General features: G+C 35.4%; 2 protein-coding genes across 5 annotated transcripts in view; both read right to left on the bottom strand.

The window, feature by feature from the left end:
• Positions 1 to 2,683: 2,683 nt before the first annotated feature.
• LOC144444560 (calmodulin-regulated spectrin-associated protein 1-like) lies at positions 2,684 to 43,521 on the bottom strand. Of its 4 annotated transcripts, XM_078134023.1 has the most exons (18): positions 43,097 to 43,521; positions 34,308 to 34,406; positions 25,023 to 25,238; positions 24,300 to 24,385; positions 23,699 to 23,864; positions 22,343 to 22,366; positions 20,817 to 20,937; positions 19,819 to 20,070; positions 19,043 to 19,211; positions 17,276 to 17,437; positions 15,037 to 15,749; positions 12,941 to 14,604; positions 12,167 to 12,294; positions 11,049 to 11,296; positions 9,901 to 10,083; positions 8,207 to 8,325; positions 7,480 to 7,643; positions 2,684 to 7,139 (listed from the first exon to the last, which is right to left on the bottom strand). In XM_078134023.1, the coding sequence occupies exons 1-18, from the start codon at positions 43,184 to 43,186 to the stop codon at positions 7,013 to 7,015; spliced, it is 4,731 nt and encodes a 1,576-aa protein (XP_077990149.1). In that variant the 5' UTR covers positions 43,187 to 43,521; the 3' UTR covers positions 2,684 to 7,012. The 4 variants fall into 4 exon arrangements, with proteins under 4 accessions (XP_077990149.1, XP_077990146.1, XP_077990148.1 ...); XM_078134020.1 differs by having other exon boundaries at positions 12,941 to 15,749; XM_078134022.1 differs by lacking the exon at positions 9,901 to 10,083 and having other exon boundaries at positions 12,941 to 15,749.
• A 6,348-nt stretch (positions 43,522 to 49,869) lies between these two features.
• LOC144444252 (prolactin-releasing peptide receptor-like) overlaps positions 49,870 to 57,500 on the bottom strand; it is a 7,839-nt gene continuing 208 nt past the window's right edge. Inside the window, exons 1-4 of the mRNA XM_078133664.1 lie at positions 57,340 to 57,500; positions 51,419 to 51,835; positions 50,094 to 50,309; positions 49,870 to 49,893 (exon numbers count right to left, since the gene is read on the bottom strand). The exon at positions 57,340 to 57,500 is cut by the window's right edge and continues 208 nt beyond it. Coding sequence (XP_077989790.1) covers positions 49,870 to 49,893; positions 50,094 to 50,309; positions 51,419 to 51,835; positions 57,340 to 57,500 — 818 coding nt within the window. The remainder of the gene's footprint in view (positions 49,894 to 50,093; positions 50,310 to 51,418; positions 51,836 to 57,339) is intronic.

The following is a 57,500-nucleotide window of genomic DNA, read 5'->3' as shown; positions in this document are numbered from 1 at the left end:
TGAACTTGGCGTTGTTTCCGATACGCTTCCCCGTCTTCATCGTGTCATGGGTCTGCCGTAAACTTACCCAGAGGATCGTTGGAACAATCGTCACACTTAAGGGAAGACTCCTTAAGATGTCTAGTTTCATCTTTGAAGTTGGATTTTCGATGATCGCACAAATAATGCGGTTACAGTATATAATGTTGATGATTTGCTTCAGCCCAATGATATTGGCTTATAGGAGCACATGTGCAACCGGAAAATTTCTTCTCAATATCATACCACTGGAGTTTGGTATTAAGGAGCAAGTTGATGGATCTAGCCTTGGCCGAATTCGAAAAGAAAAGCGATTTGAATGTGATGGCAGTATTTATAAAATGTTGCTACGACGAATGGATGCTATTGAAAAAGACATTCAAACAGACAGGCGAGATATCCAAACGATGCTATCGGAAGTTGATGAAATGTTGGACAAAGTGGATTTTGAACTTGGACTAAATGTGCCTCATCATTCAGATAGACAACGGTCACCAAGACGACAGTGTTCGTGTGGTCATTTGCCCGGTCTGCGACGGATGAAAAGATTGTCCACACGTTCTCCAGGCATCGAATTTGACACTAATAATACTTCTCAGGTTATTCCTACCAAGCATGTTGCAGACATTGAAAATACTGGCGATCGTGTCGTAGGGAGACGACAGGTGGGTCACCAAGTCACTGGAGACATTAACAATGGAGAACTGAGACGACCAGGGGGTCAAGTCACTGCTAACCTTGACATCAAAGCCTCATTTTCTATTCCAAGAATGTTAGCACCACTGCCGTTTTTTAAATGTTTGTCTTCACGTCGATAGGACATTTGATGATCAGATACTATTGACTTATAGAAACTTAAGCTGAACGGACAATTAAAAAAAACCTAACAAAAACAGGTAAAAAATGAATTGAAAAGTTGAGAAGTTGTTCTCAGTCTTCAAACGTATACATACAGAAGGATGACAAATTCTAAGTATGATAAAATGGACTGTATCAGAGCATATGTTGGTCTGTAAAATATAGACATTGAAGCCAGGCTACAACACGGCACATACATCTTACAGTCTAAGCAATGCCATACGTGTGATCTGAAAGTCATTTTTGATTGTCAACAAAATAAATAATGTTTTCAAATAACATTCACTTTGTCTATGTGCATGATTCAACATGATATGAGTGTGAAACATTTGGAAAGTTCATTCTGATTGGTTGCTGAAACAGATTATCTTCTAAATCTATGCATCTTTAACATCATGGTTAAGCTCGATTTACGTGACTCTGGTAAACCATAGACCCGCCACTGTGGAAGGAGGGTCTATAGGTCACGGTATACCATATTGTCTACAAATCAACTTGCAAGTACCTGTATGAATTTTTTTCTTAGTCATACGATTATTTTTTGTTTGTTTTACAATCAGCCTACACTCACTGGTATCCCCCCACACGCACACACACACGCACACACACACATACATACATACGTACATCTACATACATACATACATACATACATACATACATAACTCGTATGCGCACTCGTGCTAAAATTACTATTAGCCCCCAACGGACCAAATCCTGCATGTCCGTCTCCACCTTGACCTTGTCAATTTGACCTTGAAAATGACTGTCAAGGTCAAAATTCAGTGTCAAAATAGAATGCTTAGAAACATAACTGTAGACATTTTAATGATCTATTTAAGTACAAAACCTCCAAAGATATGGAGTAATTTCCTATTTGACCTTTAAGATGGAGGTCAAGGAATAAAAACAAATGCTTATGTCTGATAACATAGGTGTAGACACTTTAATAGTCTATATTCAACTTCTTGAGCTAAGGTTTCTGTTATCTGAAGAAATCAAAAATATATTTTATGTATGTATGTATGTATGTGTGTGTGTATGTATGTATGTATGTATGTATGTGGATGTATGTGGATGTATGTATGTATGTATGTATGTGTATGTATGTATGTATGTATGTATGTATGTATGTATGTATGTATGTATGTATGTATGTATGTATGTGTGTGTGTGTCTTATAAGATCCCTCCAAAAATGTACACTGGAGAAAGACTTTCTCCAATGTCTGTGCTCCTATATATTAGTAACCAAAATTAGATTATTTGTGGTTACAAGCCGTGTGACAGATTGACAGGACCTTACTTATCATTCACCAATTAATGGCATAATACCACATTACTACATAGTGTACCTTTCAAGATGGCCGACAGCACCCAAGCATTTGAATTGGCTCATATCATGTGAGTTTTACCACTACACTGCAGTTTGGGTTTGAACGCGTCCAGCATCGGCTGGATTTGATAAAACATTAACCAACCAGATCTGTGTGTAAGAAGTGCATAATACTGGACGTTTGAACCAAACAAAAACTGAACAATGCACAGCTTTCTCCAGGTATTCTGGTTTCTTCCTGGTGTAACACTACGGCACTTGCGCACTGCATGAATGGCAACATTACTTCCTTTCTGAATGTAATTTGGATTAATAAAGTATGCATTACTATAATCATTATTTTGCAAATTCGCTAATGAAAGTACTAAATTAATTATTGGACCTTGGCCACATGAGGGCGCTAAGGCAGCTCAGTACAGTACATGTAAAACAAATGACAACAGCTGAACACATGAAATACTTGATTTGACGCATTTATTTTATCTGAAGCATACGTGACAACATATTCGGAGTATAATTACAAAATGAATGTTTAAAAAAATCACAAGAATATAAACAGTGAACCAATCATCAAAAAACTCTCTCATATCCACTATGTTACTATAGCAACAGCAACAACAATAACAACAACATGTACATTCAAGCTTGTCTTCATCATATACATAAAAGTATGACACTTTTTATAAAATAAAAACACAGGTCTGACTTATATACAAAAACACTTGCAAAAAGACAATTCACGTCAGTTGGCACAAACACACCAACTCAAGATGTGAAAAATAATTTAATTTCAGTGACTAGAAACAGCTGTGGTGGTGTAGGGGGTGTTGAGAGCGCGTGTCTGTGAGAGTGGGTGGGGTGCAAGTGAACGGATTGGCAGTGTCTTTACAACTATATCTTCCTACTATATACTCAATGCATATCAAAGTGCCTGATATACTAATGGTTGCCTATCTCCCATTAATTAATTATTTGCTTGGATCATTTTATAATTCATTATATTGCCCATTTCTTTAGCAATATATTCTGATGAGTCTGCTCAAATCAAATGGTCAATGAATACATCAGTGAGTGAGTCAGTCAGTCAGTCAGTTATTCAGTTATTTTGTTATCTCTGAGTGAGTCAGCTAATATTAAACTCCATCACTCAGTCAGTCACATAGTGCAGTAATAAATCAACCAACAAGTGGGTGAATAAATTATCTTATCTTTACACAGAACAGTAAAATTCTTATGACTTTTTCTTAGATTGCAGACTTATCCTTAACCTACTGCATTTTCTTTCATATATATATTTTATGATCCATCTAATTTTCTGAGATAAATCATATCTTAAACAAATTTGCTTGTCATTCATCCATGGCACTACAAAACTAGGGAGACTTTAGACTTTCAAATTATGCGGCATGATGTTTATTATGTCTCACACAAGACTTTTTGTTACAATTACACAAAGAACAGACATTGACACATACACACACATAAATGTTACATTTTATGTCACTGTGAACACAAACTCAACATCACTGTCGGATGAGACACAAAAGCTTCAAACACAAAACTGTCTATTTGTGTTCACAGTGAGATAAATTCTATTTTGTTTGTATAATTTGTAACAAAAAACTGTGCGTGCGACATAAACATTTCATCTAATTGAATCTCTAAAGTCTCTCTCGTTTGGTAGTAATTCAGATCTCTGATGAGATCATCTGATGGACACTTGGACAGCACGATATCTTCACCTACTATATAAATAGTACAGAACAAAAACCAAGAGCACGGTCACAACGGAGGCAGCTAGTACTAATTCAAAACAGTTACAAAATAAATAACAGTAAGGTGGCTTACTTATATCAAAGCTTAATACAAATCAGACTGTGAGATACGTTGCATCGTTCTGCCCTCACTGGCGTTGATCGCTGTGTGAGGGCGCCCCGTCAAGACATACCACACAGACTAAATACAAATAAAAGCAGGTACATGACTTATACTATGTATAATAGCACATCATAACATACTATGTGTGTGTAGTTATCAAAGTGAGAATATGACTAAGAATATAGTCATGACTTAATCTAATAGCACCCAAGAAATTACTTGACTACACACGGATGTTTATTTTTTTAATATTATGACAGCTTTCCTTCAGAGTAAACTCTACCTTGTACTGTCAGATTTGAGCATTGTGTTACAACAGAATGAATGAAATGGACATAACCAAAGTGTCACTCCACAGTATGACTGAAATGAACATATCATGAAAGTGAGTGGAATGTACACAAAAGTGTCACTCCATAGTGAAATGAACATATGAAATTTTGTAGTGAAATATACACCAAAGTGTCACTCCACAGTATGACTGAAATGAACATATCATGAAAGTGAGTGAAAAGTACACGAAAGTGTCACTCCACAGTGAAATGAACATATGAAATTTTGTAGTGCAATATACACCAAAGTGTCACTTCACAGTATGACTGAAATGAACATATCATGAAAGTGAGTGAAATGTACACGAAAGTGTCACTCCATAGTGAAATGAACATATGAAATTTTTTTTAGTGAAATATACACCAAAGTGTCACTCCACAGTATGACTGAAATGAACATATCATGAAAGTGAGTGAAATGTACACAAAAGTGTCACCCCACAGTGAAATGAACATATGAAATTTTGTAGTGAAATATACACCAAAGTGTCACTCCACAGTATGACTGAAATGAACATATCATGAAATTGATGAGAAAGTCACTATTACAATAAATCTCTCATAAATAAACTGCGATGAATTTACAGTTACATAATATGCACACAATACAGATTTGTGCTGATTTCACAATTTAAAATAATTCAAATTATGGCTGTTACAAGTAATCTACTTTAATAAACTTTGATGAACACATTAGTCACATCATATACGCACACATTGCAGTGTTTTGTTGATTTTGAGCTTCCCAATGTACCAAATTGTGGCCATTACAGGAAACCTATTATAACACACTTTCAACACACGGTGTATATTTCCATAATACACTTTGCACTTAACAGCAAATAACACTACTAAAACTGAGTTCTTCCAAAGTTTTTTGTCTCTAAGATAATTTCGGAGCATGAAACTACAAAACAGCCATTATAACTTTAATTAAGACTCGGTTTTATCCTTAGTATGACAATATTTTGATTTTCACAATTCTGTTATTTGTCTTCGTAAGTTTTGTTACAATGGTGAATTATACATCTTCAAGTTCTACAGCAGCAGTGTTATCACTGAATCTATTAATTGAACGAATGAATATTCTCGTTTTCTCTCACTTTTGGCATAGGCAGCCAAAAAAGGACTTTCAATATTTTGGTCTCCATTGCTTAATGGAAATGATCTGTTTTGATATCTGGATAGGACAAGATTTTTTTTTTATCGTAAATTCTTATTTCTGTGGGTGCAGAGTCATATAATCCAATTCAAAATATGTCTAGGGAATTCTACTCTGAGCATAATATACCTCAAATTCATACAATCACGATCACTTAAGCTTAACAGTGCAGTACATATATATTCAACATTTTTTTTCTGGGAAAAAATCACAGACTTGTTTAAATTGCCACTTAGGAATTGCCACATAGTGGTATTAATATACAATGGCTGTACACACATTGGAAATGATGATATTTAGAAAGTACGTTATACAAATCGGGGCATTGGTTTATTTACTGTATGGCAGTTACACATACACAGTACTATGTAAAATGGTAGCTGTTAACAGTATAGGGTGGGATATCACTACTTTTTACTGCTTACAGCATTCCAGTGACTTTTTTTGTTTGTGGTAGCTGTAGGACCTGCTGATGAGATTTGGTTACTGCCACCATTGTCTACAGCTTGCAGTGTCACTAACTTATACCATGGAGCGGTTTTCACTAATGGGGGAGTCTTCTCTGCTTACAGTGCTGAAAGGGACTCCACTGTGAAATCATTGGGGTCTCCATTTCTCGTTGTGTAGCAGGTCCTGCTTACAGTACTGAGAGGGTATCCATTCCTACAGGAGGTGATCACTGCTTACACTTGAAGGTCTCAATTTCTACAGTATGGGGGTGGGGCCCTTCAGTCCTTACAACATTTTGAGGGTCTCCACTTCTAAAGTATGGGAAGGCCTTCTCTCTTCAAACCATAGGTAGGGTCTCAATTTCTTGCAATAAGGAAAGTGGAGGTTCATCACTGTGCTTATCGCATAGGGAGGATCTCAATTCCTACAGTATGAGGGAGGACCTCATCTGATTTTTTGTTTAACAGCATAGTATCTCTATTTCTTGTAGTAGTGAGATGGACTTCCAATTCTTACAACATAGGAAGCATCTTCAGGATTCGGAATAGTGTCTCTATTTCTTATAGTAGTGGGATGGCCTTCACATCTTACAACAGTGGACGAGTCTTCAGGATTCGGAATAACTCTGCAGTGTTTCCATCATTGGCAAATTGCACACAAATACAGAACACAGCACAGAGCTGAGCACTACTTGGCAATTTACAAATTAAGACTGACTTGCTGAACAAAACTTTATACATTACAGTCTCACAAAGAGTTGCTTGCCTTCCTTTGAAAATTGACCAATGCTACACATCAGATAACTCTACATTCAGCACATACGTTGACATCTGTCATGACATTTATACGACGTAGTTCAGAGAGACGACCTTGGATGAAACTGACAAGGTTTTGCTGGTAAGTTCATTTGTACGTGTATGAATCGCAATGACAAAAGTCCCCATGAAATGTACACAAATCTGGTTAACACTAAACAGCTTCAATGTTTTTTAGGTAGCCCAGCTTTCTTGCTCTGCCACAGGTGATTATGTATTGTAAAGGCATCCACTGACACAGACATTGTCTTGGATGGAATCACTGAGAAGTGTTTGCCACCAGAGTTGTACCTACAAGTAAATAACAACAATGATTGTTAGTTCTGAAAACTAATGATGCAATGTTAACTTATGGAGCCGAGCTGAGATGGGATGGGAGTGAGGGGTATGTATGTATGTATGTATGTATGTATGTATGTATGTATGTATGTATGTATGTATGTATGGATGGATGGATGGATGGATGGATGGATGGATGGATGGATGTACGTACTACATACACAACTATGTATGTAAACCATGAAAATCAACAATAAGAGATAATGATTGCTTAGTTATATTCTTGTGATGTTGTCATCTTGCACTGACGTTCAAGTATTTCTGTATATACATGCTATAATATAAAACTTACTTGAATAATTTTTCGATCATACTGTGAGCCACCTGACGAGGTCCTGTTCCATAGAATTTCACAATTTCCTCAGTTTCTGGTGTGTAGGCATAGAATGCACGGAACTGACACCCAGCATCCCGGAAAAGAATAAGGAAGTGTTTGGCTTCTGCTTTGGCTAACTCCTGAAAATTCAAAAAATGAAATATTATTATAATTGATAATTGAAAAGTCCAAACAAAATTTGAAAACTAAATCTGGAATTTTCAGTACCATCTAATCAGCATTATCCAGGGTGTCAAAATAATACAGAATTGTTTCCTCATTGATTGAAGAAAAATGTAAAATTGATCTTAACGTTTACAATGATACAAAATTTGAGACATTGGATGCTTTTGTCTTACGAGACAGAGACTGAGAATTCGTGAAAGAAAAAGTTTTGGTCATATTAATATTCCGGTAAGGCCTGCCTCTTCTCTTAGTCATAAAAAAATGCGTGTTCAATTTCACTTGTAAGAATGGAGCGTACAATGGCGTGTTGTAACACTGAATCTTAACATACAGTTAAAGAGTTTTATAACTGCTCCAAACAAACCATGTGTACTCATATATATTTATTTAGTATTTTCCTTGAGTCACCAGAAAAGCAACAGCGCCCTCTATGGCCATGTTGCCATTCTCCTGTGACTTTCTACGTAGGGACAATTGATTGTGACACACACATATAGTTCCTCTACTGAATACATACCTCCAGTATTTTATCTTTCATGTCTCTGTTAACATATCCAGGTAATACACAGTATGTGATAGCATTGGTGATCAAGTGACGATTAGTTTTAGTGGTGGGTTTTACAAACAGCTTAGGTCCTGTAAAGACAATGGTAATACTATTAGAGATGGCCAATTTCTTTGTTCCTGATTTCCTTACAGCACTTTCACTCTTGATGGATAGAATATGATGCTCACAGATTTATATGTATATAGGCATTCAATTAGGTAAAAATAAAAATAATTCTTTGTTTCTGATAACATGACATCAGAAATTAGGGTAGGTGGGTCGAAATTTTATTTTAGTTATTTTATCTTTTTCTTCTTCTTCTTTTTTTTGAGGGGGGGGGGGGTGGTGGTGGTTAGAAATTGCTTCAACTCAAAGACAATATACTCATCGGTCACAATACTTCAGTGATAGTTTGACGAGGTGTAAACGAAGTAAATGAAGACAATTATATGTGAAGTAGCCAAATACAATAAACTATTACATACAAATTCAACTTACACTCGGTATCTCCAGAATTTGATTTTTTAAAAGACAATTCTTGCCCAAAGATACTTTGGCAATAAAGTTTACACAGAAACAGAAGTAAATTCTAACTCGTTGTGAAAATGTTTAGAGTCAGCAGCTGAAGTTAGGGTCGGTCCGGTTATCAGAAACATACAATTTTTTTGTATTTGTCTTTACTACTTCAGAGTACATGTCGACATGCTTGGTTTTCACATATGTTAACTTTGCCATAGATCTGCATAAAGACATTCATGCAACAAATTCAATACTGTTAACAGTGTAATATGAAAATATGACATATCCTGTAGTACGTTCAATGGTCACACTGTACAGTGACAGTAATAGCCCCCTCCCAACCAAAAAAGAGAGCATGCCAAACTTAAAAAAATACTTTTACTGATGACAAAAAAAAAACTGTCAATGACATGATTTATTAAATTAATGATTCTGTTTTAATATTTGTGATTCTTTGCTCTATTGTCAATGATAATGTGTTAATTTATTAAAAAGGTTATTTCACATGCAGAATAAACACATGCAAGAGAAGTTGTCCAGTGTATGTATTACATCATGACAAAGTTATTTATGTATACCCTTATAGCTTATATATCTTCATATACTACATGTATTTATGTGAAATGTTTAGAATATAGAGTTAATACCAACATACACCCATCATAACTTGCATACTGAGTTTTATAGTCATCATAGAATTTCTGTAAATGTTTGTGACAAGTCAAGTATTTGTATACTTTACAGTCTCAGTTAAGAGTGTTTATCTGTAGCAAGCCTTTTTCAAATTTTTTCCCCCTTTATTTATTATGGGTCATAATTGCATATTACATTATTGACCAATTTTTTTGTTAGATCCTGTTAATTTATAGTTAGGCAATGTTTGTACAATTTTTGTTGAGCAAGATCCGAGTGTCCTTTAAGCCAATTTGAATTGCCATTGACACACACAATTTCTTGTGATGCACCAAACGTTGGTGTTCCCCTATCTCTTACTATGTGGTGACTCACAATTGAAATGCTAGTTTTTATCATTTTGACCCACAACAACATTTGGCTATTATTGCTTCCATTGTACTTTGTAGAACTGGTCAGTATGCAAGTTACGAGTACATGCAAGGTACGATAAGAGGAAAGAAATAACACACCAGAATACTCGGCAAAGACATTAGCATGTTGTGCTCCGTTTGAAGTTACAGAAGGTGTAGATGATGTATCTGTAGTGGCTGGTGATGCGGCACCTTGACCGTCTGTTACAGTTAATGTGTTGGAGAATGTCACCGTGGTTACGGTTTTACCGGGTGAAGTGTGTGTAGACGTCGGCACGCGACCTACAGGTAGCAGACACACACACACACACAGCAGGCTTGGTTAGAAATGGTTAGTGGCGAAGTGTTAGTTATCTACAGCAATACCCACTCAACCCTTGATATTACGAACTCCTTTATAATGAACTCCCTGATATTACAGACATACAACATCAGTGAACACACACAAATATACAGTGTAAGGTCAATGACCACTTTGATTAAACTATAAAATGCTAATAATTACCAATGAAATATGTGTGTGGAGGTTCTTCTGTAATACCCCCGGTACTATTTCACTGCTTGAGAATGAAAGAGTAAATTCACTCTTCCTTGAAATTTACAACTTCCAATTTTTTTTTTTTTTCAAGAATTTTACTGCAGTTTACAGTAGAAAATATAGATTGTAAATGGTTTCTGTGCTGTAAATGATACTAATTTCTTTATTGACATATTTGACGCGTTTACATTTAATTAACCATTGACTTATTCACTTTGTGTTGATTTTCCCGATTTACATTCCCGTTTTACAATTAGTAGTCAGTAATTTTAGTTTTAGAGCTAAAATCATAAATGTTATCATACACACACAATGAATAGTACAGGTTAGTGTGTACAACATAAACAGATGGAAGACAGAAAATGGCATGTAGACTGAAAGATCTGTCGTTGAGGGCGCTCTCAGCATCCCTGTCCACAAATGTCTGAAGGGTGGTCTGTTTGATTGCTGTTCTGCAACAAAATGTTGTTGCATCCAATCACATCTCTCCTTTTCAGTTTTTTGAGTTACATCCTACATGTTCATGCCCACAATAAACATGGTGTGCAATCCGAAAAGATGGCAGATAACTCCCAGAAATGTGTGAATGACTGTGTTGACATAGTAGAAACAACTGACTCCCTAACTCCCTAACTATTAAACCTACACCTTGTGACTGTTGACATAGTAGACACAACAGACTCCCTAACTCCCTAACTATTAAACCTACCTTGTGACTGTGTTGACATAGTAGACACAACTGACTCCCTACTCCCAAGGTCTTGGTCTAAATTAGGTTGACTAAGAACTCTTGACTTGGGTCTTGGTTTCCTAGGTTTCCTAATAATGTCCTTGTCTTCTTTTTCTTGTTCCTGTTCTTGTTGTTGTTGTTGTTTTCTCTTCAGGTATTCCTGCTTTAACCTTTCTCTCCTTAGTCTGTCTTCTTCCTTTTTCCTTTCAACCTCTTCCTGTTTTATCCTACATGGAATATATGGGAATTCAATCAGGAATTTGCCCTCATGATGAAGATTCCGATATCTCGAAAATCTTTGGCTTACTTTGCATTGTACTTTTGTAGAAATGTCTCTGTGTTGTTTCAGAAATGGTTCACTGATGTTTATGAAATAAAGTCACTGTGATATAACTGACTCAGTGCTACAATTTGTATGATGGAACCTTTATTTATGGTACTTAATGGCTGACAAATCAATCAATCAATCAATCAATCAATCAATCAATCAATCAAACAATCAATCAATCAATCAATCAATCATTCAAAAATGAATCAATGAACCACCCAAGCAACTGAAAGATCAAACATCTAACCAACCAACTCTTCAATCATAAAAACATTCAATAATTGAATTGTGCTTGCTTGCTTGATTGATTAATTGATTGATTGATTGATCAATTTATGTATTTGTTGGTTGGTTGGGTGATTGGTCAATCCATTCTCACTGCAGACTTCCTTGAATAAGTACATCTTCAGTTTGATACCAAAACTTTCTAAACCTGTCGACTATTTTAGCCCAAGCGAAAGGAACTACGAAGGTGATGGAAAACAAGGGATCAAAGAGGGCATCATAATTAAAAGATCCAATCAATGGGATATAATGAAAGGTTTGTCTGGATGAATCTACCTTAGATGGAAGTGTAATCTAGTCTTTTGATTACATCATTAACAGTATAGGATGGTACAGTATAAGTATACATGTAGTCGAGTTCCGGGCTATACAGTATCATTACGATTTACACCACCATTTTGGCATCCAGACTGGGTAGAGTACAGCCAAGGAATATATAAATTCACAGACATATTTGTCTTTTATTATGACAAACTAGACTAACCTCTGTTCTTCTCGTCTTTTCTCAGCTTCCACTTCTCTTGCAGCTTTCTTGGCTCTTTCTTCTTCTTGTCGTTTTAACCTACTTCTCAAGAAATTCTCTTTCTTCTTAGCTGTACTTATATCATTAGCCTGTAAAAAGACAAAATAGTGGTACAATTTAAGAAGCGTGTCCTGTTTTACAAAGTCAGATGTGTACTTTTTGGAAAAATTGGAGCTTGACACCTCTGACCTATGCATTGTAAGTAAGTGAGTATCTACCATTTAAAGGGGAATACCACTCCAGGAAATAGACACATTTTGATAAGCTATAGGTTCTGGAAAGTCATTTCATGATTTTACCTCACCTACAATTACTTGTGATTTCAGAGAAACATCAAATTGATGTTGTGCCTTTATCGGGTATCATTGCTATGGGCTACTGCATCATTGCTTTCTTAATATATATAAACTGATTTAAAAAACAAATAGGTATCAAACAATACACCATGGAAGAATATGACAGAACCCGATGTCATGTGAGTACAAGTGTGGCGTACCCCTGAGTATGTCATAGTTATAATTGCACATCATAGGGTTCTGTTATTATTACATGTGTAATCTCATCCTCATTTACATCTCATGTATGCAATAATGTTTTCAGTATTGCACTGCAGTGAAAATACCACTAGTATGCACGCGCACACCAGTGCAAGTAATCTGTGGAACACATGTAATAATATAATGTATGCATAGTTGAATAGCAAAAGGGTTAGTGATATGAATACATGGAACTTACTGATTCCTGGCCCACTATAAATCCTCGTACTTTTCCATCCTCCCCTTCTTCCTCTTCCTTGGCATTTTCCTCTTGTACTTGCTGCTTCTCTCTTTCTTCTTTGATATCCATGATTATAGGACTTTTTTCCAGTACCACTGGTTGTGGCGTCATGGCGATAGTATTGATGTCGCCAGGTTGACTGACTTTCTTTTCTGATTCGACTTTCTTTGGAAGTACTTGTGCAATGACTGGGGTTGGTTTCACTGGTTCTGTCTCCACCACTTTCTGGGGTATGGACTCAGGTTGTTGCACCACCCGAGGCTGTTTTGTTGGTGATGGCTGCTGCTGTACTGGTTGCTGTTGAACTGGTGATGGCAAGGTTTGCGGCAATAGCTCTGGTGATGGTGTTGAAGCTGCAGCTGGCTGTATAGGTGCAGTTGCAGAGGGCTGCAATGGCTGTACAGTCCGTTGCTGGGAGACGTGAGATGCTGATGGAGCAAATGATGCTGGTTGCTGGGAGACAGCTGGATACGGTGATGACATTGCTTGCTCTAATGTAAATGGTATGGGGCTTGTATTTTGGTTAGTTGATGGTGGTGTGTAGCCAGTTACTGCTGGTGCTGCTTGGTTAGTACGTGTAAAGCCAGTCACAGATGATGGTGTCTGGTTAGTGAATGGTGAGTAGGCAAAGTTAGTCCCCATGGAAGTGTTAGGTTCACCAGGTGATATGGAGAATGCAGGTGAGAAGTTAGCTGGACCTGTGTCTGGTGGTTGAAATTTACTTGGCGTTATGCTAGGTGTAGTCATTGGCTGGTACCTGCTTGGTGTTACGCCCGGTTGAAAGCCGGATTGCAACCTAGGAGAAGCTGGGCGTTGGAATTTACTTGGTATGATAGCAGGTTGTTGGTACCTGTCAGGTGCTTGGAATTTGCTGGGTGTAACTGAAGGTTGTTGGTATCTATCAGGTGGTTGAAATTTACTAGGCGTGACAGATGGTTGCTGATACCTATCTGGTGGTTGGAATTTACTTGGCGTGACACCAATTTGGTGGTATTTATCAGGGCTCTCGGCATAAGCAGGGCTTGGGGCTCGCTGAGGTTTGCTACCTGTGAGATTAGGAGCTGAAGCCCAGTTTCCAACATAGTCACTTTGTTTTGACAGTGGATTCTCAGCTGCCCAGGATCTAGTTGATGAAGGGGTAGACGCTACACTGGATGATGGCGTCTCCCCTAAATAAAAACCCCCAACACCACCTCCACTCTCTGTATCTCCTTGACGTTGGTCACCTGACCTGTCAAGCCAGAAATGTTCTTGTTGAGGTTCGTTTTCCCGAGGACTATCTGTCATTGCAGTTTTCATTTGCTCTTGCTGCTGTGACAGCCGAAGTAACTCCCCTTGCAGTTGAGTTAAATTAGCATTAATTTTTTCAAAGGACTTATTATAATATTCGTCAGGAACGGGTTGTTGTCCGACGTTCTGTTGTCTGGGAGCAAGTCGTTCTCGTACATCCACTTCACTCGATGGTCCATCTTTCTTCCCGATGACTTGTAGAAACGCAGCTTTGCCCATGCGCTGTCGCTGTCTGGCTCTGGACTTCTCCAGGTGTTTTTTGTCGCTTTCGATGAGCCTGCGTTTTTCTTCGAGTTTCATCCTGATCTGCATGAGTTCACTGGTGACCGGCACTGTAGAAGTGGAGTCTGTCTTGTTATCATTAGTAGAATGGTGTTGGTGTGTGTGTTGTAACCAAGAAGTCATATTATGATTAACAGTGTTACTATGCGCATTATGCCCTGTCAGTTCATCCTCGTGTTGTCGCGTCAAAACATTATTGTGCAAATGCATAGTTCTATTGTCAGCATGGTTGCCATGCGTGTGATTTGTGTCCGTCGTGGTGGTGTCGTAAGCCTCACGGCATGCTACGTGAGAAGTCTTGCCGTCTTCACCACCCAAATCTTGTTGGTGCGGCGTTACATGTTGCTGTCTGTGCATAGCCTGTCCAAATTGCATCATGAAAAGTTTTTTCGTGTCTTCTCTATCTGTCTGGTCATTATGCAGTTTATGTAGTTCTCTGTCCCTGTCTCTAGATATCTCTGTGTCTGTTATATGGTTAGTACCTGCCCCATCCATCGATGTGATTTTCCCTGCGGGTTGCCGTGGTGTTTCTGTATGTCTGCTATGCTGTGGACTGCCTGTAATGTTCATATCGTGTCTCGTATGAGGATTACCGTGTAAATACTCCTTCGGGTTTTTACGAGGAGACTCGCTAACAATCGGTATACCAGCAGCAACAGCGCTTTCTGCCGTTACTGGTTTGTCAGCGATTGTGTAACTGCCTGTGACAGCTGGTTCTACAGGACTTGTCGGTGAGGTATCTATAAAGAAGGCTTCGCCATGTTTCGTTTTCGTTCTCATCGGTGGCTGATCCATAATAATGGAATCAGGAATACTATCCGGAGAACTATCATTGATGGAATCGCCATCTACCCTCTCAGGAATCTCGCCATTTTTATTTAAACGTTCAACACTTGGTGTCTTTCTTTTCAACAATTCTCCCCTCTCTTCTTCTTTCTTGATGACGTGCATATTTTCTTTCCGTGGTTTGACCGTGGCTGGCATTAATACACCGTTATCACTGGGTGTTCTCACCGACGTTGGTGTCTGTAGTGGTGACATGACAGACGACGTGATACTCTGTAACTCTAAGTCTGTCAAGTCTTCGTCAAGATTTGTATCAATACTAACGTTAGCTAACAGACTTCCACTTTCACTTATTTCACTTTTCATCAAGTCGTTGACACCATTACCATTGCCTTCTTTGTCTCCCTTCCTGAAATGTACACAAAATATAACAAGATTACCTTTACAGATCTTAATAGATCTTTTCCTACTCAAGGCATGGAGAAACTAGATTAGTAAACAGTAGCCAAATTTGCAAATTGTGTTCAAAAAGTCTTTTGTTCTTTTGGTTGTACTTTTCTGGTTACCTGACTGTTGTTCTGAAATACACAACTAAACTGACAGTGTATGCAAAACAATAGATTTCGTTTGATGGTCAGAAATTTTCAAAAATGTACTGCATACTAGCTAATTTGATTACAAAGCATGGTACATGTTATCATAGTTGATTTTCCAGTTCCAAGGTGCACTGTGTGTCTGCACTGGCATTGTAAGGAGAGATGTTCAATGCATCTTGGAACCAGCAACAGGTCTATTGTTTTGAGTGTACTTTTTATTTCAATATTGTTCTGAAACACGAAACCAGAATAAAGGCTTAAAGTAATAAACATATTTCTTTCTACGGTCAGAAAATTCCAGAAATGTAATTGAAACCGATTTGATTACAAACCATTTCACACCTTACTACTGGTAGGCGTGTGTGGACTGTTATAGGGTTGAGGTGTTCATGTCCTAGGCAGCAAAACACCTGGAACCATTACCTTTTTACTAAATACTTCAATTTTTATTATAACGATTACCACAATATATTATATAATACTTTCATTTCTTTAAACTGAAAACCCCTAAAATTCAAACTAAAATATTTTCAAAGATGTCCAATACATAACATAGTTTTCATGTGCTCATTGTCACAGAAAGCTGAAATCTCGGGAATCTTGAGTAAACCTTGTGCTGCAATGCCAGCGAAAAAGCAAATTTATGAAATCTTCATTTGGGATTGTGTTATTTTGTAGTTTAATAATTACAGTATGGTTGGCAGTTGCAAGCAGCAAAGACTACAAGTATCAGAAATTAAAAGGTAGCTCTGGAAATTATAAATTATGCAATCATGTTTACTCTTTATCATATATGTATGCTGTCCTTTCTGAAAACTAGTCACTTTATCAATATTAGTGTTAATTATAAACACATTATAAAACCCAAAGTGTGGGGAATACAAGGGATAAAGAGATCAAACATGTGTACTATTGTTGTATGGAATGGTATGATTTTACACAGACTAAACGTTTTGTAATTTCTCAAGCAACGGTACAAATAACAAAGAATATTACATCACACTGTACTGCTACTTACCTATCCCTTGACAAATTTTCAAGAGTCTTACATGAAAATGCTGCCAGAATGGGTTATTCTATTTGTACTGAAATAGGGGTGATTGCACCTGCATGTTCCCTGAATAATTATTATTATAGTACTTTATCCCTTCACAAAGTGGAATACTCCACACCTCTCCAGTGTGGTTATTCTAATTTTTTTTTTTTGAAATATGAGGTGAATGCAGCTACTGTTCCTTGAATAATTGCCATACTGTACCCCTTCACAATGTGGAAGAGTCCTATGCATCTCTACAGCAGGTTATTCTATTTATACTGAAATAGGGGTGATTGCACCTACCCTGAATAGTAAGAAGAATCAGCAACTTCTGGCCAAGCAATAGTAGAATTTTTAACATTTTCCAAAGAGCTAAATCTTCTGAGTTGTTTGTTTTCATTTTTGTCGTCCAGATGAACGCTATTTCTCTGATGTCTATATCTACGTGGCAACAGAGGCTGAGCACTGTGTGACCACCACCAACAACAAACAAACATAAAATAACAAACAAACAAATATACAGAACGAAAAAGAGAAAAGAAAATGTAAGTCATGCTTTTGATAGGGAAGGAGGGAGGGCTTTAAAAAAAAAGTGGAATGCTTGTATCTTTAATTTGTTTAAACAGACTATCAAATACAATTCTCGGTATCTTTAATATGATTTTAACCACCCTAATGAAAGGGTCATTTTACAAGGATCACGTGTGCCTATGCATGTGTAGCAGAAGTCACACTGTCGAAATCAAATGAACGTTAATTTTCATGACATGCTTTGGTAGTAAAATTTTATTTCAGGTAACGAGAATTTCACGGCATGTTTTTTTTTCTTCTACTTTGAGAATAAGTATATAGAAATACTTTGCAATTTTCTTTTACAGAAATCTTATTTTGCAGGAAAGAAATATTTATGAAAATAGTAATAAGTAAGTTAACTGAAAATTAATTTACAAGAAGTGTGGCAGTATTATTATTTAATTTTCAACAGCTCTCAATTATATTGAAAAGAAAACAACTTTGATGTTTTTTGATCAAAATCTATTTTCACCTGTTTACAAAATAAATACCAAGAGATATCCTCACTGGGAAAAATCACTAAGAGAACTAAGAATTGAAAGCAAAGAATTCCACTTTATCGGGAGAAATAGTGTGCTTGAAAGCCAACAACTGGACAGGTGGGAAATAAAATGAGTGCAAAAAAAAGTCATTGCAAGCAAACCAATTGACATGTATGTGCCTGTAATTACTAATGGAAAATTATAAAGTAATACCAATGTGCACCATTTTCAGCACATTCGTAAATTTGTATTGCATTGTTTTCTTGCTCTAAATAGTAGAGTTTAATTATTGAATTTGAATTCACTACAATATCTGTGAGAGATCCTTGTATAGGAATTTTGTCTGAACTGCTCAGTCATACTGATTCTGTGATAGCGCCCTCACACATCCATTCAAGTTTATTCTTTTGAAATATTCGTTTGAAAAAATGTCCAGAATAATTTCATTACAAGAGAATTTTGTTCTCAGAACAAACAAAGATTTGAAAATGGCAGTAAATATGTGCTTGTAGGTCATCAAATTTAAATTTGATTCAGTAAAAAAATTCTCAAAGAATGGCAAACTTGTTGATTATCTAGAAGTTTGCTGATACACTGAACTTGCTAAAGTGGGATATTGAAAATGCAGTGATTCTTTTGGATACATCATATTATCAAGTCACTACTCCAAATGTGACTGTCTCCAAAAAATGAGTGAAAAAAAAATCGGTAGGATAAACATTAGCATGCAAAAAAGAGGAGTATATAGGTAAATAAAATACACCAAAGATATAAACAGTGCAAATATGCTAATAATAATAACAAAGGTGACATCATGCCAAAAACTGAATACTTGTACATCTCAGCTTGTAGCCATGACATTGGTGCCTTTCCTCATAAGAAAGCATGTACTGACTTGAAGCATTCTTAGAAGAAATCACTTTCTTTTCTCTGGCAATCATATCGCGTTAACTTCTTGGGAATGATGTTGCCTGAAATCAAAGTTTGTATAAAATGACAAGAAATACCATCTAACCTTTGTGATGCTACTAGTTTGTTGATTTCAGGATTACTATGACTGGCTCTGAGTGGTCCTGGAGGTGTTGTTGATGACTGGAAGCTTCTCTTTGTAGCACTGCTGATAGCGACACTAACAGGTCGACTCTTGGTGAAGCCTATCCTGCTACCTGTAGGTGGTTTTTGTGCTGAAATATAACAAGAAAAACCATATTATTAACTCACTACGACACTTAGATGTTATTCCACAATATTTTTGTTTGTTCTAGCCATGGAAAATATGAGTGACCTAAGGGGCCTTTGTCACTACTCGTCTAGCAAATTGTCACTACGATTTGCTAGATGAGTAGTGACAACTCTTAGGTTACCAGTATTTTCCGGCTGAATGAAGAAAAATATTGGAGAATAACATAATTATACAAGTCTGACTACACTTGACTCAGATTCCTGTAATTATGCCTGCTCATGAATTTCATGCACTATGCATAAAGAATACTACAAGACCATCCCAATAAAATCTACGTCAATCTAAGACAACATGTTTGAACAGCGCCCTCACACAACCACTCAAGTTCATTCTTTTGAAATATTTGTCTGAAAAAAGGTCCAGAATAATTTCATTACGAGAGAATTTAGTGCTCAGAACAAACAAAGATTTGAAAATGGCAGTAAATATGTGATTGTAGGTCATAAAATATAAATTTGATTCAGTAAAATTCTCAAAGAATGGCAAACTTGTTGATTATCTAGACACTTGAAGTTTGACAACACTCTTGAACAAGTAACAGTTCTTACATTCTGGTTTTTCTACTGGTCTTTCTACAGTCACACCCTGTGGCTGTACCCAATCAGGCCTTCTCATCTCCATATACCAAAACACCTCAGCTAAGTACACTAGTATGTTGGTTTTCAGTGGAAGAGGGGTATACAGTAAATCCTCGTGTTCTAAATGATAGCTTCCCGGCATATATGCCATGGAAAAACTCTTGATCACTTGTAGATTAAATATAGAATCAGCAAATGACATATTCTCATGAATTGAAATATCTGAAATAGAGAAAATAGACTTGAGTGTAAGTATGATATATAGTAGCACTGCATTTAAACTGAAATAATTAATTATGCTAATAACTCATTAATATTCACGGATGTTTATGAAAACCCAATCAGTTCTAGCCATTGCCCTAAAGAATATGTGCACCAAATTTCATTTGAATTGAGGCAGTCATTTTTGAGAAAACGATGACACAGCCAGACACATAGATGAACAGAGACAGACAGACAGACAGACAGACAGACAGACAGACAGACAGACAGACAGACAGACACACACACACACACACTCAGACTTTACATCCCTAAAATATAACCTTCCCTTACGGAAGGTAGAAATTATACTAATCTCACCAAAGTTTCACAAATTTATGATATAGATTTAGTTTCTACTCTCAATGCAAGCATTCAAATGAACTTTTAGTCAGTAAAATATATGTCAAGTCTGGGTCAGCATGTGAAAATATGGGATAATGACTGTTGGTCATATGGACTGACAGGTAGCAAAAAACAGTCGGTCCTTATGGGAAACTGTTACTCCTTGTTTTGGTCTTGTACCAATGGACCACCATTAATTTCACACACTGGTCTGGGCACCCTTATTTCAGAGTGACAGATGATCAGATAGGGTGCTATAACAAAACATATCTTGTTATCTCATGAACTTTGAAATAAAATATATATAATATAAAATACATATACTACATTTTGTATATATAATTATATATTCCTGAACTGACCTTCTATCTGTAATAGTTGTGGTGCATAGAAGTGTAAAGCAACTGCAACACACCGACCATCTCCCATGTCTTTAAGTAAATCATCCATTACTGGTATCGGTGGCACAAGCTTAGGGATGATCTGTAATTGGAAGATAATTAATACTATTTACATATTTACAATGTGATATATATATATTACTCTGGTAATCCAGACTTCAGTTTAAAGATAGACACAAACTAAAGCTATTGTCACAATGTGTTGATACAACAGTGATTAGCTATTGAATGGCTGTTGGTTTAATTATAGTCTCAGTAGGGAATCTCTTTGAAATCTAATTCCATGAACTTGCAGTGTACTGTTTTGGGATTTCCAATGTTTACATTATGTTGATTACAGGGTGATTAGATTCGCACAACAGAGGAACAGCTATCACCATCTTGTGTAATCTATCACATTGAACAGCAACAGTTTTGGTTTTGTGTCTATCTTAGTAAACCGAAACCTGGATTACCAGAGTAGTATTTGACATTACAATTATAATGATTACCACATATGTATATATACAAAATATTTTTCTGTACCATATATTCCTAGTGACTAAAACAGCAAGTGATGACTACTTTTCACTCTCTTTTTTCAAAATCATCAATGGTCAATTAGCACATTGTTTAAAATCATCTGAACAAATTGATACTATTTTACGTTGCTGCTAGCTGCCCTATATAATCATATACTATACAGCACAACTACACTTTATATTTTCGGTGGCTGGAATCTGAGTTTTTATGTATTGGAAATGCTCTGTTAATAGAGCGAAAGTTAGTCAGAACTTTTGAAAGCCCTTTGAGTTGAGTTTTGTTAAGACCATCTATTTAGATTAGAGATAAAAATGTACATACACAGGTTTTAAGATGTCAGTGCGATAGAATGAGCTAAAAAGAGTTCTACCTGTGTCTAGAGATATGAATACTAAGATTTCCCTTTCAAATACAACACATCGATTGACTTTGGTACAATACAGAAAGCTTCCAATACATCCAATTTTAATCATGTTGCCACTATTACTAACAGCATCATGCATAGAGCACCTTACATTACATTACAATGACATGACACTATAGTACATCACATTTCACTACAGTACAGTACAGTACAGACAAAACACTTTCTTTACACTTTGCCATACAGTACCCCTTTTAAACTTTACATGAGCTTACCAACACCTAAATCCATAGAGAAGAATAAAGTGACTCCTTAACTCCTTCTTTGTTATACAATTACGTGAGAAATACTATAAGGCTAAGCAGTCCATGTAGACAAAGTTATCATTTTCTGCTAAAAGAAACATGCAGATTTATTTCTGATTTATGCAAATAAAAAATTTAAAGTGACTGGGTCATATTTACTATAACAGGGGCTTAGAGAACCACGGATGATGGGTTAAGATGCAGATTTTGGGTCCGGTTATCAATCACTCCTGTTATATTTACGGAGGAAATTCAGCCACCCATTTTGTTTTGTTTTGTTTATTTTGTTGACTTACCCTTGGCAATGATGTATCATCATTCTGAATGTTTATAAATAGGAAAGTAAACAACAACATATTTGCATAAAGTAAATACTAAATTTGAGATTTAGATAAGATTTATTTTGATTGTACTATATTTAAGGAAACACAAAAAAATAAGTTTTGTGTTCCCTCAGAATTATGTAGAGGGCTCAGAACATGTAAAAGTTAAAATGTTAAACTTAATTTTTTGTGTGTGAAATATGAGTTCTGAGTTCTGTCACAATTTTTCATATAGAGGGTTCAGGAAAGGAAGGGTGTCCTATTATATCATACACCATTTTGAATATAATCTGCCAAAAACGTGTACATGTACGTGACTTTGGACTGATAATGGTTTATGAAACACATGCTGATCATAAAAGAATGCTGAAATGCTGAAAAATGGTAATTAATTTGTATATTTTTATCATCAAGAAATGTAGGTACACTGTGAAGTACAGGTGTACAGGTGTATTCCACATGTCATCTGTTATGTCCTATCAGCATTTGTACATATGCAATTATATACCAGTAATAATATGATATACTGGTACATGTAACATATGTGTACATGTAAACACACAAAATGCAGTAACGTAACTTTACTTCTAAGATGAACAAACGTTTTTCAAAATGATAACTTCATGAATTTCTATTCTGTAAAATACATCTATTTTTGTGATGCTCCACATGTATTTTACAGTCTAAGAATTCATGTTGACTTTGCAGTTTATGACCTTGAAAAATTCTGATAGCCGTAATTCAAACAAAATGAACTTGGTGATACATCCACTAAGAGGATATAACAGATGATATAAGTGAGCTACATGCATTTCTATTCAGTGCTACAGAACAGAATATTGTTCTGAAGATTGGCGGCATAGAAATTTAATTGATTGATTGAGTGATTGATTGATTGATATAACACCCCCATCCACTTATTGAGAGATTCTTTGTTGTGTACACTGGTGTAGTCAACTGTGTTTGGTTATTACTCAACAGGAGTGCCAACAACAACATATTATCTGCCCCTAGTACCCTTTAATTTTGTTGGGGTTGTCAATGACTGAGTGGTTAAACCACTGGCTTCTTACTACTGCAGTCAGGTTTTGTGACGTAGTTCGACTTTGATTAAATCTACCACACAGTGTAAGTAAGAAGAGTATCATTCAGGTTGATTCTACTGAACAACACAGCTTTCACTGAGCACTCCAATTTTCTCCTTGTCCCATGAGGGTCAACCCTCACTGAACTTCTTGACAGACACGTTTATGCAAACTTACACAAATATCCAGTATAAATAAAGATATACTCGTTTCCATAGCAATATGAGCATAAACACACACTCACCCTCTGAGCCTGTGCCACTGGTAGTTGTAATAACTGTTGTTGTTGTATTTTCTGTTCTTTCTCAAGTCGATGTTTCACTGTCACACATATTTTATTCAACCAGAATAGCAAAGCGTCTTCTGAATTATATGGTAAGTCACTTGATGCATTAAATGTGGCAAATCGTCTGAAAACAATAAATCAAATCAATAAAAATGATGAGTTTGTTCAGATACAAATTTTTATCTTTTGTATAAATTATAATGTAATTTCTCACAGATTTTGAAAAAGAAATGAAAAGTTTAAAGAATCCGAAAGCCATGATGGAATTAAATTTGAAAGCGTCTAGTGACTGCAATGAGGTGGGGTGGGGTGTGTGGTGGGGGTGGAAAATATCACCTCTCGGTGCATGAGTACATGCCTGTCCACACCAGGCCTAACTGATCACGATCTGATTTGAATTACTTTGATCTGGATCAAAACCACCACCCACAGTACTTGTAGGCTTTGATCCGGATCAGTTACTTCAAATTAGATATGAATTAATCACAAGTATGGACAGGTAAATCAAATTGGATTCATATCAGAATTTGTAGTATGGACAGGCTTAATATATCCTTACCTTACACTCTGCACTACTCTCTCTATTGTAACCACTTCAGCTATGTATGCCAGCATTATACATTCAATCAATGCTAAGTGTGCATTCTGTGGGCAAAACAAGAATATTTTGTTGAAAAAAAGTTGATACACAAAACTAGCGCAAAATTCAAGCCATTTTTGGACTTGTTTACTGTCCATGTATTTTGAAATTAATACTGGAAAAAAATTCACGATAACAAGTCACGTTCTCCCTACTTTTTAAAAATCTTATCTCATGAAATGTTGATATGGTGTCTGAAGGAGTTTAGTAAGTTACATTACAATGTATACCATGCACAAGCCAAGTTCAACAAAAAAATATGGAATATATACTCTGGTTATTCTACATCATGACAACGCATGTCTGTGTCATTAGTTTTCCTGTGTTTGAAATAATATTAGTCAAAACACTCAAAATTGCCATTACTTTCCTCAATTTTTTTTTTATATTTCTGGCGATGATATAATTATGATATTTCCCAATATTTCTCTTCATTCAGCCAGAAAATACTCATGACCCAAGGGTTGTCACTACTCGTCTAGCAATTCGTAGTGACAAAGCTCCTTAGGTCACTCGTATTTTCGGTGGTTGAACAAAGAAAAATATCAGGGAATAATATCTAATTATGTAACGACGTAGAGAACAGTACACTGTGTTGGACTATTTTTTTCTCGACCTGAAAATAAACCAACATTGACTTACTGGTTTGAAAGGTGCATTTTGTATCAACAACCCCTCTGTAACAGCTTCTTCATTGCTATCCACTACATAGATACCTTTCCTAGATAGTATCTGAATAACACTCCAGTGGCCCTGCCATTGGTACTCTATGTTTTGGAATATATTACTGCATGCCCTGCAGTACAGTTCAGCTGATACCAATTGATTTATTACAGAGGGCTTCACATGTTCTGTACCCTGAAAAAATAAAAAATAATAACACTATTGAAATTTAGTATTCAACTTTACATCTTCAATGTGTATGCGACAACCAGGTTTTCTGCCCAATTACTGCAAGAAACTCAGGCAATAAAGTACATTAACAATTTCAAATTCAGCTTCTTTCCAAAATGGTTTGACTTTGGAACTTTCCCTTGGCTTCAGTATCTGATCCAAGGCTCCTAGTCTAGTTCCTGATGGACCGTATTCCATACTACGTTATCTTCATACTATACCGTCTAGTCAATCTCGTTAATCTAGGCGTTAATTGTGGTTCAACCCCATGGTGGGTGAAGCGCGAACGGCGCATGTCAGTACTAAGTAGTAATCCATCACAAATTGACAGGCTGTCATCATCGTTCTCATGTTTCTAGGATCTCGGACTGATATCGATATGCAATTGTCCAAGCAGGACTCCACCTCCAGTCTGTTTAAACTAAAATCATGTAGAGACACGAATAGGTCATCATGTTTATGTGAACACTGTAGGAGGGAGCATAGAATTTTGTGTGAGAGTAATGACACTGACTAGACGTAATATGTGAAGATAACATAATATGGAATACGGTCTGTCAGGAACTAGACTACAAGGCTCCTAGCTTGGTATAGTTTCAAGCACGAGTTGTCATCCTTCCCTGTTAGGCTTATAAATTGCTGCTGGGGGATCGAGTTTGTATTGAATCAGAATTTTTGTGCTAGTTTTGAAATTATGCTAAACTACATGTACAATAATGTAGATATGTTGCTTTGACAACAATCAATGACATGCATGATGATCTCTGTCAGGATAATCATTTTTACATTACTTTGCAGGAGGCCCTGGCAGAAAAAAAGGCATCAAAATTAAAATGACTTTTACCGTTCTGACACCCTTAGAAATTACTGTTGTTGTAATAGTGTATGCCTGATTCACAAAAATATACCACAAAATAACACATGCACACAGTATATCATACATGTATAATGATAACAAACATACCCTTAGGCATACATCTCTATCTAACACACATGACCTGTATGGATGTATGTATGTATTAAAACCCTGTCTAGTCTCTATTATTGATTCACCTCAGCTGTACATTCCTGCCGCAGCCATTTTCCAAACTATTGTCTGACAGTGTACATTTCACCTAATGAATAATGCTAATTATGTAATACAATAGTGTGTACACAAAGAGTGTAATCATAATCACATCATTATTTATATGACCTTGTTGACTCCACTATAATAAGCTTGTCTGTCTGTCTATCTGTTCAGCTATGTTCATCTGCCTGTCTGTGTATGTATGTATGTACATTGTATGTATGTATGTGTGTATGTATGTATGTATGTATGTATGTATGTATGTATGTACGTACGTACGTACGTACGTACATACGTATGTATGTATGTGTGTGTATGTATGTATGTACTATGTAAATGTATACATGTGTGTATGTATGTATATATGTATGTATGTATGCATGTATGTATGTATGTATGTATGTATTTATGTATGTATGTATGTATGTATTGTATGTATGTATGTATGTATGTATGTATGTATGTATGTATGTATGTATGTATGTATGTATGTATGTATGTATGTATGTGTGTGTGTGTATGTATGTATGTATGTATGTATGTATGTATGTATGTATGTATGTATGTATGTATGTATGTATGTATGTATGTATGTATGTATCATATGTATGTATGTATGTATGTATGTATGTATGTATGTATGTATGTATGTATGTATGTATGTATGTATGTATGTATGTATGTATGTATGTATGTATGTATCACATGTATGTATGTATGTATGTATGCTCACATCTGGCCTAGTTTTATTAGATCAGCCTGGTATCCATGCTAAAGTACAGTACAAATACATTACACTTAATTCATTTGCCTTCACGCAAAATACCACAGATTTTGAATTGTTTTATATGATTAGTATATTATAAATTATGACAAATACTATATCCATAATGTACATGTAGGTATGTCTGCTGACAATGCCAGTAGACAGAACAGAAATGGCAATAACAGAAACACCACCAACATTAAATCATTTTATGACCAAATGCTGGGGTGTGATTTAGCACATGATAAAGAAAATGATTTGCATACTGTAATGACAGATGTACATGTACTACACATATCTTATCTGTGGTAAATTTAAAGGTTTCACTCATGAACCAAGTTGGATCATTGAAAATTACCATACTTGTCATACTGAAATATGTGGGTAGGGGTGGCTATGGTGGGGTGGGGGACTTTTGTTCTAGTACTGTATACATATACATTTTTATTAGAAACATAAATGCCCTTCATTGCGTGAATTCCAGACTAAGAAATTTGTCCATGCCTACATATACCGACATCCACCAGTGTGGGATTAACATTTTCTAATTTAATTTCTAAACACAGACCATTTACACCGTTTTCACTTATCTTGACTGTGAGATCCTAATATTTGACACTTATGAAGTGTTTAGGTATTGCTAGATTATTTTCATTTCTATTTTAATCTCTGCAAAGTGAACAACAACTGTACAGTTACCATACTGCAGTCCTAAATGTACATGTAGAAATCAAATGAATGAATTATGCATATTAATGATATGTAGATATGCTATTTTCAGCAAATATTTCAAACAGCTGTTATTGTAAGCCATCTTGGTAACTTTATAAGCATCAAAAATATCATAACCATCTCCAATATATTCAAGCACTGAATTGAGTAGCACACAACCATTTCACCATTATAGTCACTGCTAGACATCTATACATATACACGTACACATGTATCTACATATAGTCATGATAAAAACCAGAACTGTTTCAACTGTCATGTTTTGAAATATTTTCAGTGATACAAAAGATAACGTCTGATATCACAAGGCAAGTCATGAACTATACATTTATATTACACATGCATACATGTATATGTACAAATCACTAGTTAAGCCTTTACCATGGCACAAACAAACAAATATACATACATACATACATACATACATACATACATACATACATACATACATACATACATACATGCGTACATACATGCATACATACACACACATGCATGCAAGCACACACACACACACACACGCAGCCATGCACACACACATGCACACACACACACATACATACATACATATACATACATACATACATACATACATACATACATACATACATACATACATACATACATACATACATAATCAAAGTGGGTTGGTTGGAACTTGAGGTGCTTGGTTGTAACTCCGAGTTTCACGCTCAATGCGTTCATCAGACAACTGTCAGCTACTCGTTGTGTTACTGTATTTATATGTGTAAGGTGTGAAAGAATTTATTGACAGTTAATTGTGTATTGTTTCTATGCATACAAGGGGTCCTCAGATTTGTCAGGTGATGTTACTTTTGAAGTTCGCTATGTAGAACTTGTTTTCGTGTCGGCATACATACATACATACATACATACATACATACATACATACATACATATACACATGACAACATTATCTCTAGAATAGAGGCACACATTTATAAATGTATGATGAACAGGGGTGAACAAATCATTTTGTGAACTGGTGGTCCCCGGACCAGTACCTTAACAATTCCAGTGGTCCTGCTGAAAGAATAAGTGGTCCCAGGTCCCGCTAATGTGAAACATTAAATCTTACCTATGAATCTGTATATATTCAGATGACTTTTTAACATAGTTATTAACAGTACAAGGTACTGGTCTGACGGACCAGACAAGGTAAAATTTGTGTGGTCTGCCCCAAAAAATCGCTAGTCCTGGACCCAGGACCAGTGGATTTGTTCACCCCTGATGTACCACAAACTGCCCTATCATATCAGTTAATACCAATACTACTGGGCAGACTCTACATGCATATAATGGATGGAGAATATTAAACATAAAATTTTTATCTTTAATATGACAGTGATGTAGACCATGATATGGCATAAGGTGAAATTGACAATTACTGTATTATTTGATATATGTACATTTGCCTCCCAAAATAGTGTCTCCATCATACATGTACATGACTATGTACAGCAAATACAAATGTACAGCAACCAATTTGCAAACACAATTTGCACATTCTTGTTTTCACTTTATGCTTGAATTCAAATGCTATAAAGTTTACAATAGATGGTTTAGATTGGACAACTAGTGTACAGTATTGCCACCTTTGAGACACAATGTATGCATTTATTATTTGTGTCAGGTTTTAAGTACTGTGCATAATAGCGATGTAGAAACCACAGACTTGAAATCCTTGGGGGATGTATACATGTAGTATTTGGTCAAATTTACAATGACTATATTATTGTAGTTACTTCACATTTAGGAATAATTGTTGACGTGCAAATGGTAAAACACCTGGGGGGAACTAAGGTAGGGTTTACCTACTTTACATTGTGTATGAATGTGAGTATGTGACATCGATGACCCTTGTAACACTGACCCAAGCATTAAATATACAATGTATGAGAGTACCTGTATATGCATATATTCAACATTTGAAGTGTGTATTACTATTAGACAACATGTACATGATTTACAAATGTGATAACTGCAGTGTATTATTATTGGTGGTGATGGGGGTGGGGTGAAAGGGAGTGTAATACATACATGTATTATATGTGAATTCATACATTTGATAGGCATCAGGCCTTTTAACCAACCAAACACCTACTGGTACGTCTACATGGAGACACTGCAATTTACACAGTACAAATGTACATTCCACTATTGACTCAGTATTGGTTTCTGTAAATGTTGATCTGTATTTTTAGACATAACATTTAAAGGTTGTGGAGTGAAAGATCTATCAGTCCTGATGTACATGTACATGATGATGATGTATTTTTCTACTGGCACTATCATTTCATTACAGGCCTTGTTTAGAGTACAATAATATATTTGGTATGAAAACACAGTTGTCTGATAGAGCTGGAGAAATGGTTGATCCTATGTAATCCTTGTGGCTCTAGTGATAAGAGATTAAATATGGAATAATCTGGGACTGAAACTCTGGCCTTTAAAGTGGCCATATGGATGAGAATTTGGTATTTATTTTGGATTTTTATTTGATAAAACAGCATCACTATGTTTTTCTACTTGAAAAAATAATGTGAAATAACATATACCAAGTTCATGTTCGCAACTCAATAAATGGCAAAACATTAAACAATGTGTAAAATGTTTGTTATTGTACGTACAATAACAAACATTTCACACTTTTTGCATCTCTTTGCAAAGTAGACAAAGGAGACAACTTTGACAACACTGATTACATTAAATCTTATTTCATATCTATAATGTAATGTTCATGAATATTTTCACATTATAATAATTCTTACTTTTATTATCCGTATTTATGTTACAGACACCTACACATACATTGCATGTTATGTTTGGTCGAGAGAATGTTTCAGAAATTTCACTAAGTGGGGTCATGGGATTTCAATTGTCTGTGTGACGTGACCCCTGACCTGTCAGTCACTAGGGGTAAGCTAACTTTTTTTAGACTAGTAGTAACTACAAATCACACTACATGTATACACAATATTGCAATGCACTACAATGTAGAATCTGTACTATATACATATAGTTAATTACAGTGTGACGCAGTCGTAAATGATAGTGGGGGAAGGGGTTGTAACTTTAAGTATTCTACACATTTGTGCTACCCATGAGATGATAGGCAATTCCTACATGCATGTGTAGTTGTACACACTGTACATGTAGGGAAATCACCTCCTCTCCATTTTACAAACTTAATGTAGCTCTCTTTCATCTAAAAAAATTGCACAAATTGCAAGACAGTCTCATTTTGACCAAAATGTAATTTCCTAGATTATAATACTGTCCATAATCACTATGATACGTTATACTGAAGTACATATACACATGTAGAAACAATATTCTTTGGACTTGGTTTCCTGTTATTTTCATTAAAATGAAAAGTTAGAAACTTGTACAAATAGAGAATTTTCAAAAGAAAGAAAAAATGATTTTACTAAAAAAAGAACGACAATCAACAATAATTCATTTTATTTTGAGTATTTTGTTTTTAAAATACATACATGGAAACACAAGACCTTTGAGAGACATAGATAAGATTGAAAAAATACCACACACAACACAAAATGTACAATGTATAGTCTTAGGTAGGTGGCAACTTCATTACAGTGACCTTCCTTCCCAGTACGGAGACAGAAAACTACAGGTGTACATCTAGTAGTAGACTGTCCACTGTCTACATGTAGTCAGATGAGATCTCATCACTTCTAGTGGTTATAAACTTGACAAGTTGTCAATGTCTGCTTTATAATTTATACATCTACACATTGTGATATGTATGCATGAATAAACATAGACATTTGTATTCCGAGTACAACCAATATATAACTCATGTTTCTAAAATGAAAAAAAACCATGCAACCTACAAGTTGAAGATCAAGGCTTAGAAGTTAGATAAACAGTGTAACTTTGACTTGTCTGGGTAAGTACATGTACAATGTACCTGGCCCTCTATTCTAAGCCAACTTGACGCCCCACTGACGCACACAATTTCTAATGATGCACCAAAATTTGGTGTTCCCCTATCTCTTACTACGGGTATGTGGTGTCTCACAAGAAGTGTCAGTTGTTATCATTTCGACTCACAACAAACAAATTTGGCTATCATTAGAGGTCACACTGGTAAGTACTACTAGTTAGTATTACACAACAGTGGACTCTTGCGGTCTGTGAGACAAATCCTAATTAAGCTAAAGGATCTAAACCCATTCCTTGCCTTAACCTAACCCTGACCCTAGCCCCTTAGCTTGAATACAAATGTGTTATTGCACAAGCAGTCCACTAGTTATTCTGCATTCTTGCTTCACGTTGTGGACTAAATTATGTCTGAAATCGCTAGAGGTGTACAAGTGATATATCACTTTCACTAAGATGATAAGATAACACTGCAATCAATTGTCCAACATCTACTTATCTGACCTGACCACAGAGCAGAGATAAACAGACCGACTTTCAAATTCTTCCTGTTTCCAGCCTTGGGGCAAAATAACTGCAATCCGTAACACGGATAAAATTGTACACACTTTTCAAATTTGTTGTACAATATCTAAAAATACAGACACCATGCTACCAATATTTCACCTTCACAGTTCACAGTTAACAACTTAATTCTTGTTCAGTATATGTGAAATATTGTATTACAACTATTGCCAGTGGGTAGTAACATACCAATTCAGGTCACTTACACAGTACAGAGTACATCTATATATAAATTACATATTACAGGTTTTCAATTATATGTAAAGTCTTTCTACATAAACTAATCTTGTAAACACTGCCAGGGATTTCCTGGGTCAAATAACATAAAGGTGTATATATATATTGTAGGTATACATGTAGGTACTGTATGTGTGTCTGTACTAATTCCACACTGCTGCAGGAACTTTGTGTTGTTACTTGGAGAATAAACATGTATCTCATGTAATCCCTTTCGATTCTAATTTGTTAGTCAAGTGTTGGCCTGATGTTAATACTGAGCTACATGTACGTGTAGCCTGATGCAGGCACTTTCAGTTGCTAACTCACAAGGTGGTGAGGTGCATTTGCCAGCCCAGTGTTAGCACAGAGTTAACCTGTGTTACCGGTAACATTAATTAGGCTGGTGCAGCTAGGCATTGACCTTTCCAGTTGCTAACATACAAGCACTGAAGCAGTAACAGTGCCTTACCAGTATACATGTAATATACATGACTTCGTATACTGGTGAGGTGTTACTGGTAGCTGCAGTGTTACCCCTGAACTAACCTGGCATCTCAACCTGGTGTTAATATTTCATGTAGGCTGGTGCAGAGCATTAACCTGTCCAGTTAAACACATATGTGAGTGAGGTATTTGTTACATGTATATGTACGTACCAACCTGGTGTTAGCACTGAGCTACTCTGATGTAAGCCAAGCCAGAAAACGCTTCTTGAGTTGTACAGTAAATTGAACTAAAACCTTTATAAACATGTTGTACATGTGCACACACAGGACATACAGGCTTGATTTGTCTTTCAATATATACTAATTATGATATATGAGTGACTACATGTACGTAATCAACTCAACCTTCCCTAGCTTGAGTTGTTGCTAAATTTCCTATAAAATTATACTTAACCACGGTACCATCGGAATGTACGCTATGAAGGGTTTTAGAAATAATGAAAGGGATTACAAGCTACAAGTACATGCACATGTACCACATTAGTTCAATATGGCTGCCTTTAGGAAGAGGAGCTTGGTTACGATGCATTACTGACATTTACTGATTTGATAGGCGAACTACATTGTACATTAGTATATAGCGAATGAGGTTGAAACCTGCTGATTTACATATAAATGTGTAGTCAGCAGTGAAACTATCAACTAAATTTGTGACAAATACCTCATCAAAACAGTAATAGTATTTGCTAATAAAATTAATCCCGTCTCAGACTTGATTTGTTTCAGTTAAGATCATAATATCATTTTATTGGTAATATGCTTTCATGTATGCACAGTACTGTACTTTGAAATTATGTTGTTGTTATGGAACTATTAGTTTTTATTCTGTCAGATTACTATCAAATCAATCATTTATTGACCTAAATTTTGTTTCTTCATATATTGTTGTTTGTTTCATTATTCTGTCATTTTGGGTTGAAAGCATCTATCTACATCTGTATATGAATTGATAATGTCATTCTGAGTTGACTACTTGTTCCTGATTAGGAAGAAGCATTTAACCCAGGGTGAACAGAATCACAAACACAAGAATATTAAAGGTAAATAAATGAAATCAAACACATTCCAATAGTAGGTCTTAAATGCGATTGTTTTTTTTTATACTAGTAGCATCTTTCAAATTTTGTAACTTGCTGATATAATCTTTGACCATGTCTGACAATATTAGAATATCTGAAAGATTAGAAAAACAAGTAAATAAGGTCTACAAGTGTGTGTGTGTGTGCACAGTTTTGTTTCTCTCTTACCTGGTTGTCCATATAGAACGGAGCACGGAACTCTTCTGGTATGTTGTCATTAGGGTAGGCTTTGGATATCAACCAGTATATACAAGCATGCACTTTATTCTGTGGAAAATGAGAGAAAAAAGTTGAGAAAAAAAAAGAAGACATTTTCATAGTACATTTAGTTTTCTCTTCAACAAGACACACTTCCTCATACAAAATGTAATTTGAATCCTGAAACTGAAAATACAAGTTAGTAATAAACTGGTTTAATTAAGAAATATTGACAATACTGAGAATTTAAAGAGATACAATGTATAACAACATGCCAACATATATTTTTTAAAATGAGTTTCTCAAACAACACAGGATTGATAGTTAATCACTAGATTCATTTGACAGAAGTGACCTATTTTTGAATGACGTTTTCACCTACATTACGCACTCACAGGTACATGTACCATAATTAAGTAATACAGCAAAAATAAAGAAATTCAATCGATGTCATATGTCTGGTGTGAAGTGATTAGTACGCATGCCAAATTAAAATAATATTGAGTACATGGTGATTTCTAAATGTATCTAAAAATCTCATCTTGAAATTGATGAATATTAAATAGTTTAGCATCATACGTATTTTACTAGACTTAGGATTTCAATAACTAAATATAATATTTGTAAATTGTCTACTTGTACACGTTTAATATTTCTGTTTGTACTGTGAACTAATCCAATACATCACTGTCTCGTACGAACTTAGAAATATAATCTAAAATTTGTCGGACAAGACTAAATGGGATTTAGTAAGCAATTAATATCATACATGTATTCTAAGAATTGTTTTATCCTTTGCTTCCTTTGGCTAATAATAGACCCATACATGTAGCTAGTCATTTTCAAAATTTTGTCATTGTCTGTTTTGTACTAAATTGTAGTCTAAAATGTAATTAACACATATTGTGAAATATATCTGTTGTACAGACTGTTCATCTATATCTAGTTTTCCACACACACACACACATACACATACACACACACACACACACACACGCACACATACATACATACATACACACACATACATACATACAATACACACACACACACACACACACACACACACACACACACACACACACACACACACACACCTGTTGTAAGGTAAATATATTTGAAATCATCTGCCATGGTGTACAAATCTGATCAGTATCAAAGGAAATATCAAACCATCTATAAATACTTATACTCTGTGAGACGTTGAAATGAATTCATACATGTAATATGTAAAATATGCAGTTGGCTATTTATCCATCAACCATTCTTCCAACATAATTTAAAATAAAACACTTCAGTTATTTTTAGCCCCTATCCACAGTAACTAACAGTATATTATTAACACTTGTAAGCCCAAATTAATATCAATGCAGTCCACATAATTTATTGACATAGAGTGGGTTTGGCCACTAAACATTATGATTACTCATCAGCTGTTGTCAGGGTCTGACTGACTATAAAAGCTTTAGTGAAGTACATGTAATCACATTTAAACCATTACGACATTAAAACGTTTTCATTTACATGATGCTATAATTCTAACATGCTGGTAAGGTTTTGTGTGGGGTGAAAAAAGGTGAAAATTGCAAACGCTAACTACTCTAAAAATGAACAGTTGTGAATACCAATTTTATGTACAATGTTACATCACAAAAAAAAATCAACACTGATACACATGTACATGTACAAATGTACATATACTAAAAAAATTCTAATATTGAATGATATACATTTTAAATCTTTAATATTTCCATAAATAATCTCTATAAATAATCTTTTTTTTTTCAATCATATGGTTTAAATCACTACAACACCTGATACAATAACATACTATTTAGGTATTATTGAGAATACAAGAAGTGATTCTGTCATCTGTTCAATATGGCTGCTATCTATTTGTCATCCATGTCAAAGGTCAAAGCAAAGGTCATATCACTATACAGCACGGTATCAGTCACATGGAGTGAAATGATATTTAGTGGGAAATGGCCCAAAAATCAACTGCACACAAACATTTGGTTTACAAGCAGTGCACCACTGACAGACAGCAATTTGTTGTGATGCACCATAATTTGTTGTTCACATACATGTACATGTATCCCTAACAATTTTTTAAAATTATTTTTCAAGTATTCACAACTAAAATGTTGTCCTTTATGACATAGTAGTACATGGGTGGTGAGAAGGATATTACAATGTACTTTCAAAACTACAATACTGTTTTGTCATTACATGTATAATGTATACAGTGGGGGCATTTGGTTTACCTCTGGCCCTCCATTGTACACATGTACAAATGTATGTAGTTCTCTCATTCAGTGTATACACACAGACTCAATAATTATTCAACCACAGACCCTCCACCAACTTTTTGCACATTTGTTTGCTCTTTGTTTGTTTGTTTGTTTGTTTGTTTGTTTGTTTGTTTGTTTGTTTGTTTGTGTCTGGCTGTCTGTCCATCCATCTATCATGTCTGTCTGTCTGTCTGTCTGTCTTTCAATCTGTCTGTTTGTTTGTCTGTTTATTTATTTGATTTGTCAGACACTGCAGAGACCAATAAGTTGCATGTATTTTTACATACAAATACAGTGTCCTCAAAAACAACCACAAAGAATTTGAGATATTGTGAATTATGACCACACAGCAAAATAGTGAGTCATCCCATCAATTTATATGTACAATGTGTACACATATATGTGGTGTACTGTATTACAAAATATTTCCATTTATCTTTCTTGTATTACAGTCAGATTGTCTTTCTGGGTGGTTAGTTTGCCAAAATGACAACACATATGTAACATAATAACTTGTATGTTACATTTGTACATCCAAGTTTTGCAAGGAAGAGTCAAATGTTGAACATTAATGTGACAGTGTAAATTGATGGGAATTGCACAAGAAAGCTTAGAATACTAGAGACAGTAAGAATATCTTCCATGGTGCATGGTGAGCTCACTAAAGTGACCAAACAAGTGCTCAATATGTTTAAAAAAATTGTTTTATGCATTTTGACTTGTATTGTCTATAGATGTACATGTAACTTTAATTATATCATGCACGAGCCAGGTGCAGCAAGAAATATGGACTATATACTAAATAAAGATGGTCGTTCTATGTCATGACAATGCATGTCTATGTCACAACAACAACAACACCTGTCTACATCACTCGTTCTGCTGTTTTCGAAATGTATCACTGTATCAGTTAAAAGGCTCAAAACTGCCACTACTTTCACCAATTTTTTAAAAAAAATTCTAGCAATGGTACAATTATACTATTCATCAATATTTGTCTTCATTCAGAAACACTCATGACCTAAGGGTTGTCACTACTCATCTAGCGACTTGTAGTGACAAGGGCTCCTAAGATAACTTGTATTTTCCTTGGTTGAACGAAGAAAAATATTGGGGAATAATCTCTAATAGTTTGTCTGTACATTTGTATGTACAATGTAGACAGTGTTTTATTTAAGGGCGGTAAGTAGGTAAAATCTACCGGGGTTCCCACATCATTTTACCGGGGTTCCCCACCTAAACTATGATACATTGCATGGGAAGCACTACCAGTTTTACCTCTTTCCCCCTTTCTGTTACCGGGGTTCCCAAACCTTAGCAAAAACACTGGTAGAGCCATGTCATGATTTTGAAAGTGGTAAGTTTTGGTAAATTTCATGGACTGTCAGATCACTTTCCTTGGCTGCTACAATATCGTGTACTGTCACTGTTAGCATAAAATTTCAAATTTAATTTCTGGATTTGGTAGTCACATTCAGACTTGTAAATGAGACTGCCAACCTATGACTTTGGGAGTCTACATGTAGATAATGTTTAGTAGTTTGTGTGCCTTGGAAGTACATGTTTATACTGCCTACTTTTGAGTCCTGCACACAAATGCAAAATGTTCGACTGACAAAGAATAGTCCAAATCACATACACACGAGTAACTTTATCAATTTTGTAGACACAGTGTCTTTCACCATGTCCAACAGTCACTGCTATATAATACATTGACATCACAGCCATTGACATTTCATTGAAATTCTATACCCAAATTATGTCTGAATATATGGCTGGGTCATGACCTTCTGCATTGCTGGATTTTGGAAAACACCAGTTTGAAGTTGTTGGTTTATGATGTGTGTTGAGTTTTACACAATGACATGTACTGTAACCAAGAGACTTGGAATGGCAGACTGTATTATAGCTAAATGTCAGATCAACAAATATCAAAGTGAGGATGGGTCAACCTTCGTGCTGGTGTGCACTAATTCCTTACCATTGTTGTTGACATCACTCAACATACAATATTACTAAACGTTATTCACATGAAATCTATACCATAGTAATATTTCACACAGTTATTATGTGTAATTTCAGACAGGGTAAACATGTTTTTGTGAAAAAATATCCATTGTTGTTCTGTGAGAATCTGCATACATGTGTACAATGTGCATGTACACACTGATTGCCATGCCAATCTGGCCAGATTCAAGTTTCTAAGGGTCACATGACAATACATGTAGTTAGATGTTTTCCCCGATATTTGTCTTTGTTCAGCTAATATGAGGAAAATATAGTCTGGATGCCAACTGTGTGAGTGAAGGTATAAATCGTAATGATACTGTTTAGAAATTAGACTAAGGAAAATATGATTGATCTTCAAATGTACATGTACATGTACTTGCATCACATCTGATAAAGGTTATGATTCGAAGGGGACAAAAACATACATGTACATGTACATTTTGTATAGTCTGTCCACTGCGCTGTCGAGATACATCGTTAGCTGGTCGTACCTCTAGTGTGCTCTCTCAGCCAATTTGATGCACCACTGATGCACACAATTTCTAGTGAAACACCAAAATTTGGTGTTCCCCTATCTCTTACTATGTGGTGGCTCACAACTGAAATGCTAGTTTTTATCATTTGGACTCAAAACAACTAAATTTGGCTATATGACATTAGAAGACACACTGCATACCTCCTAGTCCTAATACAGTGCTTGAAATTAACTTTTTTTCTTTGGCCTACCAATTTCAGAAAGCGGTGGTCCAAGGATGCATATTCAAAACAGAGTTCCTCTATAGGAAATGTATTCATTATTAAAATACTTCTATTTCTTTAAATCTGCCATCCTTTGTAAATCATCGCATAATCAGTGGTAGCCTGAGTGGGCTACCAGCTGCAAATTATGGTAGCCCCATGACAAGAATTGGTAGGCTGTGGACACAGGACTACTGTTAAATTTCGAACCCTGCTCATATTCAAATATGAGAGCTATGAGGTACAACCACATACATGTAACGATGTATCTCAACAGCGCAGTGGACAGGCTAAGACAAGACCATGTATTGGTACACATACATTGTAATGCATGTAGGTAGAGGAACTTTATTGGGTTGACAACTGTATTTTGTTAACCTTAGCAAAATGTATAACGTCTACGACCAAATTTTGTAACAAGAAACTTTTCAAAACATATCTTAAAATATAACAATCAGTACGTGTACAGTGAGAATAAATTTGTAAACGTCACTGGGTTATGAATCTCATGATAATCACATGTTTTTGTTTTGGCGTGTAACTTTTATGGGCGATAAAGTTAACATGAATATTCCAAAAGAGTCTAAACTCATATAAAATGCTGTGAACCTACATGACTTTTAATTCCTTGGGGTATAACTTGATGACAAGACGTCTTGGTCTTTAGGTCACCTACTGTACATGTACGTGCAAGGAACCAACATTTCACAATGACTTGAAGCAGTTTTTACTCTGAGACACAACAAAAGTTTACGAATGTAAATGTACGTGACATTCTTGTAAGACCATTCAACTGTGTTGTGTACCTGTCTTACAATCTAATGAGGTGTTTTGTTTTATTCTGACAAGATTGGCTAATAATAGAAACCTCCTGATGAGTGTCCTTGCATTGTACATGTACTGTGGATGGTATACTTTGATTGCCATGTCATACAATAGAAACCGAAGGCTAAACGCTTTGAAATGCCTGGAAGCTTCGATTCAGACCTCATCAAACATTATGAAGAAAAAGAAAAGGATTTTATACGCATGACTAGATGCTATGAATGCACTGCATACTGTGGACACTCGGTATAGTCTATAAACGGATGACATCTCACTGTCGTCATTTTGTATTGTGTTCCAAGATCTATGGTTTGTTCCACTGCAAGACTTAATGCTCCCAGCCTTCACTTGTGTTGTGTTGTTCGCACAATTTCAAAACTTTCACATTGCAAACCTTCAAATTCAACCTACATGTACCGAACTTGATATACACATTATTCAAGTACATGTGGTACTTTTGAAATTGAGATTTGTATGATTTTGATGGAAAGTTTTATGGACAAGTTCTGATCTTCTGACCGTCGCTATTATGTTGACAGCCCATGTCAATACCCAGACACTAATACTAGTCCTGTTCTGATATCATATCCTGACTGTATTATATCCTACAATAGATTTACAGGGTGGTTCTCTTCCAGTATGACTAGCCCGTCTTATTGTTAAACTACTACATGTACCCTCCTAAAGTTCATGACATCATCATGTATAAATGACAATCAGATTCCAACTTTGACAGAGTCAAACTGGCCGTGTCAAAGACCCTTGAAAATCAATTTTGTACAAACTTGCAGGGTAGCAATACAATAGTCTTGTGTTTATCAGCATGACACAAAAAATACCAGTCTTTAGTTACTTGTGTACAATTTAGTTTCCCACAAGAAACGTCACATACATGTGCCAAGCTGAGGGTGGTTCCTTTTCAGAGTGACTCATAATTGGAGTCATGTGTCGTATTGTTTGGTGTTACGTACTGTACAAGTGTACCATTAAATTTCTTACAGTACATACCATTATTCATCTGCCCAAATAAGTGTTAGGGTCAAACACTTACAATGTTGCTAGTAGCTGTTGACAAGGCAATAAATATGACAATGTCATTTCACAATGTAAACCTAGCTTGTCCACTTGTTTGGATTGTGAGCACAGAAGTAGAAATGCATCCGCAATTCACACTTTGAAATGACACATACATTTATTACAAATGTGTATGTACCAGGGTGTTTTCCTTCTTGTTTGAGTCACTTTCATCATCTGGCTTTCTGAATTAAATACCCTCAGTGGTTTTTGCCAGTTGATGTATGCAAGGAGTACAGATGTACATGTACCTTTGATTTAAAAATGTTGTTGGCATAAAAAAGACACTGTATCAGACATACATGTACCCGTACATGTACACGTACACATACACGTACACGTACACGTACACATACAAACATACTTGTACATTCACAGAGATATATTTCAATATCTGCTTTGCAATTGTTACATTAACACATTGTTCTTGAACGACCTGCAACAAGTTGTTTCACATAAATACAATATATATACAATATATGACAAAACAATATTCACAGAGAATGGGCCTGAAAGAAGAGAATAATCATGGTTAATTACGTCAGAATACCATTTGCACAAACATCGCCAAAGTGAATGTACAGGTTTCTGACAAGTGTCTGACAATTTCAATAGATGAATCGTTTGTTTATTTTATATAAATATGACATTCAAGGCAGACTGTGGATTAGCATTACAATCTAGATGTGAAAATGGGTTGCATGGCAATGCTATATTTGTATAGAAAAAACTTGGTACAGAAAAAAAAGAATGATCCCATGTACATATAAACACTAATGCTATGACCTGGGACTGAAACATAGCCCTTTTAAGTATGTTTTTATCTATTGACACACACTTTGCACAGATACAGGTATGTGTTCATTAACATGTTGACACCTACAACAATGCAGACTATTGTGTCTTGCTAATTAATCAAATTTTAAAGGACAACACACAATATCTAATCTATCAATGTTGCCACTAACATTTTGATGCCTCAAAACATATATTTAGTCTACTACAGCCAGGTGTGGTCTAGTATATGTTTGGAAGATTTGCATATCCAGGTGTATTATGAGGTTTTTTTCAAGGCTTCTGCTCTCTAATAATTGTATATTTCAACAATTTTTAAATTGACTTTTTGTGACTGAGGTATAGAGTAAAGTCCATGATCAAAAGAGTGTTGATATCAATATGTGACTTCTATCTTAATTTCAGACAATATGCAAAATAGCACTATAATTAATTGTGGGGAGAGGTCACAGTTCAGCAGCACCTTTATGAGTGTTGGTGATACATATGTTCAGTAATTTTGATTTCAGGAACTGACTGGAGAGGGCAAAGTTCATAACCCTTACAAGGACGTTGGTGACATCTATGTGATAACTAGAGGTATACATGTACAACACACTGACCACTCATTATGCAGTTACAGTTAGCATGTACATGTATATGTTCTGAAATACCACTCTGCATAATAAGCAGTATCTGTCGGTTTTAATGCCATGCTGATTGCACTGGGATGAATAATCTAATTTGCAGAAATATATATATAAATAAAACAAACATCTTGAAGTGTGTAGGCTGGTGTCTAAGCTATGTGGATTTATTACATCCAGACATTTACATATCATGATTTCATAAAATTTATACGATTTGTCAACAGTATTATGCAAACATAACAGACAAAAGATTTGGGTGTTGATACACAGATATCATATAACAATCATCAGTTATATATAGCGGTATTCCACACTGTACACCTCGAACATTTCTGAAAAAAATAATAAAAATCTGTAACATTATATTTCAGTGTAATTATAATGGTATACATACCTTGAAAGCGTCGTATCTGTCAAGCGGTATAATTTCCGGTACTTCGTGAGACATCGCGACACTGTCTATTGCCTGTCTCTGTTGTGTCATTGCGATGGACTTTGAAGCCTTATCCGTGTCACCAACAGCTATGGAAGGCTAGATTCGGTGTGCTTATTTCGATTTTATCGAGATTTTAGGATCTGATCATCCCATGGAACCATTAATCACTATGATGCATGGCAAACGGAATTCAGAACACACCTCATCCTGTCAAAATGTCAGTGTTTGACGAATATACTCCGATAGGGCCCTTGATTCTTCGCATATGCGAAACTGCGTCTCCAGCAGTTATCAAATATACCTCAGGCGTTCCAACTTCATCGAACCGATCGCTAAAAATTTGAAATATCACACCTTTCCAACCAAAATATACAATGAGATGAAAAATGCACCTGGGTTAACTGCGCATGTGCATTACCCATAATCCTCTTTGACACTAACCCATGACCCCTTGAGGTCAATGAATACAAAACATTCAAAGCAGTGAATCAGGGCATCTTGTAGGCGTGGTTTCAAAGTCGTCTGACAGTTGTATATATAACTTTGTAAAGGAACGAACAGGATGTAGGGGGGAGGTTGAGAAAAGCATTGATCTTTTCAAGCCTAGTGTCTTCTACCTCCGACTCTTATTTGTCTGTGCTCCTACATTAAGAACCCCTCCCCCACCACAAAGCGATGACAAATTGATAGCCCTCACCCCCCAGGGAATCTCCTACGTCGGAAAATCCAGCGTACTCTGTACAAATTGCAATTGGTAGATTAATCAATTTGTCCACTTTTTAAAGTGTATTATATCCTGGGTGTATTAACATGTATTATCTCCCCTAATACAACCATGATTATATTGAACAATGGACAAAGAATATTAAAATAGTTTTGTGTTCGAATTTTAACAAAAGTTGGTAAATCATATGCTTACTATAGTCTAACGAAAAAAAATGCTTGTGGTTCCTATTACACTCAATTTTAGAATAGGTGGGGTAGGTAGATTTTGTATTATTATTCTGTATTACTGTTTTTTTTTCATAAGTGAGTGTCTAGTTCGGGTTGTTAAGTGTTCCATTGTTTTCCATATGGTCTCTGTGTTATTGGTTTCTTTTCATTTCGGATTACATATATCCATCACATAATGGGAGAACAGCTTTCCGCCAACCGGAACCAAGCACATACTTGAAATTTTCGACTGCACACTTCAGTCCGAACTGTCAACAGATTGACCAACTATTCAGAAAACTAGACAATCCCAGTTGACAAAGACTGGAGTGTGTGCTGTCGAAAATATTACTACGCTTCTGAAGTTCACAAGTTTGTGTTTGGAACAAAAGATTTAATAGCGAATTCGATGCTACAAAATTCATATTATTCATTCATATTATTATTTATTTCGGTATTATTTACTAAAAAGAACGTCCTGTGTTTGTGTATCGTTCTTTGTTCATTTCATGATATTCTAGTCCAGGTCATCAATATAATCGATCTTCTGCACGTCTGTACTGTCTTTCAGTGAATAAAGTCAAAACATCGGCAGTTGAGAAGAATATGTCTATGGTCAAAAGAACACTGAAAGCGTGCGTGCAATCCTGCGAGTGACTCTAGCACTGTGGAGTCGTTACCATTGGTTATGCGAAAAGTATGTTTGCCGATCCGAGCGACCCTCTTTTTAAATATTATTATATGAATTCTCCTTATGAAATTCATTGTATGTCATTTAAGGTTACCAAAAAGACAAAAGCACAGCAGGGTTTGACCACTAGGAGTGATGTGTATGCCCAAACTGGAAAGATCAGCCGTTGTGGGCGCTGTTCTCATAAAAAACACTGAAACGAAGGCGAACTGTGTAATTGTTGTTCTGTTGCATCCAATCATACTCAAACAGTTCCGTATGGTCCAAACTGTGGCACCTCAAACTTAATTTGAAGAAATGCAATGTGATTACTTTCAGTAGGAAGAAGACTGTCATCTCTCATAAATATACGATTAACGGCATCAAAATCGACCGTGTAAACCAAGTCAACGATCTTGGCTTTGTTCTCTCAACTATTAAGCTGAAAGTTACATACTAGTATTCAGGGCATCGTCAAAAAGGCTTACAAGCGTAGTTGCAAGCATTTCCATGACAGTTCTTGTATCATTAATTTATATAAATCGCTAGTACGGAATCAGCTAGAGTCTACAAGTTTGGTCACCCCATCAGAAGTATTTAAAGAGTCCAGCATAAATTTCTCAGCTACCTTTATTTTGGAAAATCGTCCGATAGTAAAGGAGAAAGCCTTGATTACAGTAATCTTTGTCAGTATTTTAATATTCAAAGAATTTAATCTCGTAGTAGGAAATTGTTGGATACAGTCTTTTTTATATGGTTCTTTTAACTCAATATATATTGTAACATCTGTTGTCAATGTTCCTTTCATGTTCCTTCCAGGAATCTCTGTTCCCACTACACTTTTAAAGTGGCTCATTTTAATTCTACTCAAAGGAAAACCCGTTTTTTACCTATCTAGGACCTTCATTTTTTCAATACCTTGCAAAACGCTGACATATTTTCCAATCTCAGTAATTTTAGAAAAAGGGTCCTAAATGAAATAGTTGATTTGTGAATTTAACTGAGTTTCGGTAATATTATATTTTTATTTTGTTAATTAATTTTGTAAATATTGAATGCATTTTAGTCTTTTCCAATTTCTGAGTGTCTGTAAATAAGGTAATCCTGAAGACATCTTATATATAAATAAATAAATAAATAAATAAATAAATAAATAAATAAATAAATAAATAAATAAATAAATAAATAAATAAATAAATAAATAAATAAATAAATAAATAAATAACACTCCCGTTCAGTTTATTGACAGTTACATCCTGCATGTTCACGCCCACAGTGGACACGGTGTGTGATCAAAATCAGATAAGACAGTGGATGTAGCCGTAGACCCTCCACCAATGGCGTATTGTTGTTCAATGGAGGGTCTATGATGTAGCTCATCACAGACATGTGAATGTTTATATTTGCCCCCCCCCCCCCATAAATAGGAGATTACAATCATATAGGCCTATATCAGCATGATGTATATTGGCAACAGTAGGTGGGATTCTTTTACACATGATTTCCTATTAAAGTGTGGCTATAGTCCTAGTGGGAAGAATGATGCGGAGATAAGGGCACTTTTGGTGATGTGTGCCTCCTTTTGAAAAAATCATTTCCCAGCCTGTGTTTAGCGGGGCAAGTCGATTCATACAGTTTATAGTTTAGTAATTCACAGAGTTGCCTCAGTCACTGTTGTATGATTTTTCAAGATGGCTGCATAATGTGTTTATACAGTGTATTTCACGTTTCTTGATTCACAGTTATGCACAAAGAAGCTTGTAGTCACTGGAGTTTGATTCTCATGACAGCTGGCACTCATCAACCACCACTTCTTTAAACTCAGACAACTAACACTTGTGTTGGTTGTTATAAATGTCAAGATCCATACGCAGACCATTGGTGGCGCTGTTGATACAACTTCACTAACGTTCATAGTATAGTGTCGTCATGTGAAAGGCTTCGTGGACCGTGACGTCGAGATCAAATATGAAGAGCGCCCCACAAGGTAAAGTTCGTAACAGTGACTATATATATATATATATATATATATATATATATATATATATATATATATATATATATATATATATATATATATATATATATATATATATATGCAGACAGACAAAAGACAGTCAAACAGACACGTACGTACGTACGCACGCCATGACACGCACACATACACACACATACATACATACATACATACATACATACATACATACATACATACATACATACATACATACATACATACATACATACATACAGACAGACAGACATACATACATACATACATACATACATACATACATACATACATACATACATACATACATACATGTACATACATACATACATACATACATACATGCATGCATGCATACATACATACATGCATGCATATATACATACATACATACATACATACATACATACATACATACATACATACATACATACATACATGCATGCATGCATACATACATACATACATACATACATACATACATACATACATTCATTCACACACACATACACATACACATACATGTACATACATACATACATGTACATACATACATACATACATACATACATACATACATACATACATACATACATGCATACATACATACATACATACATACATACATACATACATTCATTCACACACACACATACACATACACATACATGTACATACATACATACATGTACATACATACATACATACATACATACATACATACATACATACATACATACATACATACATACATACATACATACATACATACATACATACATACATACATACATACATACATACATACATACATACATACATACATACATACATACATACATACATACAACATATGATAGATTGAGCTGTTTATTATGAGAACGTCACGTTTCTTTATTCCAGTTAACTACGGTAACCAGGCTAATTATATAATGTAACATTTTGTGACGATAGAACCGCCAGCCGTACGTGAAACATGCTTCTGAACAGCGAACTTCTGTAATGTGTGAACTTCTTGTTCGGAATAATAAATAGCCTGTTTACGGCACCTACATTCCGTTTACCTAGCTGATGAGGTTTGAGACAGATTAATGCCGTAAGCGCCGTAAACAGGCTACGTAATAATATAAGAGGAAGAGAATCCAAAAGGTCTAACGGAAGAATCAATTTTATAAATCTTTGAACACATCTATGACATTGGATAAATGATGTTAAATTCAAAAGTATGCTAAAATTTACTTCTTTAATTTTAGAGGAAAAAACATCTCAACACAAATTCTGTCGTATGAATATAGATTATTTGTAAATCGCTGACTGTTCATCGAAAGTTTGGCCAATATTAACACGCTCCCTATGCAGCGCCTCCTTGCGGTCGTCACCCTCTCTTCCTTCGTTCCAACATGGTGTGAGGGTAACGACCACTAAGAGGCGCTACATAGAGCGCGCCTCGGCTGTATTTGTGAACGTTACAACAAATTGCCTGATCACTAACATCCATTTTTCAAGTTCCTTTAGACAACGTGCATCAATGTTAATCAATTACAAAAGTGTTCGTGATGATTATTTGAAACATGAACTTTCTAGCACTATAAGATATAAAGCTTAAGAGATTCTGGTCTTTTAGATTCATCGTTTTCACAAAATTCAACATATAATTAACAACGTGTCAAGCTTAGGGTACTTTAGAGAACGTTGTCAAATATGGAAACACCATAGTTAAACACCACCTACTGACAACTCAAAAAAAGGGCTGTCTTTTTAAATAAAAACTCACACTTCTTTGAATTGACCAAGTGAGGGCGCGATTTCCAAGATGGCGGCGCCATTCGATGGATCTCCTTCAGGTGCATCGTATACTAGTATTTCTTTAGAAAATAGCATTCTCTTTCTTTATTTTTTGGAAATTTATTTTGTGCTTGAATAAAAGCAAAGCATGTATTGCGAGAACAATTGACAAAATAAGACAACGGATCCCTAACAGCTGTTATACTCCAGACTACATGTCAACTTGCGTCTAATGGTTTCAAGGCGATGGTGATTGTTCTGTTTCCTCTCAATCTTGATAGAGATGTACGAGTCATGTACGATGATGTTGTCGTATGTGGGCACTCCGTTTCCATACCAATTGAACTTTTACAACGAACACCCAGTATCTTAATGCTTTTCTAGAGAGAGAGAGAGAGAGAGAGAGAGAGAGAGAGAGAGAGAGAGAGAGAGAGAGAGAGAGAGAGAGAGAGAGAGAGAGAGAGAGAGAGAGAGAGAGAGAGAGAGAGAGAGAGAGAGAGAGAGAGAGAGAGAGAGAGAGAGAGAGAGAGAGAGTTAGACAGACAGACAGACAGACAGACAGACAGACAGACAAACAAACAAACAAACAAACAGAGACAGAGACAGAGAGAGACAGAGAGAGAGAGACAGAGAGAGACAGAGAGAGAGAGAGAGAGAGACAGAGATGTCATTATGATTTATAGCAACATTTTAATAGCCATTGAATTTCATACATATTTTAATTCCAATGTTTTTGAATGATTGAACATAGAATTGCCGCTTTTGAAACACTCTGTAGCTCTATACTTTATTTAGGAAAAGGACTTTATTATCGCATGTATATTACCTTTGTATTTAAAACACTTCTCCAGGATATGCAACGACACGTCATTGGTACAAAGCGAATACTTGCTACTGAGTGTCTTTATAACCATCATAACTAGACTCATTTCAAATGCTGACACAGTTTATTAACATTGAAAACAAGCATTGGCTCGAAAAGTCTAAGTCTGTGTCTTAAGAAAAATTCACTACAAATACAAAACAATATAAAGGAAAAGAAATACAATACAGAACCCACGAGAGGGATTGATTGAAAAAGGAGTACGAGGGCTAAACAAATGAATACATACCGTATACGATTTGCAAAATATTTACAAAAGATTAGGTTTACAGTAGCTTTTTAAAACTTTAAATGTATGTGGTGAAATTTATTTCAAGAACCATTTTACAGCAAACTATTAGTTACAATATTCGGCAGCCATATTGGATTCTAAAATGACTATATTTTGTATCATTTTGACCTCTATTTAAAAACATTGTACGGTGATACCTAATTTTTCTTCTTGATTTTTATAGAGAATAGGTTGGAGCTTTCTTGAATAGAGTAAGACCAAAATGGTGTTTAATTAAAGAGACTTTCCAAGGTTCTCGCTACATTAATTACTCAATTAGCAAATTTCATCATGAAAATTGTGATGAACAATTCAGCACAATACAATTGTCACGTGACACATTTATTAATGGAAAGAGATATATCCAAACAATGTCCACTGCGTTTGTGGTTTTATACTTACCCTGAAGTTTTCACTGAGAAAGACGTACACTATTGGATTGAAGATCATATCAGACAATATTAACCAGACAAACAGACATGCACGGGATGTAACCGTAGCTTGCCAGTGTGTCATCAGATATTCCGGATTGTACGTTATGAGAAAGATATTGTAGACATTCAAAGGTAGCCAACACATTGCAAACAATATAATCAAGGATACCAGTGTTCGTATTGCCTGAAAAATAAAAATACACAATACAATTTATAGAAACCAATTTTGAATAAAACATAAATACCTCGTAGCATGGAACATCAGTTAGTTCTTATATGTTTTTTTAATACCGTAAATACCAACCCTTTAGCATGAACATTTGATTGGAAAAATAATGTGATTTTGTTTTGTTTTTCGGCAGTCGGAGAGATTTTGTACTTTACTATTGCTCCGTTGTATAACAAGTCGCTTAAACCGGAAGGATGGAAATAAATGCCCCCTAACTCCGTGGAGGTTATTGTCAAATTTGAATACGTACAGTTAGGAATGTCATCAAATATAATATAATGTGGGATTTTATATATAATTAATACAAAAGCGACATTGATTGTAAACAGTGGTATACCTCTGTTTTCGACATATATACCCTTTTTTTGGAAATTCTGGAAGTTTCGAAGTAAAAGACATGTAGGAGAACGGCCCCTGGTGGAAGTGTGTGTATGTGCATTGGAGCGGTGGGGGTTGTTACAAGATAGGCAAAAGACATTATTAATCGTCGTCTCATTTTGTTCATAAGGGTAATGTCTTAAACCAAAATGCGTATCACTGTGATATTGCTTAGCTGTACCCTTTAGTAAATATTTCATTTTTTTTATTAATTCAAATATCAGTGCACAATTCTTAAGTTAGGAAATGCATTTGTAGGTGTATTTAGTGGAGTATGTATCAGTGTTGGATGGCGTTAATGTTTTGAAAATGAGTTCAAGTTGAAAACATCTTCCAATAAAGTGTCCAAAATAACAAACTCTTCTCCGGACTGTAGAGATGCATATCTTTGATGTAGCCAAGTCATTAAGTTTTCCAGAAATGAATTAAAAAAACAATAAAACAACACTTTATAATTGAATACAGTAACATCTTCTGATCTATTTTTGGTTTTTATTCGTGATAAATTTTACATCGTAATCTTTTGGTTATCTCTATCAAAACTTACATTCTACCAGTGAAAATGACGCAAAACAATAACTGTTATCTAAGGTTTTTGAAAGTTGCATCAGTTTTTATCAGCAAAATATAAAAGAAATGTGTAAGAAAATTAAAACCTATAAAGTAGATCAGGTGTTAATACCTACTTTTCGTTTATCTACTTCCTGCTCTCGATCCCTCTCAGGGTCAACGTGTCCAGGCAGCGTACGTCTCCATAATTTTAAAGTCACTTGTATATAGCAAGTAGTTAATATAATTAATGGTATGACGTATGTCAAAATGAATAATAGCCACGTGTACATTTCTGTGTAGTTGAACCTCTGAGATACTGGCCAGCGTCCTCCACATCGATAGTAAGTCCGGTTTTCATGTTCAAGGAATATTCCAGTATGAGATGCAAATACGAGCAGTGGACAGGACAGGATAACTGCAACAATCCAGATGACCAGTAGTATGATGTTCTTGACTTTGACAGATAATTTTCGCTCCAAAGGGTACATTACAACCTGGTATCGATCAAGCCCAATTATTGTCACAGTGAAAATGCTGACAATTTGGGCAACCTGTCAATAACATGGAAACAATGTTTTTAAGTTTATAACTTAAAGCAATGTGAGATTGTAATACGTGTCGTCACTGAGTCTTACTTTCTGATCTGAACAAACATACATACATACATACATACATACATACATACATACATACATACATACATACACACATACACACATACACACATACATACATACATACATACATACATACATACATACATACATACATACCTACATACCTACATACATACCTACATACATACATACATACATACATACATACATACATACTACACACATACACACATACACACATACATACATACATACATACATACATACATACATACATACATGCATACATACATGCATGCATACATACCTACCTACCTACCTACCTACCTACATACATACATACATACATACATACATACATACATACATACATACATACATACAGGTAGCGATCATGAGTTTAAAAGAACTTTTTTCTACGCGATACATATTAGAGATATATCAAATATCTACGGTGTATGTAAATTAGCAACAACCTCTCATTAATCAACAGAAAAAACATTCAGTATAACCCTTCCTGTAACCTCCAATATTTTGTATTCCCTTGACGACTGTTGTCTAATTTAAAGTAAACTTCTTCAGTTTACTTATGTAATGCAATTTAACGTTTTACTGTTTAATATTTCAAAGATCAATATAGATATTCTCGGGGTATTCTAAAAGAGGAAATTATTAACTGAAACTATGATTATAAGTAAGATAATAGCATTGAAACAACATCGACCACAGAGGCTGCTGTCTGTCGTACCACATTAGAGAACCCCTGGGGTTTATATTGCTTCAATTTCCTGTCAAACTTCCTGAGTAACGTCAATGAACATGTCAATTTGATACTTTCTGATTTACAAATGCAATGAACTTTTTTATTTCTAAGGTTGAGATATACGTAAAACTTGAAGAGGTTTTGTTTGAGTCTTGGATTACTTTTCATTTTAATTCCTGCTGGAGGAATTAAGAGATGTATTTAGCAGATAACGCAGAAGTGAAATAGTTATCCGTAAAAAGGTACTGTTCAAGCAAGTTTCGTTTCCTTAAGGGCACCATGTAGCCCTGTGGTTGTGTATACTTTTGATTAAGTATATGATGTAATTAATATTTTAGAGACGCACTCACACCAATGAATTCATATCGAAATAGCGGCGATGTGTGTTCAAAATTAGAACTCATTGCTTCGCCAAAAAAAAGAAGAAAAAAGACGTAGGTCCGTAGGATATTGTCAGATTGAAGTTGAGATATCAATTCGTTCTGTATTCTCCTTTGTCACGATTTACGCACACATTTTATAAATACAATAATTCGTCACGATAAACCATCGAAAGATTTTTAGTATATTCCACTTTTCATTTTCTCCACATATAAATAACTAAAGGTACAGAACTATCACAATGACAAATCATACACCAAAGATTTTTCTTTACATTTCAAACACAATTTCCGTGAGATTTTACAGATATTTGGGTAATTTACTATGGGGTGATTACTTAAATGCATTAGTAGTCTCGTAACAATCGGCTGTCTAATGGCACTACTAATTTACATTTATACATTATGAAATATACAGGTACTCAAAAGAAAATCCATATTGACGGTTCAGTGAATAACTAGAACAACATGTTTTGCTATTAGACATGGCACTTTGATTGAGAGAAAATTGAAAATCGGAACGCTATAGGGGGTCTCATCTTTTAATGTAGATGTGTCGTCCAGCTGTGGTGTGGGGATAAACCCTGTCAATGCAAGATGACTGGTTCGATAACAGAATAAAATATCGAAGACTGCGAGGCGACATAATTGAAATGTTCAACAGTATGACAGGAGTCTATGACAGGGGAGTTACAGAAGGATTGTTCAAAATTAGTAAACTTCACCAAACCAGAGGACATTCTTTCTTTAAAAGTTGAAAATGCTGTAAACTGGAAGTTAGGAGAACTTTTTCACTCAGAGAATCTTTAATATATGGAACAACCTATCCGAGAGGGTTATCAATGCTACATCAATGAACAACTTTAAAAATCGCCTTGACAGTTTCCTGGACTTTCAACCCATGAAATATAATATATATAGACGAAACATACTACATGTAATCTGGAGCTACTACAACTATTGGATATATGGGAGAGCTGAACTTGGAGGCCCAGGGAGCTTGCGTTCAGAATCAACACTATAAACTATAAACTATATACAAAAACATACACACACACACACACACACACACACACACACACACACACACACACACACACACACACACACACACACACACATATATATATATATATATATATATATATATATATATTCATATACGTATAAGTGGAGAGAACAGTGCTCGATGCAATATTAGTAGCAGAGCATTATAGACTAAATTCAAAAGAATAAGGATGTTAGAAGCCGTTACTCAGACTTTCGCTCTTCCCCAGCGATCATCGCCTGATACATACATACATACATACATACATACATACATACATACATACATACATACATACATACATATCATTTATTATTACACCAAAAACTAAACTACCTCATTCAATGCAAGAAGTGTAGACTGTAATATGTGGATACGAGGGCCAAAAAACGTAAGAAATGAGAACAAAAGGTTCAGGAAGAAGCCCAGTCAGACTGTTTGCTTTTAGTACACTGCATTGGTAAGTTCAGTTATTTTGGGCATTTCCTGCAGAGGTGTTTGTGTGAAACCCGTTTTAATATATTGACTACCCCAATGTGTTAATACAATATAAAGAGCGAATTGAAATTCGAAGCAAACTTTTTCAAAGGTGCGAAGCTAGTCGAAGACTCAATAATGTCGACAAAACAGCTATCATAGAAGTATCATAGTAGTGGGCATCAATGTATACATTAAAATATCATGCATCATGAAATATAACATTGTGGGGAAAGGTGAAGAATTGAATTTGATTTAATGTACTATAACTGTACGCATATTACATTACAGCAGAGTAGTTGGGATCTACAAAGACCACCCCGACACATACTGTGTCTTACAACCACATAAACCATTATATAGGTGTCTACATCTGCAGAATACAAATTTAACAAAACCTCACGACTCTTGTAGCATACAGTCCATTTACGATACGTATCACGTGTATACATTGTAAAGCTGTTTTACTGCAGCGACAAATGGTGTTAAATGAAGTAGAACAGCACACACTTTTATTAGTTGTTGACAGTCTTTTACAACGTGAATGTCTACTTCTAGGCATAGTGTTACAGTAGCACTTTTATCATCGGCTGTTAAAATATGAAACGACCATAAACAGTTCTAATCCAGTCAGTGTTGCATATGCAATAAATACATATCATCGAGGCTTTCACTCCCGAGAAGAAGGCTTAAATAAAGTGCACGTGGTTATGAGAATGTGAAATGAGTATTCACTCTGGATTTTCAATAATACAACAACTGCACTGTATGCTATGTTTTTCTAGTTGAAAAAATGTGAAACACAATAAAGTAATACTGTGTTTGTAACTCAAAAAATAGGAAAACCTAAAATGCTTTTTTGAAAAACAAAAACGATGTTATTGTTCTGTATGTATATTGTGCCCATCGCTGAATTATTTGTTTCTGAATGGCTAATTAAAGTCCTTGAACAAGATTTCAACCACGATTGGGCCTCAGTCAATCCAGCTGTATAATTGAGGACCTGGTAGGATAGCGGTTGCAATATGAATGATTTAATCCTATGCGCTTACATTGGCTGCGGCAATGGATTGTACTCTCCCAAGCGAGTTTGAAGAAGATAAAGGGCCGCTGTGCCGCTAAAGATCCATGCCATGGGTAATAATTGTAAAACGCTTTGAGCACAGTGAGGTAAGCGCTATATAAAAGCAACAGTTATTAATTTAAACACGAGTAATCACTATGTCATTTTCTATCTGCGCATGGGCATATGTTTCTTGTTTCTCTATCTATTGAAACACCACCTTGCTTGTGAATATTTGCATTTGCAGGTTATCACTTGATATTACTAAGATTTAAAAAAAAAAATCTCTTATGGTACATTCAATACAGACTCTTTGCACATTTATCTTGCAATTTGTTGAGTTACAAAGATGGAGTTAGTCTAAGTTATTTCAAATATTTTTTTTCCAAGCAGTAAATTTGTGTCATTAACTGAAATATAATCGAACACAAATATCCATTTGAAATCCAAGTTATTGCCTTGAAGTAGTTAGCTTTGAGGAATGCAATTATTATTTTTTTTGGCACGAAGAGAGCTCTTTATTTTTTATTATAAAATCCTGATTTCTATGTTACATTATTTGATTATTAGTATCATCATCATTAGTAGTAGTAATAATAGTACATTACTGGGACAAGCCATTAGCCAAGCAAGTGGACTTGTTATCAAAGAGTACCAATATTTACACATGTGATGATGGGCTCTTACATAACACAAGTAAACAGCTGTAAAACCTCTATTCGGCCGTCTGCATGGACTGCAATTGAGGCAAACCTTATCTCCGTCTTATATCAGTTGTTATCAATTTATTAGGCTATTATAAGTAACGCTACAAACAGCTTTAGAGATGCAAACAACTTTTATGACACTCGTTTTCGCCAGGCAAGCCCGCGGGTTTGTTGCACTTGGACCGCTAATGGTTTGTGACTGTCATGAATAGTAAATTATTTTAATATAGTGGCAGGAGAAAACAGAAAGTATACATAACAGTAGTATAGTACTGGTTCGAGTTCATTTAATAGTTTTAACTGGACACTTTTGGGTAATCGTCCATATTTTTGTCCGCGGCGAAGCCAGTTACATCGAATTGAATGCAGAGTTGAATAATGAGGATGGATTTGGGAGGAGCATACCTTTCACTGAGTCTCATTTTGAATGATGGGGGATTTGTGCTTTGGAGTAGGTGATCACAATGTTGGCAAGTTTACCGTGTCTAAGATCGCAACATCAAATACAATTTCTAGTAGGCTCAAACAAATATGTCCTAGAATAATTAATTGGGCTACCTGAAATGTGATTCCACATACTGTCTGGTTACTAATGATAACGATTAAATATATTTTTAGTAAGTAGAATGAAATGCATTATTCTTTTCAAACAAGTCAATGCAGGAGAAAGTTTAGACTTTGCTGGAGCCCCTCTCAAATATTCTGAAAACATCAACACTTTGGCATTATATTTCGCATTATAGAAATTTAACACTATCTGAAAGAATACCTCTGAAAATGTCTTTCACACACACACACACACACACACACACAGACACACACACACACACACACACACACACACACGTACATACATATGATTATATAATCAGTATTATCATACCAATAAAGATTGGTATGTGTCACGTGGCTATCACCCAGAAGCAAACCTAGTCAGGAGTAGACGAAAAAAATATGATTTCATATGGTATTAATATAAAAATGAAATTATTTTTCTTACCTTCCAAGCGAATGGAATGACTGAGCACAGTACCTCACCGAATATCCATTCACCCATCATTGTAGTGGCAAACAAAAACGGTAAGCATAGCAAACCCAGAGTCCAGTCTGACATTGCTAAGTTAAGCATCAGTGTGTTCAACGAGGCCTTCCTGTTTCTTG

The sequence above is a fragment of the Glandiceps talaboti genome, chromosome 13 (assembly GCF_964340395.1).
Source record: "Glandiceps talaboti chromosome 13, keGlaTala1.1, whole genome shotgun sequence".
NCBI classification, from domain to species: domain Eukaryota; kingdom Metazoa; phylum Hemichordata; class Enteropneusta; family Spengelidae; genus Glandiceps; species Glandiceps talaboti.
The sequence above is the reverse complement of the archived record's forward strand: the minus strand, read 5'-3'. Positions and strand labels throughout refer to the sequence as shown.

Coding starts and splice junctions, on each gene's coding strand:
- LOC144444560 (XM_078134020.1), bottom strand. CDS start 43,186: ATGACACAACAGAGACAGGCAATAGACAGTGTCGCGATGTCTCACGAA. Junction 7,644..8,206: donor TGAAAGATAAAATACTGGAG/GTATGTATTCAG, acceptor TTGAATTTTCAG/GAGTTAGCCAAAGCAGAAGC. Junction 7,140..7,479: donor ATGATCGAAAAATTATTCAA/GTAAGTTTTATA, acceptor ATTTACTTGTAG/GTACAACTCTGGTGGCAAAC.